This window comes from Coregonus lavaretus, assembly GCF_964263955.1.
Source record: "Coregonus lavaretus genome assembly, chromosome: 26".
Classification (NCBI taxonomy): Eukaryota; Metazoa; Chordata; class Actinopteri; order Salmoniformes; family Salmonidae; genus Coregonus; species Coregonus lavaretus.
The window spans coordinates 22318515-22389296 of NC_140013.1; the positions used below are offsets into that span (position 1 = coordinate 22318515).

The following is a 70782-nucleotide window of genomic DNA, read 5'->3' on the forward strand; positions in this document are numbered from 1 at the left end:
AACTCCTGGACAGTCTGTGGTGCAACGTGGCATTGGTGGATGGAGCGAGACATGATGTCCCAGATGTGCTCAATTGGATTCAGGTCTGGGGAACGGGCGGGCCAGTCCATAACATCAATGCCTTCCTCTTGCAGGAACTGCTGACACACTCCAGCCACATGAGGTCTAGCATTGTCTTGCATTAGGAGGAACCCAGGGCCAACCGCACCAGCATATGGTCTCACAAGGGGTCTGAGGATCTCATCTTGGTACCTAATGGCAGTCAGGCTACCTCTGGCGAGCACATGGAGGGCTGTGCGGCCCCCAAAAGAAATGCCACCCCACACCATGACTGACCCACCGCCAAACCGGTCATGCTGGAGGATGTTGCAGGCAGCAGAACGTTCTCCACGGCGTCTCCAGACTCTGTCACGTCTGTCACATGTGCTCAGTGTGAACCTGCTTTCATCTGTGAAGAGCACAGGGCACCAGTGGCGAATTTGCCAATCTTGGTGTTCTCTGGCAAATGCCAAACGTCCTGCACGGTGTTGGGCTGTAAGCACAACCCCCACCTGTGGACGCGGGCCCTCATACCACCCTCATGGAGTCTGTTTCTGACCGTTTGAGCAGACACATGCACATTTGTGGCCTGCTGGAGGTCATTTTGCAGGGCTCTGGCAGTGCTCCTCCTGCTCCTCCTTGCACAAAGGCGGAGGTAGCGGTCCTGCTGCTGGGTTGTTGCCCTCCTACGGCCTCCTCCATGTCTCCTGATGTACTGGCCTGTCTCCTGGTAGCGCCTCCATGCTCTGGACACTACGCTGACAGACACAGCAAACCTTCTTGCCACAGCTCGCATTGATGTGCCATCCTGGATGAACTGCACTACCTGAGCCACTTATGTGGGTTGTAGACTCCATCTCATGCTACCACTAGAGTGAAAGCACCGCCAGCATTCAAAAGTGACCAAAACATCAGCCAGGAAGCATAGGAACTGAGAAGTGGTCTGTGGTCACCACCTGCAGAACCACTTCTTTATTGGGGGTGTCTTGCTAATTGCCTATAATTTCCACCTGTTGTCTATTCCATTTGCACAACAGCATGTGAAATGTATTGTCAATCAGTGTTGCTTCCTAAGTGGACAGTTTGATTTCACAGAAGTGTGATTGACTTGGAGTTATATTGTGTTGTTTAAGTGTTCCCTTTATTTTTTTGAGCAGTGTATATATATATATATATATATATATATATATATATATATAAATAAATAAATAAATGAATAAATAAATATAGGACCAAACACACATCACAACAAGAGAGACAACACAACACTACATAAAGAGAGACCTAAGACAACAACATAGCATGGCAGCAACACATGACAACACAGCAAGGGAGCAACCCAACATGAAAACAACATGGTAGCAACACAACATGGCAGCAGTACAACATGGTAGCAGCACAAGACATGGTACAAACATTATTGGGCACAGACAACAGCACAAAGGGAAAGAAGGTAGAGACAACAATACATCACATGAAGCAGCCACAACTGTCAGTAAGAGTGTCCATGATTGAGCCTTTGAATGAAGAGATGTAGATAAAACTGTCCAGTTTGAGTGTTTTTTGCAGCTCGTTCCAGTCGCTAGCTGCAGCGAACTGGAAAGAGGAGCAACCCAGGGATGTGTGTGCTTTGGGGACCTTTAACAGAATGTTACTGGCAGAACGGGTGTTGTATGTGGAGGATGAGGGCTGCAGTAGGTATCTCAGATAGGGGGGAGTGAGGTCTAAGAGGGTTTTTTAAGTAAGTGGGTCTTGCGACGGGTATACAGAGATGACCAGTTTACAGAGGAGTATAGAGTGCAGTGATGTGTCCTATAAGGAGCATTGATGGCAAATCTGATGGCCGAATAGTAAAGAACATCTAGCCGCTCGAGAGCACCCTTACCTGCCAATCTATAAATTACGTCTCCGTAATCTAGCATGGGTAGGATGGTCATCTGAATCAGAGTTAGTTTGGCAGCTGGGGTAAAAGAGGTGCGATTACGATAGAGGAAACCTAGTCTAGATTTAACCTTAGCCTGCAGCTTTGATATGTGCTGAGAGAAGGACAGTATACTGTCTAGCCATATTCCCAAGTACTTGTATGAGGTGACTACCTCAAGCTCTAAATCCTCAGAGGTAGTAATCACACCAGTGGGGAGAGGGGCATTCTTTTACCAAACCACATGACCTTTGTGTTGGAGGTGTTCAGAACAAGGTTAAGGGCAGAGAAAGCTTGTTGGACATTAAGAAAGCTTTGTTGTATAGCGTTTAACACAAAATCCAGGGAGGGGCCAGCTGAGTATAAAACTGTATCATCTGCATATAAATGGATGAGAGAGCTTCCTACTGCCTGAGCTATATTGTTGATGTAAATTGAGAAGAGCGTGGGGCCTAGGATCGAGCCTTGGGGTACTCCCTTGGTGACAGGCAGTGGCTGAGATAGCAGATGTTCTTACTTTATACACTGCACTCTTTGAGAGAGGTAGTTAGCAAACCAGGCCAAAGACCCCTCAGAGACACCAATACTCCTTAGCCGGCCGACAAGGATGGAATGGTCTACCATATCAAAAGCCTTGGCCAAGTCAATAAAAATAGCAGCACAACATTGCTTAGAATCAAGGGCAATGGTGACATAATTTAGGACCTTTAAGGTTGCAGTGACACATCCATAACCTGAGCGGAAACCAGATTGCATACCAGAGAGAATACTATGGACATCAAGAAAGCCAATCAGCTGAATATTGACAAGTTTTTCCAACACTTTTGACAAACAGGGCAAAATAGAAATGGGCCTATAACAGTTAGGATCAGCTTGATCTCCCCCTTTAAATAAAGGACGAACCGTGGCTGCCTTCCAAGCAATGGGAACCTTCCCAGAGAGGAGAGACTCAGATGGTTTTTTGGTGTCAAGTTTAAGGAGCTCCTTCAGCATCTCGGACTCCGTGACCGCCTGCAGGGAGAAACTTTGTAGCGGGGGAAAAAAGAGGGTGGAGCGTCGGGGCTAGTCGCATTAGAAGGACTGGGAGATAAGGAATTGTTGGATGGGCAAGGAGGCATGACTGAGTCAAATAGGAATCCTGACTTAATGAAGTGGTGATTAAAGAGCTCAGCCATGTGGGACATTAAGGGACATGGGCAGCTGTGAGGAGGGTTTATTCTCCAGGTCTTTAACCGTTTTCCAGAACTTCTTGTGGGTAGACACACAGAGAGAGAACTGCTCCTTAAAATAACTAGCTTTAGCCTTCCGGATAGCCTGAGTGCACTTATTTCTAATTTGCCTGAACGAGAGCCAGTCAGCCTGAGTAAGCGTGTGTCGAGCCTTTCGCCAAATGGAATTCTTGAGGTGGAGTAACTGTAATGAATACTCAGGGAGAAAAAGGTGTAGATTCACACGCAGAGCGTGGCAGGTGTTTATTTTGCCTTCGCAAAAGGCAGGAATTGTGGTCACAGGCAGTCAATGGTCATACACAGGTAGGCAAACAGGCAGGAGAATAAAAAAACTAGGACTGAACGCTATAACTGGTTCTCACAAACAAGCTAGGAAAAGGCTTAGTAGAGAAAAATTCTGTTCCAGTCCACAAGGCACAAACAGAATGAACTGAACTAAATAAGGAGCTAATGAGACCAGGTGAGTAACAAACACAGGTGAAATCAATGAACAAAAATGAAAGACAGGGCTACGTTCAAGAACACAAAGAAACAGGGCTACGTACAAGAACACAAGGTTGACTAAGAAAATGAATACTGTAACTCTGTTGAACCTGTTTTTAATTCTCATTTTCTTTATGGGGGCGTGTTTGTTAACAATACCACTGATAATATCAAAAAAGAAGGTCCAAGCGTCTTCGACAGAGGGGATCAAGCTGATTCTATACCAATTTACAGAGTCCAGGTCAAGTTTTTTAGCAAGCGTCTATGACAAATCAGGACAGGTCATTTCACTGAGTAGCCATTACGAACACAGGCTGTAAAACAGTGATCACTAAGGTCATTACAGAAAACACCAGATTGATACCTATCAGGATTATTTGTGAGGATAACATCAAGGAGAGTAGCCTTTTCTGGGTGTTTGGAGTCATACTTTGTGGGATTGGTAATAATCTGAGAAAGATTTAGGGAGTCCCATTGCTTTAGGACTTGGTCAGGTGGTTTAAGCATGTCCGAGTTTAGGTCACCTGGCAGGACAAATTCTGACTTAGTGTAAGGGGCCAGGAGAGAGTTTAGGGCAGGTAGGGTACAGGCCGGTGCTGATGGTGTACGATAACACCCAGCAACAGTCAACAAAGAGCTATTTGAAAGTTTAATGCATAAAACCAGCAAATCAAATTGTTTGGGGACAGACTTGGTGGAGACAACCGAGCACTGAAGGTATACCTCTGTATATCGCTTGCAACTGAAGGCCCCCTTCAACAGGAAGCTACTGTGGTCGTCTGAGTAAGATTGCTCGCCTCATCTCACCTCATCTGTGCTACTGCTCAAAACTCTATTTCAATGGCTGCAGTTACAAATAGTATTGGGTTAAGTAAAATAAGTAAAATAAGCATTTATGCACCTATAGTAACTTTATGTGTCATGCACATAAATCAGGTAATTTTACCGCATGAATATGCCTCATAGTTGTTCATAATCCCAGAGAGAGAGAGAAAAAACAAGACCTGCTGTATACATGCACATAATCCAAGTACTTGAGATTGTTATAACATGTGAATAACATGTAATAACATTGTTAACCATGTTATAATATATCAAATGAATCAAGAACAAGTTAAAATGTAACAATATATTAAATGTTTTCAGGTATGTATAAAAAGAAAGGGGAAAAATAGAAACAGTGTCACGCCCTGGCTCTGGGGACTCTTATATGTTGAGCCAGGGTGTGTAGGTTTCTATGTTATAGTTTTCTATGTTGTGTTCTAGATCGTTTAGTTTCTATGTTGGCCAGGGTGGTTCCCAATCAGAGACAGCTGTAGCTTGTTGTCTCTGATTAGGGACAATACTTAGGCAGCCTGTTGGCACATGTTTATTGTGGGATCTTGTTCCGTAAGGTTTGTGTTATTAACCTAGGACTTCACGTATCGTTTGTTTATTGTTTTGGTTCGTGTTGTGTGTACACTAATAAAGTATGTACGCTTATCACGCTGCGCCTTGGTCCGCATCATCTAACGACGATCGTGACAAACAGGCACAGCTGCTCAAACAGGAAGTGACCTAATCGATTGTCTCTGTGTCTGAACTTAGTTGTAGAGGTTTGCCCATTAACTTGCTCATAGAGTAGCTACTGGATATATGTGCTGGATACTTTCACTTAAGTTTCTGGTACCACTCACTGTCATACATTAAAATACAGAAAATGTTCTTGGTCAAAACTGAAGGCTGTTTTTTTTTGGATGGTATTATGTTATACCTCTTTTGCTTCAACGGGTAAGTGCTTAAGAGAATGATAATATAGATACAGCATTTTATGTAGAGCTATGAAAGAATAAATGTAGAATAGGAGAGTAGAAATTTAAGAGAAGCTTCCTGTCATGTGAATGTGTTGTGCATTAGGAAAATAATAGTGTAATCTTTAAAATCCTATTTTTAGCTTACACTTTTTAGCTTAGAAAAATGTATGCTGCTGAGAATTTACCATAAAATGGCTGTGTATTTTAACCATAACATTGCAACGTTTTGTCTATGAGCCTGATAACCGTCCAAACCCAACACTCCTCCTCTAGGTAACAAACATTGCCATGACTCCTGTAACACATCCACCCTCAATGCTCCACTGGGCTCTGCGGTGCTCCTGTCATGCAGCTTTGGGTCCACCTCTCTGGGCATCAGCCCTGGCCATGGCTGGGTGGTGTGGAACCAGGGCTCTGGTTCTGGTGCCAGCCTGGTCAACATCACGTCCTCTGGGAAGGTTGATGCCTCCTTCAGTTGTCTGCGTATCATGTACAATACTAGCCTTCTAATTTGTTTTGAGATTTTAGCCTTTTTAAAGCATTTTTTAACCTTATTTTGTCATTTCTGCATGTAATGAAAAGCGCTATTCAAATAATATGTATTAATTTATAAATAAAATATTAATGTATTATTATCAGGTGGACTTTCTGGACCCCAGGCAGGGCAGAGTGAAGGCTTTCCCCAATCAGGGAGGTCTGGGGAACTTCTCCATCCTAATCGATGCCCTTCAAGCCTCAGACCTGGGCTCATACTGAGTGCCATGCGTCCTCCGAAACATGACCCCACCAAGCCACACTGCTTCTTGACTCACTGCTCACATAACCCGGAAGCCAGCTGCACCAATGTGTCGTAGGAAACAAAGTACAGCTGGCAACCGAAGTCAGCGTGCATGCGCCCGGCCCTCCACAAGGAGTTGCTAGAGCGCGATGGGACAAGGACATCCCAGCCAGCTAAACCCTCCCGTAACCCGACGATGCTGGGCCAATTGTGCACCGCCTCATGGGTCTCCCGGTCACGGCCGGCTGCGACACAGCCCGGGATCGAACCCGGATCTGTAGTGACGCCTCTAGCACTGCGATGCAGTGCCTTAGAACGCTGCACCACTCGGGAGGCCCTGTCAACAGAATATTTGTATCAAGAGAAAGTCACTTTATTGTTACATTAGAACAATAATCTCTTATACTGTTGTATCCGAAAGTATAGGACCCTTTCAAGTCACCAGTAATGAGTCAAAATAATTGGTGCAAGTTTCATACTGTATATGCAAACTGCAGCGATGCACTCTGTATACACAGCATGTGGTCGGTTTTTCCTTCCACGGTCACTTTCTGTAAAGGCCAACCCATTTCTGGTCGGTTTAGACTCAGCAGCCCTCTCGCTTAATGTTTCCTGTAAGATACATGTAAATAAAACCTCCTCTTTACTTGTCTAGGTTCACACATCGTGTTGTTTTTCAGCGTCGGTGGTGTAGCCATCCTCATAGTGCTCCTGAGTGGCTGTTTCTGCTGGGTGAAATGGACACTTGAGCACCTCCATGTTCCTCTATCTGACTCACTCAGTCTTACTTCTGCTTTGGAATGATATGGATGAAGCAGCTAGCATGGCATACTGCACACTATATAGTATGCTACACCGAGTACATCAACAGTTATTTGGGCTAATCCGAATCTTCCTATGAGCATTAAGCAGCATCCTTTCTTTCTGATGTAAATGTTATGATGTTGATTGTGCAACTTTGCAAGCTGCTTCCATGTCAGTTATGTAGCTACATATCCTACTGAAAATATGCACATTGCACACTTTAAACAGGCCTATAGGCATGTCTTAATGCCACCCAGTATGCGCTGTAGAAAGAGGAACTGCATGGATGCAGTTGTGGAACATTTCAAAATAGCCTAAAATGTTTGTGAAATGTGATGTACTTGTACTTTCAATAAATACATAATGCCTGAAAAAGTAATAATCTTGTAGAAGTGCCTTTTCTTGTTTTAGGAGTTTCTAGTGAAAGAACACCAGACTATATCAACACCCATTTCTATGCAGGTTGGGACTCTATGCTCTTGTTCTAATCCTAATGTTAATTTTAATTTATTTGCGAAAGAGAATGTATTACCACTATTGCATTTGAGCACCCCTTTCAAATCTGATTAAAACATGAAATTAATGTAGAACTCTGTATAATATAAAAATAATAAAAAACATGTGTACACGTAGGCTACAACAGCATGTGCGCCCACACACGCACGCGCACACACAGTGTCTTATGATGTCCATGTGGTTAAGATTATGCAACATTACAACATCACTCTATAATTACTAAACAAGACCACAGTACAATGTCATGTTGCATTTACAGACTGATGCTCACATATGGTTTTGTCTTACTTTAGGAGCCGGCAATGAGGGACCGATCCACGGTACGTTTATGCTTCTATATTTACCATTTTCATTCAATGGACTGGAATGGAATTGTAAAGTTTTCTTTTCTACATGGACCTAGTTTGAACTGTTCTCTTCCCTCCTTTCAACAGAAAAAAATGAGCACGATCCAACCAGAATGCAGTATGATCCGACCAGAATTCTCCATGATCCAACCACAATTCAGCATGATCCAACCAGAATTCTGCATGATCCAACCACATTTCAGTATGATCCATCCAGAATTCAACATGAAGCACCAAGAAACCAGCACGAACCAGCTAGATACCAAAATAAAGTGAGAGAATCAAGTGAGAAAAGAAGACAGGGGCTTCATAGAGGTGAGCTATATGTAACATACAGTAGACATTCTATAACCATTGTCCCTTGTTCAATGATACCAATATTTTCATCCCCGCTTGGTATGCATGTTGAATTCAGAAGTAACTGAACTTTATGGACTTTCCTTCCCCAGAACTCATGAGCAGATTGTGCCAATCAAGTCTTGGACGGCATTACTATGGTAAAGTCAGAGCTTTGTAATGAGCAATTTACAATATCAGCTTGCAGTGATCCTTATATGAATTACATTGACTTGTCGTGAACTCTGACAGCAAACCAAGCCGAGATCAGCCAGCAAGCCAGAGCTCAGATGCACAACCGCCAAAGAGCAAACGAAGCAGAGACCAACCAGGAGGGCAGATCTCAAATGGACAACCACCAAAGAGGTGTCCTACATACTATGCTTTACAGTAATCTCTGAAAGAAATCAATATGCACTCTAGCATTTTTTATTAAAGCCTTGTCTCCTTCTCATTGCAGGAAGCTTTTGGAGAAAGAAACCCAAAGAGAGTAAGTTGCTTTTTTTCTCACAACATGCTGCATAATCATAATCATTGTAACTTATCTTACATTAAGACCTCTCACACACACTCACTCACTCACTCACTCTCACACACACACACACACACACACACACACAGAATATGAAAACCTTATCTACAACAGCGCAGACCAACTCAACAAACTGTAGACAGGGATGAAGAGGATACCGGGTCTCAACTCCTTGGTCTCACTTTTGTTTGGGTTTTATTTTTTTGTAGATAAAGTACATGACATTGTCTTGAAAGTGAAACAAATATGAAATAAAGTGAAATCATTTTTAAATGGTTTGTGATTCTTTCATGCATCAGTGTATTATCCAATGTGAATCAGAAAGGCTCTAATCAAGGCAATTAACACTAATAACCCCCAGCTCTGTCACCCCACCAGCGGATGGTCACCCAGGCCCAATGTCCACTGTTTGCAGACCATCAGAGATGAAGAGGTACTCTTCTGTTGATGTAATTATTATTTGTTATTATTACTCTAACCTGCGTAGAGCGAGAGGGATATAATCCATACATTCAACCGCACTGACGGTCTGAAAGGTATGAAGTAGATCTGCAGTTTACAGTTTACATTTAAGTTACTTACCTTGGACATAGATTACATCCCTAAAGAGCAATTCATCAATTTTCCGTTCAACATTTATGTCCAAGGTAAGTAACTTAAATGTTCAATCCTGATCAATGAAATGGCAATATTGTTGGTTATACAGTATGTGTGGTTTTGGCTAATTGCTAATGTCATGTGTATTCAAATTCACACAGATGAATATGGTGGAAACTACAGGGCAATAGATATCGTTCTTCAGTGCCACTATCTCATGGGAGAAACAGACCGTTTCCTTGTCTTTTCTGTTCCCTACTATGGCTGTCTCGTCAAAAGACAAGTAGGCTAACTATTTCCGCTAATATTAAATCTCTTTCTTTTTTTTGCTGTAGCACATAATAATATAATAATAATAATATGCCATTTAGCAGATGCTTTTATCCAAAGCGACTTAGAGTCAGGCGTGCATACATAGCACATAAAGGCTGACGTTAACCTCACTTTTATTCCAATGTGCCAGGGAGATATTGACAGTTTGACAGTGGTCATCAAGGCTATGGTAGATGAGGGCCAAGTTGAGATCACCAAGAGAGTGCCTCTCATCTTTAAAATGCCAAATGGCATCCTGAAAGGTAACAAAATCTTTGCCTTAATGTTATATAATACAAATGTTGCATTGTGGAAAGAATGTACTCAGCGGCATTATAGTGTGAGATTATATCAGTTATCAGCAGTCTGTAAACATACCTTCAGAGGAAATCAGCAAGGTTGACAATCCACCATCGAGAAGTTATCTTGGGCACTGAGACAAGGAAGGGCTTCTCATCATCATCTTCCAGAATGCCATGTCCCACCCTCTGAACATGGACACAGTCCAGATCCCCTCCAGCCACAGCCAGAATTGCAAGCCCAAAACCAGGACTGACCACTCTGTTAACTTTCCATTCACCTACTGTGGCGCTCAATCACAGAGGTGTGTACCATTTAGATGGTCTATTAGCTTTTTGATTTTGCTTATTTTTTGACATTTTCTATTTGGAAAATTATCTATTGGGTGAACGTTGAAGGAGATCAACTTTTGCATCATAAACAAGGATCTATATTTCGAGATACTCGCTTTAGTTAAGAATTACAGTGATCCAGATTGTCATTTATAGTGTGGAAGATATAATGGGGTTACACCTGCATGTTAGAGTGTGATTTCTTCCTTCCTAAGGATGACCTTCCACTGCAGCTATGCATTGACCAGTATGTCAGAACTCGACATGGAGACCCAAAAAGAGAAAGTAGAGGAGGATTACCCACTACCAGCACTGAAGAGTGAGGGAATTCTACGGGCTGAGATGAGGTTTGCCAAAGGTGCTGTGAGTTTGTTGATGCAAGCACATCAGTTCAACATTTAGTTGTATTGTGTGTTCAAGGGTTTTTATTTGTCATGTTTTAATACAAAAACATAAAATGTCTCTTTCCAGTGCACACACATTAAAACGATTTAATAGGTTCAGCCAATTGCTATATATTGTGAGCAATTTGACTCTTGGTTGTGTTCTCTCCTCAGACTCCTCTTATATGTACATACATTTCTCTTTCCAAAACCAACAACTACAAGCCAATTGCAATTGTTCACAGACGATCAATCCCTATTGACCTATTTCTCAATGGTAAACCACTGTGTTCAGGACTTCTTGTTACCACTGTCAGGTATCCATACAGGGGTGACAGCCACATAACTGTGTCTGGCAGTGGTAAGGGTGTCAAGTATCCGTCACATCACAAGTGGTTCGTGGTCAGGCTATTCTCCTTTGTGAAATTCCATGGGTTTACAAAGTCTGGGGGGCTGTTAAATCATATACAACTCAAATTGCATTGTGTGAAAATTATTAGATACTTTTCAGTAACTGGGCGGTATTCATCACCACTTTCTGGGCACAGAGGCTTGAATGCTCCTGTTTACAGTGAAAATAATGAACATATTGTGGATGGACACTTATGTCTGCCAACTAATAACACTTTATCCCCCCCAGGTAGACTTCCATTGTGATACAGATGTCTGTAAAGGAACCGGCTGCTCAACGCTCTGTAACAGAAGTAAGTTTACTTATCGTGTGAGCGAAGTAAAGTGTTTACTTTGCTTTGGAATAGGTCCCATTCTCTGGATACATGTGTAATCAATAAGTCCCATGTCTATTCTCCCTAGTGAGGAGGCAAATAGGAGTGCTGAGAGTGTTCTGCAGAACACCATTGTGTGGACCTGTCATCCTTCACATGTAAATAATTTGGGACAAAGTTACTCTTGTTTTATTGATTTATTTATGTTTGACTGATTTGTAGTGCTTGAGACTAGGGAGTTCCCCATGCTTCCAATGCAGGTGCAGAGGAGCTACCAAGATGCTGCCCATGGTTCTGAACATCTCTAATCCAGGGCCGGTCCTTGCCGTTCTGCCGCCATAGGCAAGACCAAAAAATATATATTTTCTGTGTGTTTAAAATACAAATTTTCCAAGAAGTTGAAAATGCCTATTTTCCGGACGTAAAAAAATACGTATTTTACAGACGTTGAAAATATGTCTGTAATCAGGCTAATTTTTGGTTTTGAATGAAAGTTGAAAATATGTAATTTATAAACTTCTGTGTTTGGGCCAAATCAAAGCGGGTCCAGATGGACAAAATCTGAACCAAACATAGACGTCTAGCCTTGAAATCAAGGCTAGTCTGGACGGAAACCAAGTGCGCTTCGATGACTGCACGACACAGGTGAGAGAGCTCCAAGACACCTACCTAGTAGTCTGCTTATGTGTTAGGCACATTGAAAGTGTTCTATAGGTCTACGTATTGTCACTGAAATGTAAAGAGAATTAGATTGTAGTGTATATCAGCAAGTGTGTGTCTCTGAAAGGAGATTTTGTGTTTGTGGGTTGTCAGGACACGGTGGTGAAGTACATGACAGACGTCTGTCTGCTGAGAGAGATCCTGGCAGACCCTGTTCTGTCTCAGTACAGTGTGGTCATTTTGGATGAAGCCCATGAGAGGAGCCTTAACACTGTCAGTAGTAGAGCCAACTACTTCAATACAGTAATCTGATTATATGGCCAGCTCCATCCCTCAGTTGTATTTCAAAACAAGTGGTGGGGCTGAAAAATCTAATCCCAGATTGTAGCATTAAACAGTTGTGTAATATGTGCTTCACTGCAGGACATTTTGCTGGGTCTGTTGAAGCAGACCCTCTCCAGTCCAGATAAGGCCTCTAAGGGTCGCTCTGTCCCCCTGAAGGTGGTGGTAATGTCAGCCACCCTGGAGACAGACACGCTCTCTGTGTTCCTGGGAGGCTGTCCTGTCTTCACCATCCCTGGAAGAACCTTCCCTGTCACCTCCAAGTTTGGCTGTGCCATAGGACCAAAAGATACAGAGAGCTCTGTTTACGTTAAAGAGGTAGGGAGTAAGCTTGCTTTTACTGATGTAGGCCTATTGTTAGTATGATGTATGATAATGAATAAATTCAGTGATTGTATCACCCCAGGATTTAGCTAATTTAAACTCTGCCATCAACACCATTTAATACTGTATACTCCTTGCTATACATTTACATTTTAGTCATTTAGCAGACGCTCTTATCCAGAGCGGCTTACAGTTAGTGCATTTATCTTAAGATAGCTATGTTGGACAACCACATATCCTAGTCATAGTAAGTACATTTTTTTTCAATAAAGTAGCTATCGGAGAAGTCATTGCTGGTAGAAAAAAATAAAAAAGTCAAGTGTGAGTGTTAGTTCACAAAAGGCAAAGTTGTTTATTTTATTATTATTTTTTGCTCAATGTATATTGTCTCTACTAAAATGTATGGAAACATATGGGGGGAAACTGAGTATGAACAAACCTCTTGTCTGTGACAGGTTGTCAAGGTGGCATTGGATGTGCACACCAGTGAGATGGCTGGGGATATCCTTGTGTTTTTAACAGGTAAACCTAATAATAATCTACACATAATCTCCAGAATATGAATGTACTGATTACAGGTAAATATTTTTCAATATAACTGTTTATAACAGGGCAGTTTGAGATTGAGAAGGCCTGTGACATGTTGTATGAGAAGGCTGAATCCATAGACTACCGTTACGATGTGCAGGACCATAAAGTGGAGGGGCTGCTGATCCTGCCCCTGTACGGATCTATGCCCACTGGTAAGGTTTGGGGCACTGTCCGAGTACCCCTCACTGTGACATTCACATATAGAAAAACAAATTGAGTTCCCTTTCACACCCAAGTGGGCACAGTTTAGCATGTCATTGGTTTGCTAAATCAAAAGTATAAAGTCATGACTCATTTAAACACCTTTTTAAATAATGTGAATGATGTGTCCTTCTCACAGATCAGCAGAAGCAGATCTTCCAGCCTCCCCACCAGGTATAAGGAAATGTGTGGCCACCAACATTGCAGCAACGTCCCTCACCATCAATGGAATAAAGTGAGTCACCATAAGGCTTATCAAAGAAACATAGAGCTGTTTCTATCCATCACAGAATGGCAAAGCCTCAAATTTCATAACTCATTTGTTCACTGCAAGTATATTGTTGACAGTGGGTTTGTGAAGCAACTCAACCACAACTCAAGGGTTGGCATGGACATCCTCGAAGTGGTTCCAATTTCAAAGTAAGTCCCGGAAGTCCCCGTTTCAGTCTGCTTCGTTCCGTGCCTAATGAACAGGAATGTGATGTTGTGTGGTGGTGTAGGAGCGAGGCCCTGCAGAGAGCAGGCCGGGCAGGGAGAACCTCCGCCGGGAAGTGCTTCCGGATCTACAGTCAGGAGTTCTGGGAGAAGTGCATGCCGGAGTACACAGTTCCAGAGATCCAGAGGACCAGTCTCACCGCTGTCATCCTCACACTCAAGTGCCTGGGAGTTCATGATGTCATCAGGTAGGTACAGCTCCTCTTTCTCAAGTGCTCAGAGAAACCAGTGTCCGTTTTCGAGACTGTTGATAATAGAATACAATCCAACAAGTAATTTGAGGCCATGGTTGCTTGGTGTGTCTCTCTAAGGTTCCCTTACCTGGACCGTCCAGAGGAGAGGGTCATCCTAGAAGCATTGAAACAGCTTTACCAATGTGATGCCATCGACAGGTGAGAGATGTAGACATACTGTATATCCGTGTACATCGGTCATTGTTTATACTAATCTCCACCAGATACATCTACAACCACATAGGGATACAACTCTGCTGTTTTCACCATCTATAACAGAGGGAACCTACCACATACAGTACTGGCAGTTCTTCATGACTATCATGACTCAATCTTTAATAGCACTTGTTATCTCTAATCAATAACCCCCTCCCCTGTCTGTAGGAAAGGTAAAGTGACCCGGCTGGGTGAGCTGATGGTAGAGTTCCCCCTGTCCCCAGGGCTGACTCGGGCCCTGCTCCAGGCTGCCTCCCTGGGCTGTGAGGACCTCCTGCTGCCTGTAGCTGCCATGCTGTCTTTGGAGAGCATTTTCATCAGACCAGGTGGACAATAGTGGCCTGAGGCCTCGATTTAATCAATGAAGATGTGGTTATGTCAGAAATACATATGTATGCATCATGGTTTTAATCTAAATATTTGGCATTGCTCTCTCTGCAGGCCATCCAGAGAAGCAGAAGGAGGCAGATAAGAAGCACAGGCAGTTGGGAGTGCAGGCAGGCAGCTGTAATGACTTCACCATGCTGCTCAGTGTGTTTGAGAAGTGCAAGGCCAGGTCTACAATATTAACTCCTCTTAATGTATTTAATAAGCTGCATTCATGTTCATGGGTCTCCATCTAACGTGAGCTTGTTTTGCTGCCTACTGTAGTGATGCCCCTTCAGCGTGGTGTAAAGACAACTATATACACTGGAGGGCGCTAAAGTCAGCCTTCAGCGTGGAGACCCAGCTCAGAGACATCCTCCTAAGACTACAAAAGGTCAGTTTGTTGTTTGTTTACATGTCTTATTAGTTTTGGTGTAGCTAAAACAATGATGTGAAGCTCTGAGCATGTATGTACAGATTTATAATCAGGGTATGTGCGTTGTTTCCAGAAGAGAGATTTTCCTATGGAGAAGTTTGCAAGCAATAAGAGTGAGCTGTTCAGGAGATGTCTATGCACTGGTTACTTCACCAACGTGGCAAGAAGGTACAGCTTTTATCCCAGTAATGTTAAAAAGTCAGGAAAGATAACTCAAATGTTGTGGTTTTCTCTCAGGTCAGTTGGGAAGGTGTTTTGCACGATGGATGGGCACGGATCCATGGTTCACATTCATCCATCATCAACGGTAAAGACTTCCAGGACTATATTCTGATCAATTCAGAACAATCCATAAACCCCCTTAATGCATATTATACATCAGTCCCAATTGCTCCTGTGTGTTAACCTGATTCCCCCTCCCCCATAGCTATTTGACCAGGAGGCCCAGCTGGACTGGGTGATCTTCCATGATTGCTGGTCACCTCGCGGATCTACATCCGGACGGTGTGCCCCATCCGCTATGACTGGGTGAAGAACCTGCTTCCTAAGCTCCATGAGGTGGATGTGTACGAGCTGAGCAGCGTGGCCAGAGAAGAGGTGACGGACGAGGAGGTGGCCAAGTGGGTGACCAAGGAAGCAGCTAAAAGACAAACAGGTGGGTGATGGACTCTGGTGATGAGTATGAATTTACTGGTATAGAAAGAATTGTATAACATTTGATGTTTCTGTAGCTACTCCTTTATTATATACAGTACAGGTCTCATTCAAAATCCTCTAATGGGGGCAAAGGTTTTTTAAATGGAAAACGTAATGAGTATTCCTATTGGACAAGCTAAGTTACTATGGTGCCTTTTCTGTTCAAGCCAGGCCCCCAGGTGATCCGTATGCTTGTTTTGTCTGCTTGACAATCTAATAGAAGTAATTCTGTGTGTTTGGTTTAATTTCCAGTGGGGTCTGCTGAAGACGCGTTCAAGAATATGGAGAAACGGAACGATGAAAGCTCTGTGAGCAATGCCCGTGCTCGCTACCTACAGAGAAAACAGGAACGGCAACAAGGCAAAGCACCGTGAGAGAGGAGGACATTGGACACTTATCCTCAGGGGAAGAAGGACTCAGTTATTGGACTGACCAGGACAGAAGTATCTCCACTCAGGGGTTAAAAGCCTGTCTGTTATAATAAACTGCACAGGCGATGTTCTGAACAATGTTTTACAACACGGAAATCTGAGAGTTCAGGGTCAAACATGGTCCTTTGTAGCTCAGTTGGTAAAACATGGCGCTAGTAACACCAGGGTAGTGGGTTTGATTCCTGGGACCACCCATGTGTAAATAGTATGTATGCATGACTGTAAGACACTTTGGATAAAAGTGTCTGCTAAATGGCATATAATATTATTATTATTGTTATTAGTTAAACATACATCAATAATGGACTAGGTGCAGATATTGAATTATCGTAGTCATATCAAATGTCTACTACTGCAGATGTTTTATGCTATGTTGTCTTTTAGTGGTATATTTCTTTTTTAGTTTCATACCAATCAACGTTTTTGTCTTGAGAGTACATTTTGCCAGTGGAGGGCCTCTGCAACCGTTCTCTACTGGTTCTAAGACAGTTACAGAATCACATACAGTTTGTCAATATGTCACCCAACAGTGTTGTCAGATCAGCACATTAGAGAACAACCACGGGCACTTTATTTTGTACAACTCTGCCTCTTATGTAATCAAGGTTCATTTCGTAACTTCCATTGCTTCATGATTTTTAAAATGTATTTTGTGTGCTCCATTTGTAGTCATACAAACCAGATAAGACTCATATCCCATCATCCTTTGCGCAGAGACTTGCGTCATTAACATTCCCCTGTTTTGGTCCGTCCATGCGCGAGCCAAACGTGGCTTAACACAATTGGCAATATCCACCGATTACGTTCTAAACCTACACATTTGATCGATTCAATTAAATCCAGTAACATCTCGTGTTGATAAGTCATCTGACAGGTGAGTGAAGTTGTCTCTGCATCGCAATGAATGTTGCTAGCAGTTTTGACATATGGCTGCCAAATAACGTAGTCTGATATAACGCTAGCTAGTTAGCTTGTTCAATCTAAGCAGGTTAGCGTTGTCAGCTTTTCTGGAATCTACTGCCAGTACTGAAAATCATCACACTAGTCTAGAGACCTGTTATATACCATTTATTCTAATACACGTAAGTTGTTGTTTACTTGCTCACTCAATGCATTACCGTTACAGTGCTGGTCAAGCATGTTGTTCGCTGAGGAGGATGAGTGGAACGATGACCCAGAAGCCAAAGTTCTGACCAAGACGGTTATCAGCAGTTTCAAACTGTCTGACAACACCAATATCGCGGTGAGATGCAATCTCAATCTTCTTTATAATTAAATATACCTTTGTAGCTAGCAAGCCAAGCATAACTCACTCTGCCAGTGACCACATATTTAAATAGAGGGTTACATTTGGGTTTACACTGGTATTCAGTTTGACACTGTCATTCTGCTTTTCCAAACAGCCAAAAAGTGTTGGGAAGAAGAGTTTGTTACGGACCCTCCAAACACTGGGGTCAGTACCAAACTGGAGCAAGAGCAATGGTGCCCCTCGGGAAGGAGGCAGTGACAGCGAAACAGAGGCCATACTGACACCACACACCAAGAGGAAGAAGAAAAGAAGCAAAAGAGGACGCAAGAAAGTAGCCGCTTCAGGAGAAGAGACAGAGAAGGACAGTGGGGATCTGGGTGCCGAGGAGGCTACAGTGCCTGTAGTTAGGAAGCCAATAAAAGCAGGTGAGTTGTTTCACAAGCACAACTGTCAATTGAGTAAACAGGATTGTCTTGAGTTGAAAAGATGTTTGAGGTGTTCTTTCTCTATTTTCTAGGGTTCAAAAAGGTAAAGAATACAGAGTCCATTCAGGGAGGTAGTAAATGTAGTAAACAAGATTCCAAATCTATCAAGGATGAAGGAAAAGCTGCAGCAGACGCTGAGATTGAAAGATTAAACCGAAAGCAATGGAAAAACAAGATGAAGAACAAGAAGAAATGTAAAAACAAGTTCAAAATTAAAAATGGAGAGAATTCCACACCCCCAGAGACCACTGTGCAAAAGGACACAGAAGATGGACCAAAAGTAGCTTCTGATGTGAACAGGAAAACAGCGGTTGACCAGACACAACAACGCCAGACAAAGAAAAACAAACAGCAGAAAGAGGGTGAGCGTAAAACACAGAAAAGGAAAAAGGTCCCAGAGGGAAAAGAGATGACCTTCACTGAGACTGCTTCCACTCCAGGCACATTAACAGTCCAAAACAATAACTTTTCAAAGGGGGGCAGTCAAGTAAAAGCTGTCCCACTAGGTAACTCTAAACCCCCAGGTAAAGAGTTAAAGACGGAAGAGGAGGTGGTTAGGGAGGAGCAGCAGCCAGAGCTGCATGGAAGTAAGAGAAGGAAACAGAAGGAGAGCAAAGAGCAGGACCGCAGGAGAGAGAAGCTCAGGAGAATGCTCCGTGGCCAGAGCCCGGAAAATAAAAAGCAACCTACAGAGCAGAAGGAGGAGACACGCACCACAGAGGAGGTGAAAGAGGCTCCTGCCGACCGCTCGGCTGCTCTGAGGTCCCGCATGGAGCAGCGCTTGGAGTCAGCGCGGTTCCGTTATATTAACGAGGTTCTGTACACCACGTCTAGTGGGGAGGCTAAACGCATGTTCAGACAGGACCCCCAGGCCTTTGGCATCTACCACAGGGGCTTCACGGCACAGGTCCAGCGCTGGCCAGCTAATCCTGTTGACGCCATCATCTCCTACATACGCCACAAGTGAGTTGTGTTATGCCTCTGACTCTAACATACTTGCAGTATTTGCAATAAGTCTGTTTGCATAGTTTTTGTATTTTTCTTGACTTGGTTCTGGGGTGGGGGATCCAGTGTGTGGCTTTCTTTGTAAGACCATTTGTGTTGATTCTAGGCCTGCCTCTCTGGTGGTGGCAGATTTTGGCTGTGGCGACTGCAAAATTGCTGTTAGCGTGAAGAACAAAGTGCACAGTTTTGACTTGGCACCTATCTGTGACAGTGTAACTGTCTGTGACATGGCTAATGTGAGTCCAACTTTACCTTGATGCTGAATCTGTTCTGTCATCCATGCCTGTTTACTATGCAGTCTGTGTTTTTCATGTAATAATGATGTATGATGGCTATTGTTGTCCCACCATTCTGCAGGTACCTCTCAAGGATGGCACTGTGGACATAGCTGTATTCTGTCTCTCTCTTATGGGGACCAACCTTGGGGATTTCCTAGTTGAGGCTAACCGTGTGCTGGTGATGGGGTAAGAGATATTATGCAGAAAAACAGCTACAGTATGTCAATATGTTGGAGTAGAAGGTGTTCCCATTTATATGTCATCATCATCAACACTTTGGGGCTTTTTTTGCAGGGGTATCCTGAAAATTGCAGAGGTGGCAAGTAGATTTGAGAATGTGCGGAACTTCATGGGTGCTTTGTCCAGCCTGGGATTCAAGTTGGTCACAAAGGTAAGGCAGTAAACAGTGATGGCTATGTAATGATGCATGTTTTAAGTAATGCATTGTTACAATACCCTACCCTATTCATTTTGCTCCCTCCTTAGGACACAGAGAATAGCCACTTTTACTCCTTTGAGTTTGAGAAGATTGCAGAAGCTCCAGAGAGGATAAAGAAGGCAGGAGGACTGGAGCTGAGGCCTTGTGTGTACAAGAAACGATGAGGGCAACAGTGAAGAGAACATGGGAGAAACAGTTCCAAATGGCACTCTATTCCCTTTATACTGCACTACTTTTGAACAGGGCCCATTGGGCTCTGGTCAAAAGTAGTGCACTATATAGGGAATAGGGTGCCGTTTGGGACATACCACAGGAGAGAAGTCAGTGAGGAGGCAAGCAGGATGGACAGTAACGTAAAAGGGCTCTTCTGCTGGTTGTTATTGTAAATATGGTGAGCTGGTGGTTTTGACCCCCAAACCTTGTGGGCTTTCAAATGTCTGTTTCAAAGACAAAACATGTTCAAAAGTTGTTGACAACATTGGTATATTTTTTATTAAATCAAAAAAGAAATGTATTGCATTATAAGTCTTATCATGCACAATAATTTCAGATTCATAAAGCAAGAGGAATTATTCTTATAAGATTTCTCATATAAAGTCTGTTGTAAAAACCTTGAGTCTCTGTCTAGAAATAAGTGCTTCAGTATAATCGCAGCATTGCATTGTCTAGTCTCACAGGGTACTCACAAGCCTCACTCTTCTCAGTGTACATAGCACAGGATCTAGCTTGGCCACTAGAGGGACACGGGCAATAATGTTATTCTCAGCCAGTTCCCAGTATCTACGGTCCCCATGCTCTCCGTCCAGATAGAGGGGACAGTGGTAGAGGGGCAGGGAGGAGGTGTTGCAGGGGGGGCTGTCTGGGGCTCGGACAGTGTCGGTGTTCCTCACCCGTGCTCTGACCCAGAGGAGGGGGAGTATGCAAGGCTGAGGAGATAGCGTGTCCTGCAGGGCTCCTAGCCGCGTATCCCACAGTGCCCCTCTCAGTTCTAGTCCACACAGATACACACCGCTCAGGGGAAGAGAGGCTGGGGATGTTGCAGCACTCAGCACCTAGCGAGACAAGGTAAAACAGCAATTAATACATGGAATGTAATTTTTAGTAGGTCTAATAAGAACGAGTGGAACTGGTAGCTTTGGGAGGCAGTTTAGGGATTACTGTACTTGGAAATGCAGAGAGACGTTGCTGATGTCCCTCTGCTTGGCATGGGCAGCCTCCCTGATTAACGCGCCCAGAAAGCCCCTGGCGTTGGAGAAGGCAGACAGGCGGTAGGCATTGGAAGGACCACTTGTGGCCTCATCACATAGGTACGCCTTGAGCAGCTCTGCTCTTCTTTCTAGGCGGAACAGGCTTGAGACGTTCAGTAGAGAGGAGACTGTAGGCTTGCTGTTTCGCATGGGCTGGTTGAGCTCAGAGTGCAGGGAGGAAACCACATCAACCAGTCCGTCCCACTCTGCCTGGAGGAAGTTGTGTAGGGGTCCCAGGGATGGAGCTCCTACACTCACGACCCTGATGTCATCCATGCGTCCCAGACTTTCCTTCAGGGCCAGTAGCCGGTCCCGGGCCTGGTTGAAGTCGGGCAGCAGAGCAGGGTGGGTCAGCTCGTTGGTGCTCCTGACCCTGCCAAAGGGCTTCTGGGAGTCTTGAAGCAGAGTGTTCAGGGTGCGGCTGTGAACCTTCACCAGCTCTCCTGCCAAACCAGCACTAAAGCCCAACACCAAGGGGTCGCTGGTGTTGGCCAAAGCCTGAACACGTTGCTCCAGACTTTGCAGCAGGCCTGATAAGTCTGCAGAGATTGCAAAAGACAGTCAAAAGAAATGTTCCTCATTTACTCAGAAGAACAGATTCCTATGACTGCTGAACATGTAAGTAGGGTAATGTGCTTCAAATTCATAGGATATTAATTAGTCTTTAATGTAGTACATATATATTTTTGTTAGTGATGTAGGTAGGGTCTGTTATGGCATTGTAGCTGGTTAATAGTGAAGTGTTTCAGTACCAAAGCGGCCAGGTATGTGGATGATATCTGAGAGAGTGTGAGGCCCACTACCCCAGAGAGGAGGTGCTGCTCTGAGACAGGCCCTAGACACACTCTCCACTGCCTCCAGGTCTGCCAGGTCTGCCACATGGCCTCCATACACCAGGTTGGCTACCAACATCCCAGAGCACAAAGGTCAAAATCAAGGCCTTGTCCCTATTCTCTATTTAGTGCACTACTTTTGACCAGGGCCCTGGTTAAAAGTAGTACACTATGTAGGGAATAGGGTGCTATTTGGGACACATCCCAAGACAAATTATGTACTCATATTGTCACAGAATATTAACAATAGGTTTACCATTGACAATTCTATTTCAATTTATGGAATGGTTGTTCATTAAATTAGTTACCAGGGACTCCTCAGCTGTTACATAAGGTCTAAGTAGAGAAAGCAGTGTTACCTGCTATGTACTCCAGCGCCCCAGTTGGGTCGCCACAGACTTTGGCGATGCGGACCTGAGCATCCACCAGCGCCAGCAGGTCCTCCTGAGTCCTTGAGACAAAAAAATAAAAACATTAAAAACATGCATATAACCAATGTTGTATAATGGTAATAATAATATGTACTATTCATCATAATCTATTATGATAGTAAGTAAGCCTTGTCAGAGCCAGAATGGCCCATTGGGCAGGAGCTGTTTCTGTAGCATGAGGCAGCTTGATGTACAGCACAGGAGGTTGGTGGGACCTTAATTGGGGAGAACCGGCTCTTGGTAATGACTGGAGAGGAATCAGTGGAATGGTATCAAATACATGGTTTCCAGGTGTTTGATGACATTCCAATAGTTCTGTTCCGGGCCATTTATGAGCCTCACCAGCCTCCTGTGATGTACAGGTACACCCCCTGGACAGGACACTAGCCTGTCGCAGGGCCTTGTATCATCTGTCATCATGATAGCCAATATATAGCTTTCTCACCAGTGATAGATGTTTCCCTGGCCTAGGTATTTGTATGCCTGTCGTTGCAGCAGGACAGAGTGCAGGATGGCAGCGCGTAGCATTGGTTCCATGGTGCAGGCTGTGACACCAGAGGATGGGGCAGACAGGGTGACAGACACAACCTGACGCAGAGAAGAGCACAGCTCCTCCTTCACATCCCAGGGAGAGTCACAGACCAGACGTAGAGCACACACTCTCATCGACGCTGCCAGAGGGGAGAGGAGAATTAGTTCCAAATGGCACCATATAGAGTCCATATAGTATTTATGTCTTGGGCATGCATCCCAAATAGCCCCCCCCCCCAAGTAATGGTTAGAGAGGGGAGCCAGCAACCGGAGAGTTGGCAGTTTGAATTCCGGGTCTGATGGTAAAATCTGGCGGGAAGTGAGCTGGCATCCGGAGGGTTGCTGGTATGAAATCCTAGATGCCATTGCCTGCCGTTGTGACCTTGAGCAAGGCACTTAACCCCCACAACAATTGCCCCACAGGCGCCCAGTGTGATAGAAATGTAAGGTTAATTTCCGATTGACCCGCCATATGCAGCGTTTACCGTGAATGCAATCTCCGCCAAAGCGGGAACATTGCCTTTAAATTTCAATTAGGCTTTTGCACAGAACTTCTGTGATACCGATTGAATAGAGTCATTCATCTTTGACCAGGCGCCCATAGAGCTCTGGTCAAAGGTAGTTCACAATATATTTTGAATAGGGTGCCATTTGGGATGCATCCTAACACTTAACAGTCATAGAAAAAGAGGGTGTCTGTGATAGTATGTTATATTGAGTGGTGGAAATATGAGTACCTGGGATGGAGAGTGGGGTGTATCCTCGTGTGATAAACCACAGTCTGAAGCGTGAGTGGACCCGACTACCTGCACACAGCCCAACTGGAATGAGGCCCTCGGTCTCCACATCTGTTTGGTGCCCTGAGAATTTTAATAGGATTAGATATGAGTTTACATATTTTGAGATTACACAGGGTGGATGAGATTGGTTATTATTGTGATTCTCACCTTTGGCTGCACAGGATATCAACTGATTGAGTTGACACATCACTTCCTCATCCCATTGCTCCAACAGATGACAGTTGTTAAAGACCAGCCAATGGCCATCGTGGACAGCTATCTTCAGTGCTGAGAGGATGGCCTCCTTCTGGCATTTAGCTCCAAATGATATGACTTTCACCTGAAATCAACAGTCATTTAGAAGATTATTACACAAAACTGGAATGTTGGATATAATGGCAATATGATTTAAATTGAACACAAAACACACTGGGCACAGACCTCAATTCAATGTCTATTCCACGTTGATTCAACGTAATTCCATTGAAATTACATGGAAACAACGTTGATTCAACCAGTGTGTGCCCAGTGGGAAGGTATGTTTGTGTGTATGTAAGACATAAGCATTACCTCTCTTTTGTCTGCTTGGTACTGGGACACTTGTTTTAGCCAGTGAAGTGGTTGGATGCTAGCCCATCCATCTCTGCTTGGGCCTGGGAGTGTGACTATGACTGGCCCATCGTGTTTGTTCAGGAACCGGGAGAGGGCCTCTGGGGAGCCGGTGTGAGGGGCCCCAGTCACCGCTGACTGCACGGGCTGGCCCAGGTGACAGGCAGCCAGGTCCTCAGCCACAGCAGCCAGCGAGTGGGGCAGCATGGTCTTCCAGAGGAGAGCCCTCTGCAGCATGGACAGGTGGGAGTGAGAGTGACAGGGGACAGGCCCCACCACTGTGGAAGAGGGGAAGCGCAGGTACTCCTGCCACTGGCTGGGAGAGGTGGCCAGGGATGAGAGCAGCCCTTTGAAGGCTGGGATGTTTTGCAGCCGGAGGACCTCTGTGTGGGTGTGAGGAGGCATCCAGCCGAGGAGCACATGATGCTGAGATGGAGAGGTAGATGGTGGAGGTGAGGCTGGTGTGGAAGCATCTACTGGGAGGTCCATCTCTCCTAGGCCCCTGAGGAAAGCCAACCGCTCCACCTCTGAGCAGCCCTCGTTGTGCAGGAACAGAGCCACAGACACCAGGAGCCTCAGCAGGGTCGCATGGCTCTGGAACAGGCAGGGCCGGTACTGGGCTAACAGGTGAGATACCATCCTATGTGTGATCTCTGCCATGACCGCCGCTGTCACTACCTCTCCACTAAAGGTAACATCTGGCCGGCCCTTCAGGACTAACGTCCCCCTCACAGCGAACAGGAAGTTCCTCAGGGGGAACAAGTAGAAGGGGGAGAGGCGTGCCACCTCCTGCAAGGCCTGGTAGAGGGCTGTGGCCAGCCCTGCCACTCTGTGGAAGTCAGCCAGGAGGGGCTTGTGGCGCTCCAGCTCCATACTCAGCTCCATAATCTCAGCCTGCAGCTTCTGGCAGGCTGTCTGACAGGCCGACACCCGGGGGAGGAACTCGGGGTCCTGCAGCAGAGGGGTGAAGGACTGGAGGATGTACTCCATTAGAGAGACCTGGGGAGATGGAATAAATCCTTCGCTATAAACCCATATTGTGAATCCAAAATTGCACCCTATTCCTTATGTAGTGCACAGGGCTCTAGTTAAAAGTAGTGCACTATCTAGTGAATAGGGTGCAATTTGGGATGCAAACATACAGTATAACACAGAGTAATATACAATATTTTAAAGCCAGAGAAATAGAGGTGGCATTCTTATTGGGTCACCTCTTCCTGGCACAGTTTGTCCTGCAGTGCCTTCTTGTCGGTGTTGACGAGACACTGCTGAACCCACAGCTCCAGACACTCGGACTGCACCAACTCTGTCAACATGAGCTCCTGCACCTCAGTGGAGCTCAGAGAGAGGTCAATGACACGCACCTCAGACAGGATAGACGGGTGAATCTCTGTGGGGACACAATGGAGAATTAATGTAGTAACCTAGTACTTTCATTGGGTCCTGTCCAGGGGGTGTACTTGTACATCAAGCTGCCTCACGCTATAGAAACAGGAGATAGGCTCCTGCCCTATAGGCCGTTCTGGCTCAGACTACTACTACTTTCATGAGCAGAAATAAATTAAGTATGTCCTGGTATTATATATATTTCCTACCATTGAGTATGAGTCTGACTGGTAGTGGGGTGCTGAGGAACAGGCAAAACTCTGGATGGGCCGTCTGAACAGGTCGTCTCAGACCAGGAGAACGGCTCCCTGCCGGCCGCACCAACACCTCCAGGAACTCTGGGCTGGGGACTGCTCGCTCCACGTGGGTCACCAACACCCTCAATCCTGCACGGAAACAATATGATAGCCTTAGTCTGTTTGTGCCATAATGCCAAAACTTCACTCATGTCATGTTTGGGTTGACAATGACAGCAATGTAGTTTGCAAGAGCACAAACAGCTAATATATGCCATTTTATCCAAAGCAAATGAGTCATGCTTGCATATATTTTACATATGGTTGGCCACAGGAATTGAACCCACAACCTTGGCGGTGCAAGCACCATGCTCTACCAACTGAGCCATACTGGACCACATCTGGGACCACCAGGCTCACAATATGATGTGAGTGAGGGACAAAGAGTAAAGCCCCTCAAGGAAAGAAACCCGTATCAGTCTCAGACATCAAAATGTACCTCCAGCACAATATGTACTAACTCCATTAGATCACCTTTCTCTGCACCCTGCCTGACTTTGTCCAGCAGGTCTGGGTCATCAGCACTGACCACAAGCTCATACTCTCCCTCCCTCTGAGCTGTGGTGTCGTCCCCTGGAAGCTGGCCTGATGGGGAAGCAACATACACAATCAACGTTTCTCAAACACAATATACAAATCAGTTTTTGTTTGACTTTAACTGTGAAGTTTCCCATAGGTAAAGATCTAGGATCAGCTTCCTCTCCCTCAATCCTAACGTTAACCATTAGTAGGGAAAACACAAAACTTACTCATGATCAGCCACTAGGGGCAACTTCACCCTACTCCTAGTTGCTCACCTGTCAGCAGCATGGCCTGGGCACTCATCTCCTCATGTTGCTGAGCGTCTGCCAGCAGGGGCCAGTGTTGAGCCCAGGGGCCTCTGTATCCCCACAGCAGCAGCTTGAGCACCAGCCTGGGAGGCACCCCGAGCACCAGGCGTTGGTCCACCCCTACAGCCCTAGCCAGGGCCATCTGCAGCTCTGCTCCCATAGGGATGGGGACATGGAGCGGGGCTCCAGGTGGCCCAGGGGCCACGGAGGCAGAGTTAGGGAGTAGAGAGATCCTAGGGTCCTCAGGGTTGATGTTAATGTGTCCAGACAGACACAGCTCCCTCCACTTCCCCAATAGCACCATCCGTACGTCTGGCACAAATGGACCCAGGTAGGTGATGGTGGCAGCCAGGAGCAGAGCGTCCCCTGATATGGTCTGGTTATTCATCTCTGTCTCCTACAGAAGAGAGGAGAAGTGGAGCATGTTATGGTTCTTTACTCTCTAGAATAAATAAAAAATAGCATTATTGTTAAAACATCAATTCATTGATGATTGATTAAAATGTAAATTATTTACTGTAGGTAAATATAGCAGTAAGTGTTTAGAAATGGAACTCTATTCCCAATATAGTGCACTACTTTTGACCAGGACCCATAGTCCAAGTGCAAGTAGTGCACTATATAGGGAATAGGGTTCCATTTGGGACATAACCATTGGTATATTAGTATGAGTGTTACGGTGTGTTTTTAGTACAAGTGTTACTTACCTTTGCTGCAGCAGTCCAGTCAGTGATGTGACACTGGACCTGCTGTACTGCAGCAGCAGCCTCTCTCTCCAGGGTCTCAGCCTTACGCAGCTGGGCGGTCAGCTCCTCCAGGTCCATTCTGAGGAACTGCTGCTGTCTCTCCATGTCCTCCAGCTGCTCCCGGGCCTCCTCCTCCTGCAGCCTGGTGTAGTATCGCAATACACGTTAGTTATTTATTCACAAGAGCATTTATTCAGGGCCACCTGCTCAAATGCTTACAATCTTCAACCTTTCCGACTTACTTCTGGTCCTATATCTTGGTTGAAGATGGGAAGGTTAAGACAACGTAATAATTCCATACGGAAGTGTTAGAAAATAAACAAATTCATGGGACCAGCGCCATTTCTGGATTCTACAGGATTAGCATTGAAAACATGACCAGTGAATGGGAAATCCAGTAATAAAGTGGCTGTAGATCATTTTAAAAACGTCTAAATGAATAGAGTGACAGTAAAACAGTTATGACGTGTTTGCTGAGTACTTAGCTGAAATTCACTACGATTGTGCTTATTTTTCACTTTGATGGCGAACGTTCTGTGCTGCTACCACTCACTCAGTCATTCCGAATGCACAAAGAGTTATGGTATATTTGAATCCTCTTGTCTTAACCGGCATCTAAAATTGATTAAATAGTTTTTTTCCTCACCAATCTACACACAATACCCAATAATGACAAAGCAAAAACAGGTTTTCAATTTTTTTTGCAAATGTATAAAAAATAAATACATGAAATGTCATTCAGCCCCTTTACTCAATTCTTTGTCGAAGTACCTTTGGCAGCAATTACAGCCTTGTGTCTTCTTGGGTATGACGCTACAAGCTTGGCACACCTGTATTTGGGGAGGTTCTCCCATTCTTCTCTGCAGATCCTCTCAAGCCCTGTCAGGTTGGATGGGGAGCATTGCTGCACAGCTATTTTCAGGTCTCTCCAGAGATGTTTGATCGGGTTCAAGTCTGGGCTCTGGCAGGGCCACTCAAGGACACTCAGAGCCTTGTCCCGAAGCCACTCCTGCGTTGTCTTGGCTGTGTACTTAGGGTCGTTGTCCTGTTGGAAGGTGAACGGTCACCCCAGTCTGAGGTCTTGAGCACTCTGGGGCAGGTTTTCATCAAGGATCTCTCTGTACTTTGCTCTGTTCATCTTTGCCTCGATCCTGACTAGTCTCTCAGTCCCTGCCGCTGAAAAACATCCCCACAACATGATGCTGCCACCACAGCATGATGCTGCCACCACCACCATGCTTCACCGTAGGGATGGTGCCAGGTTTCCTCCAGACGTGAAGCTTGGCATTCAGGCCAAAGGGTTCAATCTTTGTTTCATCAGACCAGATCATCTTGTTTCTCATGGTCTGAGAGTCTTTAGGTGCCCTTTGGCAAGCTCCAAGCAGGCTGTCATGTGCCTTTTACTGAGGAGTGGCTTACGTCTGGCCACTCTACCATAAAGGCCTGATTGGTGGAGGGCTGCAGAGATGGTTGTCCTTCTGGAAGGTTCTCCCATCTCCACAGAGGAAGTCTAAAGCTCTGTGAGACTGACCATCGGGTTCTTGGTCACCTCCCTGACCAAGGCTCTTCTTTTTAAAAAAAAATCATTTTAGAATAAGGCAGTAACGTAACAAAATGTGGAAAAAGTCAAGGGGTCTGAATAATTTCTGAAGGCACTGTATATCACACACACACACACACACACACACTCCCCCTACTGTCCTTCAACCACATTACAACAGGACATCACACCTGGCCACACGCAGCCGGGCACGGCTCTCCGCCATGCGCACTTCCAGCTGTTTCTTCCGGGCCTCCTGGGGGGCCATGTGGCGCTGGACACAGGCGTACTGGTACACTGCCCTCACCCAGCGGCACAGGGACTCACACGCCCGGCTCATGCCTCGCACAGACTCCGGCAGGAATGCTCGCTGCTGCACTATCTGGCCCAACTGACGGAACAGGTCGTCGCTCAACATGGAGCAGTCAAAGAACTCCAACTCCTAAGAAAAAACAGACAAGACGGATTACCTCATGATAGGAGATAATCCTTGAACTTTGATGTATGTCACTGCAAACTCGCTGTGCATATTACAAAGAGTATCCCTTAAAAAAAAAGGATAGGTAAGGTCGTAACTTTCTTAATTCTTCTCATATATTCTACCAATAGAAAATTATGCCACATCCAGTTTGACCCCTGACCTGGAAGAAGTTGGACTGTCCCAGCAGCTGTTTGCTGCTCTCCCAGTTGCGTGGGCGGTTGAATAACAGGCATATGGCGTCCATAACGATGATCACTCCGTCTGGGGGGAATCTGTAGCGTCGCACTTCAACCAGGCCAGATGTGCTCAGAGACTGAAGAGCATCGAGTGCAGTCTGGTACAGAGGACTCACCTAGGTAAGTCCAAGGAAACATAACATACAGCATTAGGAACATAATAAGACAAACATCAAAATGTCCCGCTTTTCCCTACATAGTCCACTACTTTTGACCAGAGCCCTGTGGGCCCTGGTCAAAAGTAATGCACTATACAGGGAATAGGCAGGCGTAGTGTGCTAATGTGATAAGTGTGATGATTGCAGAGAGGTGAGTGTGACTGGGACCATAGAGATAGAGATGCTGATGTTATTATCTATGAGTGGGACCTCCTTGAAGGCGTGCTCTGCCTGCTGTTGGGCCTGATGAGTCTGTTCCTCCAGGTGAGATAGTCTGTTCTCCTCCAGTAGACAGTGCTGCCGGGCTTGCTCACACAGTGTTCGCTCTGTGTCTGTCACACGCTGCAGCGGGTACAGGCACTGGAACACACACAGACAGGCAAACTCATTAATATGGGATATCTCCCAAATGGCACCCTATTCCCTATGTAGTGCACTACTTTTGACCCGGTCCATAGGGCTCTGGTCAAAAGTAGTGCACTATATAGGTATAAGGATGCCATTTGGGACGCAAACATGGTGATTTCCAAAGTTACAGCACAGATCATGTTGAACACTGAAGATAAGCAATGCATAACTCAGTGCTCTCCTTAGAGCCAGACATGTTAAGTTGGTTATTCCAGTTGGTTACCTGTTGTGTTTCTGCAATCTTCCTCTTCAATCTGACAACTTCCTGGCTGTGCTGCTCAGCTGTGTCTGTCATGTCTTTCACACGGGCCAAGATTGTTGACACTCTGAGGTAGCAAGATGGATACATGTAAGTTTGACACATTTTGACAGTTAGTTTTCTACAACACAAAATAGTACTAAACATTACTGTTACTGGCTTTACATTCTTAGACAAACCAATTTTCCAGGAACTTGTGTCTGATGCTTAACAGATACAAAGGAAGTCCCTGGTTGTGTACTGAATTGCACCCTGTTCCATATATAGTGCACTAATATGTCCAGCGCCCTATGGGCTCTGGTCAAAAGTTGTGCAGTATGTAGGGAATAGGGTGCCATTTGGGACACAAGCCATAAGTCCTCCTCACCTGTTAGCCTGGCCCCGGCCCTGTTCACACAGGTGGCTGCAGAGGTGGAAGAAGTGAGCGATCAGCTCCAAAAAGGTCTGGGGGCTGAAAGGCTGGAGGTCCGGGTGGAGGATGGAGGCGTATTTACAGGCAGACTGGTGGATCCCTGCCATGGCCTCAGAAATACTGGCCACTAAGCCATCTCTGTCCACTACAGAAGATACATAATAGCAACATTAGATAATACAAATTAATAAGAAATGTATACAATTAACAGAGACATTATGTAAATGTTATGTACTTGGAAAGACATCATGGTTCAGTCTCAAATGGCATCCTATTCCCTACATAGTGCACTATTTTTGACCAGAGCCCTATGAGCCCTGGTCAAAAGTAATGCACTATATAGGGAATAGGATGACATTTGGGACAAACTCATGATGAACCAACCTTTGCTTTCTGTGTCGGGTATCTGCAGGTTCTCTCTGAGGCGACGAGAGGCTGCCTCAACAAGGGACTGGGTGGACCAAGGCTGGTATACCTCCACACAGCAGCAGAGGCTGAGAGCCTTGGTCATGTGTGCCACTGCCAGGGTTACTGAGGCGTTCTCAGGATGCATCTCACTTGTGTCTGGGGAGAAGGGCAGCAGCAGGAACACATGCACATTCCTCTGGGTCTGTCTGAAATACCTGCATCAAAAGGCACAGAATGGTATTTCAAATAATGTTATTTAAGAAAGGGAATCTCATATTACACACATTTACATTTCAAATTTTAGTAGATATGTGCATCTTTCCTTACAAGCACGATTCGATACGCATCTAGATACATGGGCTCCGATACGATACAGGAACGATACTTTTAGTTTGAAACTATTAGCGATTCGATTTGATTAGTGGTACAAATCGGTGCGATTCTGTTCGATTCGATATGATGGGACTAAGGAGCCTGGGACTAAACACCTCCCTCTGCAACTGGACCCTGGACTTCCTGACGGGCCGCCCCCAGGTGGTAAGGGTAGGTAACAACACATCTGCCACGCTGATCCTCAACACGGGGCCCCCTCAGGGGTGCGTGCTCAGTCCCCTCCTGTACTCCCTGTTCACCCTAGACTGCATGGCCAGGCACGACTCCAACACCATCATTAAGTTTGCCGACGACACAATAGTGGTAGGCCTGATCACCGACAACGATGAGACAGCCTATAGGGAGGAGGTCAGAGACCTGGCCGTGTTGTGCCAGGACAACAACCTCTCCCTCAACGTGATCAAGACAAAGGAGATGATTGTGGACTACAGGGGAAAAAAAGAGGACTGAGCATGCCCCCATTCTCATCGACGGGGCTGTAGTGGAACAGGTTGAGAGCTTCAAGTTCCTTGGTGTCCACATCACCAACAAACTATCATGGTCCAAACACACCAAGACAGTCGTGAAGAGGGCACGACAAAGCCTATTCCCCCTCAGGAGACTGAAACGATTTGGCATGGGTCCTCAGATCCTCAAAAAGTTATACAGCTGCACCATCGAGAGCATCCTGACTGGTTGCATCACTGCATGGTATGGCAACTGCTCGGCCTCCGACCGCAAGGCACTACAGAGGGTAGTGCGTACGGCCCAGTACATCACTGGGGCCAAGCTTCCTGCCATCCAGGACCTTTAAACCAGACGGTGCCACCCTAGTCATAGACTGTTCTCTCTGCTACCGCACGGCAAGCGGTACCAGATCGCCAAGTCTAGGTCCAAAAGGCTTCTTAACAGCTTCTACCCCCAAGCCATAACACTCCTGAACAGCTAATCATGGCTACCCGTACTATTTGCATTGTCCACCCCACCTCACCCTCTTTTACGCTGCTACTACTCTGTTTATTATTTATGCATAGTCACTTTAACTCTACCCACATGTACATATTACCTCAATTACCTCGACTAAACTGTGCCCCCGCACATTGACTCTGTACCGGTACCCCCTGTATATAGCCTCCCTACTGTTATTTTATTTTACTGTTGCTCTTTAATTATTTTAATTTTTTACTTATCTATTTTTTACTTAACACTTATTTTTCTTAAAACTGCATTGTTGGTTAAGGGTTTGTAAGTAAGCATTTCACTGTAAGGTCTACACCTGTTCGGCGCATGTGGCAAATAAAATGTTATTTTATTTGATATGATTCAATATACTAACAATTGTTGCATGAACATTCATTTTCCATTCTAAATTAATATTTTATACTGATGGAGCTCGGGAGCTGAGCTGGATCTGTCTGAACTGACTTCTCTGAGCTAAAGGGCCCTGTGTGTGTGTGTGTGTGTGTGCGCATGTTTAACTATACTTGTGGGGACCAGAAGTCTCTACAAGAATAGTAAACAAACAACCATTTTCCCCACAAGGAAAAAGGCTATTTCTAGGGAGTTTAGGGTTAGAATTAATGTTAAGCTTAGAATTAGGGTTAAAGGTTTAGGGTTAGGAGTTAGGGTTAGGGTTAAGGGGTTAGGGAAAATAGGGGTTAGGGAAACTAGGAATCAATTGTGTCCCCACAAGGTTAGTGTGTGTGTGTGTGTGTGTGTGTGTGTGTGTGCGTGCGTATGATGTAGTGATGTAGCGTGTGAGCTGAGCCATAGGGCAGACTGAGCATGTACCACTATCAGATTAGGGGGGGGCAATTTATGTTCTTGTCCCCCCACTTTTTATCTGAAATCCTCGTCACCCACTTGTCATATAGCAGATTAAAATGTTTTGAGCTAGTAATATGTCAATATTTATCTTTAGGAATTAACTATGACATACATAGCCAATTAATATAACACAGCTTTGGATTTCACCCCCGTCTCAAAAGCTCATGGTTTTGACCGTTTGGAACTTTACAGAGGAGAGCTGCTCTCTTCTCCCGTTTCGGCCAGTGCCGCTTGCAAAAATTACTACTGTCCTTGTTATAAAATTACACCTTTACCATGTTCATGTAAAAATGACTGTTTAAAGCAGAAATATTTTGTATAGTGAACCTGGCAAGCGAAAAGCCCCAATCAGCAGTTATGTGCAATCAGCAAAATGTGAGTTGTGTTCACTCCGGTAGCCTACACATTTGGTAACAATGACCCAGCAAATTACATTGATTGCCCCTTAATTAATTAATAAAGCCTATGATTTAATATTGCAAAGCCATTTTACAAACATCAGCGTTTCCCGCACTGTGCGCACAGCAGTTATCTGACTTGTACAGTCGATCAATGTCATACGCCAGGGTTCCCCAACTGGAGGCCCGCAGGCTGAATTCGATTTTATTTGCCCCCCAACATTATTGTTCGACATAAAAGACTGTAAAAACACCAGCAAATCAGCTCCATGTGACTTTCATTTTGGAAATCTGTTACAAAGTATTCCCAAGCATAATACAGAGATATACTCTGAGTGTACAAAACATTAGGAACACTTTCCTAATACTGAGTTGCAATTCGTTGGGCATGGACTCTACAAGGTGTTGAAATCGTTCCACAGGGATGCTGGCCCATGTTGACTTCAGTTGGCTGGATGTCCTTTGGGTGGTGGACCATTCTTGATACATACGGGAAACTGTTGAGCATGAAAAACCCAGCAGCGTTGCAGTTCTTGACACAAACCGGTGCTCCTGGCACCTACTACCATACCCCGTTCAAAGGCACTCAAATCTTTTGTCTTGCCCATTCACCCTCTGAATGGCACACAATCACAATCCATGTCTCCATTTTCTCAAGGCTTAAAAATCATTCTTTAACCTGTCTCCTCCCCTTCATCTACACTGATTGAAGTGGATTTAACAAGTGACATCAATAAGGGATCATACCTTTAATCTGGCTTCATGGAAAGAGCCGATGTTCTTAATGTTTGATATACTCAGTGTATGTGATTGTGTACAAATGTAAGCAAAGTTTGAAATTATTATGTTTTAGTCAAATATTATATCTGTTTGGGCTTCTTGTGCTCAATTTGCAGTCTACAAATTATTTGTAATTATGTTCCGGCCCCCTGACCATCCCCTCAACAAAAAATCAGCCCGGGGCTGAATCTAGTTGATGATCCCTGTCATACGCAGTTTCATGCATAAAAGTGTGTTAGGCTGAAGGAGAGGACACATCAATTCAGTCACAACAGATCAGAGGTATTTTCGGAATAAGGCAGAAAAAAATAATCGGAGTACAAAAACATTAGTGAACCTGCGATTCGTAACGTTTGAATCAGTTTTTCTTACCGACGCATGCTTCCTTTGGATTGGTTTGTGCTCCCGGAGACCGATGCACTCGCATCTTAAATATTTGAACCGGGGAGCGATGCGTATCGGTGAATCCTTACATCCCTACATTTTAATCAATTAGCAAACGCTCTTATCCAGAGTGATTTACAGTTAGTGTATAGTAAGTAATTTGTAGAAACACCTATTTTCTTACTTCTCAAGGGCCTGGTCATCTCGTAGGCGATTGCGTGAGTTCTTGACGACAGCGTTGATTCTCAGCACCAGATTCTTCAGCTCCTCGTCAGAGTAGAGCCCTGGGAAGGTCCCGTCAGCCATCACCACTAACAGTTCATCTCTGGCGGCCTGACTGGTCTCCTCGTGGACAAGTATCACCACATTGCCACCGTGCACGCCTGCCTGGCCACCTGCCTCCCGCAACATCTCGCGCAACTGACTCTCATTCCCAGGATGCACCTCCATCAGCTGATAGCCAGTGAGATAGGCAGCTAAACGCACTGTGGTCTTTCGGCCTGTGCCTCTCACGGCCCCAAACAGAGCCCCATGCCCGCCAGGTATGAGCAGAGCCCTGAGAACGTGCACCAGCTGACATACCCTCTGCCTGTGCACAGTGTAACAAGAGGTGCTACTGTAGTTATCATCAAACTCCTCTTCTTCCTCCTCCTCTTTGCTTTTGACTGTGAAAGCCAGCTGCTGAACTAGTAACCCCAGGTCTCTTTCCAGGTAGGCAGAGTTGCGTTTGAAATTGTGCTGCTGAGACATGGAGGGGAGTGGCTCCAATAGCTCTACACTAAAGACCACATGTTGAATAGCAGTCTCCATGTCCTGCAGCAGTTGTAAAGGCACAAGGGACCTGGCTGGGCTAGGCTCAGTCTGTGGGGTCTGTTCACACAGTTTATGGCTCCTCTTCCAGTCTGACTGATTGACTGGTTTAGGTCCTTTTGGAGGAGAGGGGTTCAGGGCTTGATGTGAGCTTGATGTGAGCTGTGTCAGTTGAAAGAAAGACATATCTTCCTTGAGGGGTTTCTTCACATGCTTTTTCTTGACATTTTCTTGTTTCTTGGGGTAGATCTCACCAAATAAATCATCCTCACTACTGCCCCATGAGCTGGAGTCTGAGCTGCTCACCCTGTCAGAAAACTCTGCTTGCTCCTCCTGTTCTGTGATTGTTTCGGCCTTCATGGGCAAAGGGGACTTGGCAGGCTGCTTTGGAGTGGATGGTCGCTGATGGCTTGACTTCTGGTAGTCTGTTGGTGTAGGAGGGGGTGTATATGTGCTAGGCCTAGTTGATGCAGCACCTGGGGTGTCCTCTGCTCTGGCAGTCTGGGGTTTAACTCTCATCCTGCTGCTGTAGTGTCTCTCTGACACCTTGGCCATCAGTGATACCAGAGCTTGGCCCTCGTCCTCTGAGCACAGCCGGTCACCGAATGTGCGCAGACACTCGTGCATCCAAAGACGAGCTATGTTGAGCATGTTGGCTGCAGGGCCCAGTGTGGCTGGCGCAAAGCTAGGAAGGGCAGAGGAAGAGTGAACAACCCTGAGGCTAACCTTCTTCTGGAGTGGTTGTCTGTTATAGTTACGCGGTGCCCATAAGCATATTCCCTGAAACACCTTCTGCAGGTCATGCATGGAGAAGAGGAAGTGTGGCCTGTGGACGTTGGGTTGGAACTCCTCACACACGGCATAATACAGGTCTAAGGTTGCAGTGATGATACATCGTGCCATATCCGTGTACCTGGGCATACATGGGAACTCTTTGAGCCAGTTCTGTAGCCGTGGAGAGTGGATGGAGAATAAAACATCTACAGACAAACTAGGCAGCACCAAGATGGAGAAGTGACGTGAGAGGCGGGAGGAGATCTGATTGCAATCTGATTGGTTGCCCACTCCTGATGTGCGGCAGGTACCCAAGTAGCTGATAGCTCCGGAACTAAACAGCTTGAAATGATAACCATCTGAAGTTAGAACGCCGCCCCGAGAAATACACTGCCGCAGTGTCTCCAGAGCCATGGACGTCTTTCCAAAAGCATCTACAGTAAAGAGACGAGCAGAGTTTGGGTTATCATTAGATTTATCTTTGAATTACATTCATAATGAAAAATATTCACAAAAATGAATCTTCAAAAATCATTAGAAATTATGGGCACCGGTTGAAAAGTAGCAAAAGTAGCGCACTATATAGGGAATATGGTGCCATTTGCGATGCACACTAGATTTATCTTTAAATTAGATTCATTATAAAACATTTAAAATTTAACAAATACTAATTCACAAACGCAGGGTTCCTACTAACTCACCACAGGGAGCTTCATGGAGGTCATCCACAAACAGGAGCAGTCCAGGCTGTTTGAGCATAGTACCCATTGTTCCTAGCCGGGTCTTCTGGCAGCCCATGCTCTCCAGCACGTTGCGCAGGTCAGTGGATCTCAGGCGTGGGCTGGCAGGCAGGCGGATGTGTGGCCTGTCCTGACTTAACAGAGAATGACACAGCATGGTCTTCCCTGAGCCTGCCTCTCCCACCAGCATCGCTGGCTGGTGGGCCTCCAACATCAGGTCCAGCAGGTAGGCATATTTCTCATACTGTGTGAATAAATCAAATCAAATCAAATAACATTTTATTTGTCACATGCGCCAAATACAACAGGTGAAATGCTTACTTACAAGCCCTTAACCAACAATGCAGTTTTAAGAAAGAATACCTAAAAAAAAAAAAAAAAAAAAGTAACAAAGGACAGCATTGATGTATTTCAAAATAGACAGTGTGATATAAATACAATCAGGGGTTGGAACCGGTTCAGGGAACAGAACCGAAAACTATTTTACATTTTATTTTATTTTAATTCTGGTGCTGCTCTGCTCACACAAGCTTGTTAGCTAGCTAGCTAGTTTTTGGTCCAACGCTAAACCAACTCTCTGAAGTTCAAAAACATTAAAAGTTCCTTCATAGAAAGCCGGTCCTCCATAAGCATAATTCTGTGGGCCTAATTCAGATAATGCATGTCATAACAACAAGATGCCCAGCGCTTCAAAGCAAGCCTCCTCCTCCATCCTCCCTCGCTCTCTCCTCACCCGCAAAATTTCAGTCGCATCTCGCGCCCTATATTTGTCTGTTGAATGCATGTTAACAGCTATAGCTTTTGCCCGCTCCATAGCAAGCTGCTCTATCCAAAGTGATTGTGTGAAGTAATTTAATGTCGAACTAAATGTAAAAAAATATATATTTCAGAGGTTTAAAAAGGAACAGAAAGGAAGTGGAATGTAACGGGGGAAAAAATGCTTCTGTTCAGAACGAAACGATGAGAAAATAATTTTGGTTCCAACTTCTGGATATAATACAGTAAAATCAGTAAAACCACACATTTTGACAGTTGGAAGATTGGGGGGCTAACCTGGGGGACAGTTGTGTAGGCCATCTGTGGGCTCTTGCTCCTGGAACAGTTGATGGGGTTGCTAGTGTCTCCAATCATCCCCTCACTCAGGTTAAAAAAGTGTTCAAAGACCGTCCCCTCAGAGGGAACCTCCACTCTGTACCGGCTCTCAAATAGCGCCTCACGAGCTAGCAGGTCAAACTGGGGCCAGTGTCTGAAATATAGAAATTATATTTTGTATTATCAGTTGTGAGATTATAAGACTTGACTGAAAATAAAACTGAATAACAGTGTCTGACCTGGGATGCAGGTGTCCGCCAAAGCCCCAGATATAGGCCACCAGAAAGAGGTTCCTGGCTTGAATCTCTTGCTGAGTGGAAGGGATCAGGGCATCTGTGCATGTCGGGTGAGCTCCAACTGGGTTAATTTCTTACAGCATTAGGAGAGAGAGGCAACTAGATGTTACAAAACTAAACTAAGAGCTCATATTATGAACATGCACTGTACAGTTTATTAATGAACATAGTATGCTGCTATTTACAATACCTCTTTTGTCTGTCGTCCTTGGTGTAGCTTTTAAACCCCGTCCTTTCCCAAACTGCTCCAGAAGGGCATGCAGAATCCTAATGAATGAATTCACTTCTTGCAGTCCATAAGTGATGCCTTTACTGAATTTACTGGATCCATCTCCCTCACCCTGCATGACAGGTGTGAGTGCCTTGTGCCTAATGAAAGTGAGTGTGCTGGAGAAAAGGTCCTCAGCCAAACGGTTCCACATCTTCAGGGTCCCCTGATCCAGACTGTGCTCTCTGTAGAGAGCATCCATTTCGACCTTCCACACAGCCTTCCACAGGTCCTTCCCAGAGAGATACACCAGGTTGCAGCGGGTCACTGCAGAAGGGGCTGCATCTCCCAGGTCTGTGACCTCTGCCAATAGTTTCAGCTCCTTGTGGGATGGCCGAACCTTCTCTCCCGAGGAGAGGCACAGGAAGGGATCCTCAGGATTGCAGAGGGTGCTGAAGGGGTCCAACCAACCAGGCTGCCCCAGTGGCTCTCCATCCATCACCAGCCACTTCCCCTTCCTCGTCTGACCCCCCTTCTTCTTCTTTTTAGAGGTGGCGGTGGCTGAGAAGTCATGCCGCTCTGAGTCTCTCAGTACTTTTGTGAAAGCGCCATCCCACCAGGACCCCTGCTGTTCATAGCAGCCCCCAAAAAGCTCCTCGTGGGACAAAGCATTGGGGAATAAGACCACGGTGTCAACGGAGCTCCAGTTTGAAGTAGAGGACTGGTAATCAGTTTCCGTGCCATCTCCTTCACTGGTGAGATCCTCATCAAACTCGGCCTTCTCTGCCCTGGCTGCCAGTCTACGCAGTGCTCCGGCCAGGGCACGGTAGCAGGTTGTCTTTCCACTCCCAGCAGGGCCAACAAGAAGAACTGCTCTGGAGAGCTTCATAGCCTGGTAGAGGGTGAGTGCATTGCGCAGCACTCTGGTATCAGCATGGAACCCTATTTGTTGCAGCTCCTCTGTAACTGCGCTCTTCAGGAGGTTCTGTTCCCCTTCCTCCTCAATGTACTGTTGGAGAATAGGGTGGGAACGCGCCATTGGAAAGATCTCTTCAAATATGGTGCGGAACTGTGAGGCTTTCTTCTGCTCAAAGATAGCAGATAGTAGGACTGACAAAACGCTGTTGACAACAGCCTGCTCCTCCAACACAGCTTGCATGAGGGCAGCAGACTGGTTGGCACGCTTGTAGTGGGTAGACTGGGGACCTTTGTCTCCTCCAACTGTCTCAGGTGGTTTGAGTATCCCATCCAGAGGAAGCCTTGGAGCGTCAGGTTCCTCCCTCAACACTTTCTCCATATGCACATCCAGCCGGCTGTTGCTGCGTAGGTGTGTCCCAGAGGCAGCGATGACGTTTCTGAGAAGAACCATCCAGGATGTCTGCTCACCACTGACAGAATCAGGGAGACAGAGGGAGTCTTTGGCTAGGCTAAAGAGGGAGATCAGCCGTCGACTTATAGACACAGCATCTGAGAAGCCCAGGGAGACTAGCATGACCTCTGTGATGATCCTGTAGTCAGGGTGGGCCAACGAAATGGGCCTGGTCGCCACTCGCAGATTCTCTGGGACCTCTGTTGTGTATCCTCTTGATGAAATGATTACACAGCCATAGCTCAGTTTGGCAAATATGTTTTTCCCAGAAAAAGACATCTGGCACTCAAGTTCATTAGACATCTTGCACTCTTTCCGAATGTTGCCATGGCTGTCTCTTGGTGAAACTGTACCATCTCCGTTTGGGTAGGAGAAACTGGATGAAGGCTTGGTGTGGGTCTCAAAGCCTTTCTGCTGAGTATTTCTCTGCAGGAAGGACAGGGATTGGTGAATGTCTGAAAGATGCTGCCCTAGTTGGGAAAGCACTCCCTGAGTCATCAGGTCTACACAGTCCAGCACCAGCCAGGCCCCGGTCTGAAGGGCCCCAAACAGCATCTGCTGGACGATAGAGGGACTTGTATTGACACAACACTGTAAGGAGATGACCTGACGTCCCAGTGCTCTTCCTAACTGAACCACAGTCTTCCTCTTTCCAGACATGCAAGGTCCGCTCACAAAGCCACACCTGTAGCTGGTCAGAGCCAGGAGGATCCCCAGTATTGCTCTATCCGTGGAGGGTGTGTTCACTAATATCCAGTGCTCTGGGCCAAGGTATTCGTAACCATAGGGCAGCTGGGTGCCCAAGATTTCAACATAGCACAAATCATGGTGGCCCTCTTGTGTTGTTGACTCAGTCTGAGTGTCTGTAATCAGATGGTACTTCATCAAACTCTGCCACTCAAAAGACGACTCGAGGTCACACTTTACCTCCATGAGCCTAGATAACTGTTGAGAGTGATTCATGGTGAGTAAAACCAGAGCATGCAGCACTGTCACCATGCGATGGGTGGTCATTGATTTGTCAATATCACCCGTGATACCGTCTTGTATGGCTTGGCACAAGCTCTGGAGTTTGGAAGCATTTTGTGCCTTGATGCGGGGCCACTTGACCGGAGCTGAGGCCTGGTAAGCCCTCCGAACTTCACTGCACCATAAAGCCTCTTCAGCCACTAGTAGGCATTGCAGTGGGTACTCAGAGAGTATGCTCCACATAGAAGACAAATCGTTCACGCTTTTTGCTTCTTTACCCTCCTCCTTTCTGAGGGAGTTTGATGGGCTGGTGTAGCGAAACGGGTCAGGTGACGGGGAGTCCCCAACTTTCTTCTCCCGTTCCGGGTCCAGTTCCAACAGCTCGACCTGTTGTCGTGCCACAGCACACTGCTTCATGAGCTGCATCATGGCCTGTTGGAGCTGCAGCTCCAGGAGACACAGCCACACCAGGGGGTTGAGGTTGGGCTCCAGAGGGCAGAGGAAGGGCACATGCTCCCTGGCACTCCCATACACCCCCTGTACACACATCTGGGTGTCAGAGAGATCCAAGCCACTACTCAGATCTGTCACATCAGGGGGCATGTCAGTTTTGCTGTCCACCTCCAGCCAGCGCACCCCTCGGAAACACTTACGCACCAGAGGGAGCAGAGCGGAGGGCGTGGGGTGCAGAGAGAGGAGTTTGATCACCTCCCCATCGCTCAGGAAGCAGAGGCGAGGGAACTCCCCGCGGGGTGAGCCCAGGAGGTACAGCAGCTGGTTGGAGATACCCTCCATGGTGGACAGACCCTCTACAAGGAGAACACGGAGGCAGTGTCCATGGAAGCAGCAAGTCAACTCTGTTGTCTTCCTGAGCCGCACTATGTTCAGCACGTGGGGGTCACTTAGTGTAGTTTGGATAATCTCCTTGAAGGTCTTATCCACAGGACGGAACTTGTCCAACTGTGGTCAAAGAAAAAGACAACATTATCATTCAGTTATCCTGCATCACCCTCCAAAACAATCTATAAATGTGGCAGTTGTGGCAGAGGCATAAGAGACCCTGAACTCACCAGTTCTGCCTTCTGAACACTGACAGTTGTCTCGTAGAACATTTTGCTAAGGAAGACCCACTTCTGCTGGTACCTTTCAAAGAAATCAAGCAGTTCCTCTACATATTGCAAGTAGAGGAACATATGGAAGTAAATCACAGTTAGTAAAAAAGTACTATAAAGATGTCACAATAGGAGGACATTGTTAAAAACAGTATGGTCTTGAAAACAGTCATATTTATGTAAAGAAATATCTATCCACCCAAGCTTTTTGATCACTAGGGGTCTGGTCAAAAGTACTGCACTTTATAGGGGATAGAGTGCCATTTTGGGATGTTTACATTACCTAGTTCTTGCAACAACTGCACCCAGTGTTCCACCTCCGGCCTGAACTCAGCAACGTGAGGAGAGAGCAGCATGTTGGACAGAGTCATCACACTGTCCTCTGTCTGAGCCAGGAGTGTCTCCAGACCTAAGAAATCAATCAATCACTACAACTTTACTTACTACTTTTAACAGAAACAATGACAACATGTTAAACATATCTGAACCAAAGGTGATTTACATTAGAAAATATAATATAAAAAGGTGGTGTCAGTAATGTTACTTCTGATGATTATTTGATTATTAACACAGAAAACACTCCTTTCTCCCCGTTCAATCTCACCAATGATGGTGAAGGTGCCACTGTCACGGGAGTGCTGTTTGGGGGTTTGGTAGTTTGAGACCAGGCCATTAGTGGGCTTCTTTCTCCGTGTGGCACCAAGTTGTGGTTTATCTTCCTGCCACACAGTAACAATGAACTTGGCCAGTCGGAACAGTGCCGCTTCCCATCGTCTCTGAAGCTTCCTGAAGGCCTGTTCCATGTCCGCCTCTGCCTTCGCCTCCTGGTAAATCTGGCAAAGTCCCACACAGAGAGTTAAGTTACCCTGAGTAAGACTGCATTCCAAATGGCACCCTATTCCCTATATCAGGACTGCCCAACCCTGTTCCTGGAGAGCTACCGTCCTGTAGGTTTTTGCTCCAACCCTAATCTAGCACACCTGATTCTAATAATTAGCAGGTTGATAAGATGAATCAGGTTAGTAACTCCTGGGGTTGGAGTGAAAACCTACAGGAGGTTAGCTCTCCAGGAACAGGGTTGGGCAACCCTGCCCTATTTAGTGCCCTTCTTTTGACCAGGGCTAATGTGTTGAAGGGGGATGTTCTGTTCTCACCTTGCTGATCTTATTCTGGTGCTCTCTCAGCTTCTTGGACATCAGGTCAGCTACAGTGAGGTTCCACTCTGGTGCATAAAGTAACCCCATACCTAGAAGAAGAGGAGACAGGAGTGTGTTATGTAAATCATGGACTCATGTAAATCAAGTTAGGAAGATGATTGCTATTCAATTAACCAGTCATGGCTGTGTCTCAAATGGCACCAGTTTTTAGGGCTCTGGTCAAAAGTAGTGCGCTACACTGAGTGCACAAAACATTAACAACACCTTCCTAATATTGAGTTGCACCTGAATTAACCTGGTCAGTCTATGTCATGGAAAGACATAGACTGACCAGGTGAATTCAGGTACAACTCAATATTAGGAAGGTGTTGTTAATGTTTTGTACACTCAGTGTATATTGGGAATAGGGTGCCATTTGGGACACCTCCCAGTTCTCTCATTAGCACCCACTGCTCACTGTCAAATTCAGGAAATCAGTCGGGCTTTCAACTTACTCTTGAAAGTTGTAATAGTAGAATGCACAAAGTACAAGCTTTAAAACTGCGGAGGTCGCATGGGTCCCGAGGTGGGGATTTGTTACTACGCCACACTATTACGGAAGCACTGGTCTAACCTTTGAAGATGTTCCTCCAGTGTTTGTGTTTGAGTGTGGGGCTGCTGAGTTTTGCCAGCACAGGGAGCTGCTGGTTGAAACACTCAAGGATCCCCAGGGTCTCCTGTAGCACAGCATCTTGGGAAGGGATGGTCCTGGCCAGGGATACTGCCTGCTGCAGCCACTCATCCACCTTCTCCTGGGCTCTCGACACAACAAACTGACACCAAACATTTATATTTTTACATTTTTGTCATTTACAGACGCTCTTATTCAGATCGAATTACACTCAGTGCATTCAGCTAAGTTTAGTAGGAAAAAACAAACACGTATCACAATTCTTGCAAGTAGACTTGCAAGTAGACCGATTGGTCCTCTGTAGCTCAATTGGTAGAGCACGGCGTTTGTAACGCCAGGGTAGTGTGTTCGATCCCCAGGACCACCCATACGTAAAAATGTATGCACACATGACTGTAAGTCGCTTTGGATAAAAGCGTCTGCTAAATGGCATATTATTATTATTATTATTATTATTATTATTAATATCAAATTAACAGTAGATGAAAATATGAGTCCTTCCCATATCAGATTCAATAAGCATACTAGGTTCCTGTTGTCACGTAATATTATTATTATTATTATTATTATTATGTTGTATGGTGGGAAAAATGACAAACTCGGTTATGCACATGCGCTGTATAAGCCTTAAACCTGTATATTTCCACACTTCTGTTTCTGTCATGTAAGAAGAAGCTAGTATTTTTCCTCGTCTCTGTGTAACTTGGTCATGCGACCAAAGACAAAGAGCCTCTGAGAGTGACCACAGTTTTTGAGTCCATCCTGTTATTTTCGTATCACACAGCCGTGTGGAGATATGAAGGAGATATGAAGAGAACAGAGGCTAGCTTGAGCAGCAGCAGCTAGATAGTAACAAAACTGGCGTTATCACTTGTTTGTGTGCCCACCAGGCTCTCACACATCTGCTAAACTGCCACGTAGACAAAGGTTATAAAAGCTGAGACCCAACTCTTGTTTGTTGGGCCCTTAACTCTGCACTGTTGAGTGGATTGTTAACTGCTCCAAATGTGCAAATCTTATAATAAAGTTGTTTGAAGAATCTACAGTCTCTCTTCCTTTTGATTAGAATTTCCAGTTGTTAATCAACAGAGAGGCTATTAGAATAGAGAATAGAGCAACCAGACAGAAACCTTGCTGAAGAGCAGCAGCCTCCACTCTTGGATCTGGGCAGCGGAAACAGTCATCAGCTCCCACAGTCCTTTGCGAGCTTCCATCTTCTGCCTGGCTGCTGTTACAAAAGTCAAATCCAGAGGGTTTCCTACAGAGGGGACACAGATAAGAGAGTGAGGAAGGAGCAATGTAACCACAGGGCAGGCACCCTTCCTCAGTCTCTCTCTAATCTCACCTCTGAGACTTTTACTGGTCCTGCTGAGCTCTGTCAGGTGAGCAGAGACAGCATTCACCTGTCTGCACATGATCTTGAGCTTGTTGAGCATTTGTGCAGCATTCTGAGTGGGGTCCAGATATGGTCCAGAGGTGGCTTTGGTCACCATCTCGTCCAGGTCGTGGGCCAGGGAGGAGAAGGTGTTGTCCAGGGTGTCAGCCATAGAGGGAAGACGCTGGCACACTGTCTCTGCTCCCTGCTTCAGGAGAGGAACAAAAATGTCCCACAGGTCCAGCATCTAAATACGGGGGGAGGGGGGGATAAACACACAACATTTGGAAATGTACTGCGATATGTATGTGAATAAAGAATTAAAAACAAACAATATCTGTAGGTACAGTGCCTTGCAAAAGTATTCATCCCCCTTGGCGTTTTTCCTATTTTGTTGCATTACAACCTGTAATTTAAATGGCTTTCATGTAATGGACATACACAAAATAGTCCAAATTGGTGAAGTGAATTTAAAAAATAACTTGTTTAAAAAAATTCAAAAAAATAAATAACAAAGTGGTGCGTGCATATGTATTCACCCCCTTTGCTATGAAGCCCCTAAATAAGATCTGGTGCAACCAATTACCTTCATAAGTCACATAATTAGTTAAATAAGGTCCACCTGTGTGCAATCTAAGTGTCACATGATCTCTCACATGATCTCAGTATATATACACACCTGTTCTGAAAGGCCCCAGAGTTTGCAACCATGAAGACCAACGATCTCTCCAAACAGGTCAGGGACAAAGTTGTGGAGAAGTACAGATCAGGGTTGGGTTATAAAACAATATCAGAAACTTTGAACATCCCACGGAGCACCATTAAATCCATTATTTAAAAATGGAAAGAATATGGCACCACAACAAACCTGCCCAGAGAGGGCTGCCCACCAAAACTCATGGACCAGGCAAGGAGGACATTAATCAGAGAGGCAACAAAGAGACCAAAGATAATCCTGAAGGAGCAGCAAAGCTCCACAGCGGAGATTGAAGTATCTGTCCATAGGACCACTTTAAGCCGTACACTCCACAGAGCTGGGCTTTACGTAAGAGTGGCCAGAAAAAAGCCATTGCTTAAAGACAAAAATAAGCAAACACGTTTGGTGTTCGCCAAAAGGCATGTGGGAGACTCCCCAAACACATGGAAGAAGGTACTCTGGTCAGATGAGACTAAAATTGAGCTTTTTGGCCATCAAGGAAAATGTCTAGCGCAAACCCAACACCTCTCATCACCCCGAGAACACCATCCCCACAGTGAAGCATGGTGGTGGCAGCATCATGCTGTGGGGATGTTTTTCATCGGCAGGGACTGGGAAACTGGTCAGAATTGAAGGAATGATGGATGGTGCTAAATACAGGGAAATTCTTGAGGGAAACCTGTTTCAGTCTTCCAGAGATTGGGACGGAGGTTCACCTTCCATTTACATTTTAAAATGTTTAGTCATTTAGCAGACACTCTTATCCAGAGCGACTTACAGTTAGTGAGTGCATACATTTTTCATACTGGCAGGACAATGACCCTAAGCATACTGCTAAAGCAACACTTGAGTGGTTTAAGGGGAAACATTTAAATGTCTTGGAATGGCCTAGTCAAAGCCCAGACCTCAATCCAATTGAGAATCTGTGGTATGACTTAAAGATTGCTGTACACCAGCGGAACCCATCCAACTTGAAGGAGCTGGAGCTGTTTTGCCTCGAAGAATGGGCAAAAATCCCAGTGGCTAGATGTGCCAAGCTTATAGAGACATACCCCAAGAGACTTGCAGATGAAATTGCTGCAAAAAGTGGCTCTACAAAGTATTGACTTTGAGGGGGTGAATAGTTATGCACGCTCAAGTTTTCTGTTTTTTTTGTCTTATTTCTTGTTTGTTTCACACCAAAAAATATTTTGTATCTTTAAAGTGGTAGGCATGTTGTGTAAATCAAATGATACAAACCCCCCAAAAATCAATTTTAATTCAAGGTTGTAAGGCAACAAAATAAGAAAAATGCCAAGGGGGTGAATACTTTCGCAAGCCACTGTAGCTCTTCTTATGATTACTTAAAATAGGTACAAGGAAATGATTCAGACAAATCAAAAGCTATGTGTTTAAAACCTGTTCCTCCAATAACAGCTCATCTGGTGTCATCTGTCTGTAGTTGGTGCGAACGGTTTCCTGGAGCGAGTGTAGATACTCCAGTTGTTGTTGCATGTCATCAGACATTTTCGCACAGCGTTTCACCTGAGGGAAGAAATCCAATGGGGTCGATAAAATATACAGTATTGATTCAAGGAAATGATTAGATGACTATACACAGCAATAACTACAGAAAGGTGCATGTGTAGGTAATACCATGCTGGCATAGTGGGTGAAGTCGTTGAAGTCTGTGGGTTCCACCCTAAGACCTTCCACAGCTCTCTTCAGTTCTAATATCAAGTTCTCTGAGCGCAGCTTCAGCTCCTCAATCAACAGAGTCAACACATCCTCCTCTATGGAGTTCAACAGAGGCCCTGCATGGGGAAACAAAACCACACATTCATGATTCTTCTATATAGGGCACTACTTTTGACCAGGGCCGATGTGCAGGGCCACACAATCAGATAACAAGACTACAAAAGGTCCCCAGTGATACACTGTCACACACATCACACACATCACACACATGCAGTAACTAAGTTGACCTAAAGTCACGCAGCACATGCAATCAAAAAAACACAAGCACACCCACACATACCCACACACAGCCACACACAGCCACACACCTATCTTCTCCTGGATGTGGGAGCAGTTAACGATGAGCAGCTTGTTGAAGGTGGTGAGAGAGGGGGGCACTGAACGCACCCTGTCAGTCCAGAAGCGCACCTTCTGAATGTGCTCCTCGTAGTGTAAGGCAGGCATGCCCCTCATGGTCTCCAGAGAAGCTGGACTCCATTGGCTGGTGAACAGATGGATGTCAACCAACCAGGAGTGTCCCTCACACAGCTGCTGGATCTCAAGCCCAGCCTCCTGTGGGTCAAGGGAGAATCAACAAACATTCCATTACTCAGAAACCAAACATGATGAAAGGATAGTGAGTGCATCGTTGTAGAGCTTTTCAGGGATCCATTCAGATGGATGTATTATGAAGAAATGATAGTTTACAAAAAAAGGGAATGACCTGTGTGATCCTGGCTTGCTCTCTCTGGACCTCCTTAGCTCCAGCATTGAGGCTGAGCTGCCATTCCAGCTGTTTCCTGGACAGGGGGTAGTACTGCCCTCTCAGCCTCTGGCCCTGGACCATCAGAGGGGTCAGCTTGGGCAGCACCAGCCTGGGAGCTGATAGAACACAATGAGGCTCCCGCTTGGAGGAGAAGCTGCTGACACCAGTCGGCTCACTGTTCTTCTCCCCAAAAGCTGAGAACAATGAACATACAAACATGAGCGTAAGAAAAGGTATATCTCTGCCTGTTTTATTTTTCAGTGCTTCAACTCCTGTTTACCATGAATTAGACATTTTTCCTGGGTAAGCCCTGTTATGGGATGAACAACATATTTTATCAAATTATGGACTATGGTACATCTGGGAAGATAGCTAATCTCCTGTCCAGCATTACCTGTGATACAATTAGTTCCACTGGTACAGGCCATGCTTAGGTCAGGGCTTAGCTCCTGAGCAGCACTGGTGAGGGAGGTGCTGGTAGACACGCTGTCCTTGGCATCAAGAGAGTAACTACAAGTGTCAAATACCTACAAGAGCAAAACCACATTAGTATGTAAGACTCGCTGGGACACACAACTGGGAATTCTGTGCGGAGTTAATCACAACCTTGACCTAATTGAATGTCTGCATCCCAAATGGCACCCTATATAGTGCACCACTTTTGACCAGAGTCCATCCTTCAGTGTGTGGTTAATTGCATGATCTCACCTGAAGGGCAGAGTTTGCAACTGACAGCAGTGCCCCTCGCAGCACCTCCTGGAACAAGTGCATGGGTGGGAACAGAGTCGGCTGACCGTCTGCTCCGAATATCAGCTCTGCTTGGAACAGACTCCCCTGCTGTGGCTGCTCTCTCTATCGAGAATCATGGAATCAAAAATATCCATACCATTACCAGCAAACCTTTCATTAACATGATGATGTGAGTCACAAATGGCACCATATTCCCTCCATAGTCCACTACTTAGACTTTGGGCCCTGGTCAAAAATTGTGCACTATATAGGGAATATGGTGCCATTTGGGATGCAGACATTGTGTTATTTCATGCTCTCTCTTCTTTCTCTTCACCTTCATGACGTTGTTGAGGAAAGAAGTGACCTCTCGGTGGGTGATTGTGACGAGACCCTGCACGATCATCTGATCGGCCAGCGCGGCCATATTTCCCAGCTGCTGCAGGACATACTCTGCCCGGCCCAGCTCCTTCCTCAGGTCCCTCAGATGAGCCAGCTGGAGGTACAGGGGCTGGCTGCGCTGGTTGAGCTGGGAGTGTTCAACACGTAACTGCAGCTCCTGGTGAGACCCATAGCTGTCCTCCTGGACCTGGAAGAAGAAGAAGAAGAAGAAGAAGAAGAAGAAGAAGAAGAAGAAGAAGAAGAAGAAGAAGAAGGTCTTTATTAATCCATACGAGATGGAAATGTGTCTTCTGCTGTACCCAACCCCTCTGATATCCACACACAAACACACATTAGAGAGAGGGATGGAGGCCAACAGGCCAAGCTCTTGGATGTGTCAGGCCTAGCAGTCAATTTGCGTTCCTCTGTCTAAGGGTAAGAATAGTAGAGTTACAAACCATGTTGAGGATGAGAGCACGATACTGCAAGAATATCTCAAGAAGCCTACAGCACTCCTGGTTCTTTTTCATGAGGGCACTCTGGAAGTCCAGAAGGGTGTAGGTCTTGCATTCATCCTGTGGCAACCAGTGAACCCCTTTTAGTTCTTCAATCAGTCTGAAAACAGTAACAAAATATTATTTAACATTGTGTGCATTTCCACATAAATAAATAAACACTTATAAAAAACAATTCCAATGTTAATCATGGACCAAAATGAACAATAAGGCCCCTTGTACTTTGTTGATGTACAAAGCATGTCTGCATCTCAGATGGCACCCTATTCCTATATAGTGCACTTATTTTGACCAGAGCCATATGGGCCCTGGTCCAAAGTAGTGCACGACATAGGGAATAGGATGTCATTTGGGATGCACCCATAATGTGATGCAGAATACCTGGAGAATTGAAAGAGAGCGTCTCTGAACTGGGGTACAGCCATGAGTAGCAGACCCTGCAGTACTTCACACTTCCTCTGCAGAGTGATCTTACACACGCTTCTATGCCATCTGCGACACGCAACAGCAATATAAAGTTGACCAAAAAATTTGTTTAAGTCAAGAGAGAGAATTGCAACTCACCAAAAAGGTGACATGATACAATAAATGTGGACAGTTAAGATGTGTTCCAAAGTTTGTCCCCTATGAGCCCTGGTCAAAAATAGTGCACACAATTGGGATGCAATCTTAGCCTACCTGATGAATGCCTTACGAAGTAAATAGTTCCTGAAAAATGGGATGTCCTGCAAGGCTCTCCACAGTACGGCCTCCCGATGCCACTCTGCCAGAGAAAGGAGCCCAGCACTGCATCCATCCTGCACATGCAGCACAGAGGTGGGGGAGAAGATGAAGTGCTCAGTGCCTGCTCTATTGGGAGGGACCACACGAAGGTCATACGGTCTACAAAAAAAAAAGAAAACGCATCCAATTAACAAATTGTATCTGCAAAATTGTGTGAATGCTACAGAAGACTGGCAAAGCCACTGTTATTACATTTTTAAAAATGTGATAACATTATGGGCCTGGCTATGGTGTTCACTACCTGAATGGGCCATTGTTCACAGCTTGCAAGTGGAAAAACTGAAGCTTTCCCAGATGTCTTTTCTTTGCAAAGATTTCCACCACCTCTGTGCCAGTCAGAGGCTCTCTGTGCTTGTCATCTTTTCCTGCTTCTGTCTCTTTGTCTTGATCAGCAGTCTTTACCCGGGACACGTCTCCATGACCTGTAAAGCTGAATCAACAATGGACACCACAATAGTAAATGTTCTATCTGAATGTGCTTTTTATTTTTTTGAAAGACCAATGTCACATTTGAACACAAGAGTGAAATGAAGCAGCAAACATACATGCTCACTGCTTAACCTACCTGTCTAGTGCAGATTCCTCGAATGACACCTGAGTAACTTTGACAGGGATATCAGTCCCCAGCGCTGAAGCAATCAGACGAGGTCCCTCCATCCACAGTGACTCCCCCATGGCCAGCTCAGGACCCACCTCTGCCACGAGGCGAGGGAGCTCCACCATGGACAGAGGAGTGGGAGCAGGGGAGAGGTTTCCAGTGCTGAGGGCTCGACCTGGCTGGGGCTCATACATGAAGGCTGGTGAGGAGGCATGGTGCTCCTGAGACTCCAGTGGTGGTAGTGAGAGAACAGAGGCCACATTGGCTGCTGGGATAGGGTCCTTTTTCCTCCCTTTGTGATCCAGGGAACCATCCCTTGGCCTTGCTATGCCCCTTGCACGGGTCCTGTGTTGACTATCTCTTTTTGGAACAGGCATAATTGTAGGTTATTTTGTATAATTAGTTCTGCCACAAAACTCCAAGCTTTAGCCACTATTTGCTGAGATCATCTTCATATTTCTCTGTTGAGCCCATCTCTGAAAAGAAAACTCCCAAGAATTCCTGCCATAAATGGGGCAAAGAGCACAACCGCTCTTTTAAAGGAATGCCAGATTTAGCAGATAAAGACGACATTGACAGAAAAAATATAGTTAAGGCTAGAAACTTAGTCGTGGCCTCCATTATCTTTGACAGCTGAACTTTTTTTAGACAAGAGAAGATATTAGAGAAGAGACAAAAACAGGAAATACCTCTGACAGCTTTGCTACCTGTCAGTTAGCTAGCGTTACCGTTAGCAATGACTCAAATGCAAAAAATCACTGCGTGTAAAAGTTGATCTTATATGGAAAAAAGTTGGAAGGGATCTAGCTCGGTAGCTAGCTAGCTAATATAGCTTGCAGGAATATAGAAGTGTACATTTAGATGGGAAAAGGGCTAACTAGCTTTATTAGCTATCTAACTTTTCAAACTTTCTCACCTGTATCGTGAAATTGGTCCACTGCAAAATATCAGCAGGTCTCGTTCCTATAGTTACATGGGACGCTTTGTCCATTTTTATGGCCCATATTGTGGGATCTCGTATGTTCCACAAGGGTGCGCTAGAGGATACTAAATCATTGGAGAAACTGCCAGGAGTGTGAAATGTTGTTTTTGTCCATGCATGAATAAATGCTCATAATAAGATGTCAAGGTCCACGTCTTACTTTGGGGTTGAGAGAGAGACAGACCAGTGAAGAACAAACACCATTGTAAATACAAACCATAGTTATGTTTATTTATTTTCCCATTTGTACTTTAACTATTTGCACATTCTTACAACACTGTAAATATACATAATATGACATTTGAAATGTCTTTATTCTTTCGGAACTTCTGAGTGTAATGTTTACTGTTAATTTTTATTGTTTATTTCACTTTTGTTTACTATCTACTTCACTTGCTTTGGCAATGTTAACATATGTTTCCATGCCAATAAAGCCCTTAAATTGAATTGAAATTGAGAGAGAGAGAGCGCACAAGATAGATTGAATTGAAATTGAGAGAGAGAGAGCGAGAGAGCGAGAGAGAGAGAGAGAGAGAGAGAGAGAGAGAGAGAGAGAGAGAGAGAGAGATATTTTCATAATCCAAGTTTGTGCAGACTTTGCACTGGATTTGGTAATTGTGCAAGTGATAACTGATGTTAACATACATAACCTGGCAGTCACTATAATAAGGACGTACACATTTTAATTTACACAATTTAACATGGACTAACCCTATACCAGAATTTAAAATGCATTATTCAGAACCAGAGTAGTGTAACCATGGGGGAATTGAGTTAATTGCCCCAGTATTGGTTAAGAAAAAAATACACTAATTTCTTACTAGATGAAACTCATTACAGCAAGGTGCAGTCTGTGTTGAAATTATGCAGATCCAACCTGATTTACTTTATTCTCTCGGGTGAGAATATTACTGCTCTTCTGCAAGTGATGAGGTGAGCTCTATTAGGAGTGTCTTATTTCCCAGACACCATCAGGGTTAGTGCGAAGAACCTCATTCTAATGGTGTGTGTGTGTGTGTGTGTGTGTGTGTGTGTGTGTGTGTGTGTGTGTGTGTGTGTGTGTGTGTGTGTGTGTGTGTATGTGTATGTGTGTGTGTGTGTGGACGTGTTTAACTATACTTGTGCAGACCAGAAGTCCCCACAAGAATAGTAAACAAACAAACATTTGACCAACTGGGGACATTTTGTTAGTCCCCACATGGTCAAACGCTATTTCTAGGGGTTTTAGGGTTAAGGTTAGAATTAGTGTTAGGGTTAGAATTAGGTTTAGGTTTAGGAGCTAGGATAGGTTTTGGGGTTAAGGTTAGGGTTAGGTTTAGGGTTAGGGGTTAGGGAAAATAGGACTTTGAGTGGGACTGAATTGTGTGACCCCACAAGTTTAGTTATACAAGACTGTGTGTGTCTGTATGTGCACACACTTGTGTGTGTGTGTCAATTAATTTAGTCTTAAACCTGTAAAACAAGGCAGGTTTAACAACAAGATACACATTTACAGTAACTTTAATGATAATGCTCTGGATTTTACAACATTAGATAACCAAAATGAATAACCTTTCAACGTTTAGCATAAGACAAAACAGTAAAACAAACAGAAGCTACGCTCAACATAATTACTAGCAGTTTCACAATACATTTCTTTACAACAAATTACAATTATTGAAAACACCAATGCATGAAATACATAATAATACACCAATAAACAAAACATAAATCCTGAAAAATGCACAAAATAATGCATTCGAATGACCTGGCATTAGGAGAAGCTGCATCATGAACCACGTAACAGTGATACACAGGATATAAGCTTGTGGTTGCGTCTAAAGTCAAAAGCTGGCTAATGATTGAGCAATTGAAAAAAAAAATCTGTATCTACAGTTGAAGTCGGATGTTTACATACACCTTAGCCAAATACATTTAAACTCAGTTTTTCACAATTCCTGACATTTAATCCTATTAAAAATTCCCTGTCTTAGGTCAGTTAGGATCATCACTTTATTTTAAGAATGTGAAATGTCAGAATAATAGTAGAGAGAATTATTTATTTCAGCTTTAATTTCTTTCATCACATTCCCAGTGGGTCAGAAGTTTACATACACTCAATTAGTATTTGGTAGCATTGCCTTTAAATTGTTTAACTTGGGTCAAACGTTTTGGGTAGCCTTTCACAAGCTTCCCACAATAGGTTGGGTGAATTTTGGCCCATTCCTCCTGACAGAGCTGGGGTAACTGAAACAGGTTTGTAGGCCTCCTTGCTCGCACACGCTTATTCAGTTCTGCCCACACATTTTCTATAGGATTGAGGTCAAGGCTTTGTGATGGCCACTCCAATACCTTGACTTTGTTGTCCTTAAGCCATTTTGCCACAACTTTGGAAGTATGCTTGGGGTCATTGTCCATTCAGAAGACCCATTTGCGACCAAGTTTTAACTTCCTGACTGATGTCTTGAGATGTTGCTTCAATATATCCACTTCATTTTCCTTCCTCATGATGCCATCTATTTGTGAAGTGCACCAGTCCCTCCTGCAGCAAAGCACCCCCACAGCATGACGCTGCCACCCCCGTGCTTTACAGTTGAGATGGTGTTCTTGGGCTTGCAAGGCACCCCATTTTTCCTCCAAACATAACAATGGTCATTATGGCCAAACAGTTCTATTTTTGTTTCATCAGACCAGAGGACATTTCTCCAAAAAGTAAGATCTTTGTCCCCATGTGCAGTTGCAAACCGTAGTCTGGCTTTTTTATGGCGGTTTTGGAGCAGTGGCTTCTTCCTTGCTGAGCGGCCATTCAGGTTATGTCGATATAGGACTCGTTTTACTGTGGATATAGATACTTTTGTACCTGTTTCCTCCAGCATCTTCACAAGGTTCTTTGATGTTGTTCCGGGATTGATTTGCACTTTTCACACCAAAGTACATTCATCTCTGAGCGATATGACGGCTGCGTGGTCCCATGGTGTTTATACTTGCGTACTATTGTTTGTACAGATGAACGTGGTACCTTCAGGCGTTTGGAAATTGCTCCCAAGGATGAACCAGACTTGTGGAGGTCTACAATTTTCTTTCTGAGGTCTTGGCTGACTTCTTTTGATTTTCCCATGATGTCAAGCAAAGAGGCACTGAGTTTGAAGGTAGGCCTTGAAATACATCCACAGGTACACCTCCAATTACATTTACATTTTAGTCATTTAGCAGATGCTCTTATCCAGAGCGACTTAAAGTTAGTGAGTGCATACATTATTTTTTACAAATATTTTTTATACTGGCCCCCCGTGGGAATCGAACCCACAACCCTGGCGTTGCAAACACCATGCTCTACATCCCCGCCGGCCATTCCCTCCCCTACACCAATTGTGCGCCGCCCCATGGGTCTCCCGGTCGCGGCCGGCTACGACAGACCCTGGATTCGAACCAGGATCTCTAGTGGCACAGCTAGCACTGCCTTAGACCACTGCGCCACTCGGGAGACAAATGACTCAAATTATGTCAATTAGCCTATCAGAAGCTTCTAAAGCCATGACATCATTTTCTGGAATTTTCCAAGCTGTTTAAAGGCACAGTCAATTTAGTGTATGTAAACCTCTGACCCACTGGAATTGTGATACAGTGAATTATAAGTGAAATAATCTGTCTGTAAACAATTGTTGGAAAACTGACTTGTGTCATGCACAAAGTAGATGTCCTAACCGACTTGCCAAAACTATAGTTTGTTAACAAAAAATGTGTGGAGTGGTTGAAAAACGAGTTTTAATGACTCCAACCTAAGTGTATGTAAACTTCCAACTTCAACTGTATGTAATGAGTCTGTATCTATGTAATGTATCTGTATCTATGTAATGTATCTGCATCTATGTAATGTTGTAATGTTTTTGCACCATGGAATTTAGGGACCACAATGGAAATAAGTCTCTGATATCCCTGTCAAGTTTTTTAAATGCATGTACTGTGAGTATGTGTTTTTTAAACTGGCAAATAAAATAAATCAGTCACAAATGGCACCCTATTCACTATACAGTGCACAAGTAGTGCTCTAAGTAGTGCTCTGTATTGGGAATAGGGTGCCAGTAGGGGACACACCCTGTTGTTTACACAGTGGATCTTGCATCAATGACAATAGAGTAGCTGAGCAGCTGGTTGTACTCCTGGCCTCCTCCTCCTGGTACTGTCACTGCTGCCTTCCCCTTCCTCAGCTCTGGAGAGCACAGTTCCTGGGTCAGAGAGGTCAAGGGTGCCAGTGACTCCCGCTTCTTACAGGAGTTCAGTGACCAGAGAAGATAGAAGAAAGGGGTATAAAGCACATTGAATGTTGAATAAAGACCTATGGATAGAAGCTATAAGAATAGATTAATGAAGGCAAGAGGACCATTCTCAATAATTCAAAGCATGCATAATGTTTTTTTGAGAGGTCAACAGCTAGAGAAAAATTGTAAGAAAGACTGATACCAACCTTAGATGCTGGGCGGTCTCCTCCATTTATTTTGCTGCAAAACAAATGAACAGTTAATTGTCATTTGTGTTACAGTGGCAGACAGCATTTCAAATATTGTCTAATTCTTTTGATTTTTTTATAGAGTTGGGTATCATCCTCACTAAGAAAGTTGTATGGCCTCTGTAGCTCAGCTGGTAGAGCACGGCGCTTGTAACGCCAAGGTAGTGGGTTCGATCCCCGGGACCACCCATACACAAAAAAAATTATGCACGCATGACTGTAAGTCGCTTTGGATAAAAGCGTCTGCTAAATGGCATATTATTATTATTATTATTATTACCTGCATTGCCAAACTGTACCCCTTGGAGGCGCTGTTGTATGAGTGAACAGACTTCCACAGAGCCACTGAGTGTGTGAACTGTGAATGCATTATGCGACAGGAATATATAAGCAGAATGATGGTGACCCCAGACATCATCATTGATCTCTCTGATGTCAGAAGCAGTAGCTCCCCTTATCCATCATGATCCCCATGACACCAACCAGGCCAATGAAGACCTGCTCCTTTCAAAAAGTGTTCCTAGTGCTGGCGACCGGGGGTGACGTAAATCCCGGAATAGCTATTCTCCTGGGGCGTCATGTTTTCTCTGTGTATGCTGTCCAACTGACTGACCTTCCCAAATTAGCCTGACGGGACCTTCCCACAGGAACCAGGGATAATGGGACAGTGATGCTCATCGAACCAATGGCACCTTGATCAAATGTACTGACCAAAGACACAATGAATCAGCCTCTGAACTAACACTGAAGTGCAGTGAGTGTGTCTGTGTCTATATATTTACCATCCCTTCTCACACGAGTCCTGACAAAGAGGAACTTAGTCTGCGTCCCAAATGGCACCCTAATCCCTACACAGTGCACTACTTTTGACCAGAGCCCTGTGTGAGAGTTTTCATGGATTTGTGGATCAGATGCTTTTAGAGAATTTTGGGATCACAAAGTGTATCCAAACACTATGGTAGTGAGACACCTGTCTGATTATCTGATCAGATCCAATGACAGCAACAAGAGATGACTGCTTTATGCATTTTTCTCATTCCAAGCATTGCAACTGGGATTGATTTACAATCTGAATTCTCCAGCTGTGAAGCTTTTGAATAGCTTTTCTTACTTCCAGAGTAGTCACTCAGAGTAAAGCTCTATAGTTGCCCTATGATAACGTTAAATGTGTTGTCTTTACCACAGAGACAGAGAGAATCAGACTGTGTGAGTGGTGTGGCAGAGCTGTGGTGGCAGATGTACCTGTCTGCTCCAGCCACAGAGCATCCTGTTTGTGAATAGCTCTGTGATACTTTGGTCATGCTAAGCTGTAGTAACCATCAGATGCACAGACCTGGTTTCCTGTTTGTCACCTGCCAACCTGCTGGTTGCCGGCGTGCTACCTGTAACCATGTCACCTGCTGAGTTGCTGTTTGTCTGTCTGTCTGTCAACTACAGGAGGACGCCTTCGCTCTGATCGACTCACCAGAAAACACACAGAGTGACGATGAGGAGGATCGTGATGGCTGCAGCCGAGGAGAAGCAGACGATGAAGACTATCACTGCACAAACACACAGGAGAAAGACATCAGGTAACACAAAATGGAAGTAAATGGAATGGAACACCTGTTGTAAATGGAAGTAAATGCAAATTATATGTACATTTTAATATGCCAATCATTTTTGGATGTTCACCAGAAAGCACTGAAATATCTTACATATTGTTGTTTCACTGATGCATGATAAGGTGAGTGTACACTCACTGAGCTGTTGATCTTCACTGGTGACCTCCACTTGAATGAGGACCGAGGCCTGATGGTGGTAGAAAGAGGCGTGGCAGGTGTAGAGGCCCGCCTCCCGCTTTGTGACCTCTGATTGGAACAACAGAGCCCGGCCATCCATCTGGACCAATGTACCGTCATTTCTTGAACACACAGCAGGACACAGAAGGTCATTACATAGTACACACGTTTGTCTGATCTGTTTTTCAGCTAAGTGGCAAAGAAGACAGTCATGAAGAGAGAATAAGATAAGCAAGTGAGGGGGGAAACTGCTATCATAACACTTTTTGGTGCATTCCAAAAGATGTGGAAAACAGACAAAAAAGTCATACAAAACCACTGCTATAGTTGACATTGAGTGGTAAAAATCTAATGAGACATTGTATTTCATATATCTACTTAGGTGTATAACTAAGTAACAGTATCATCCAGCTTAGCAGATATGAACACAGCTTTACCCAGAATAGCTTGACAGAATAACTCCTAACACAATTTATGTGAGCCTGTGTGTGGGAGGGCAGGAGAGTGTCAGGACCTCTGAGGATATACTGCTTTATGAGTCACTCATTGTCCCTGATAAAAGGGTTCTTTAGTGCCACCGACCGCATGGCCTGCCAGTCAGGACAACCTTCCCCAGGCCCCACAGCACAGAAGTCCTGATAGTATCTTAATAAGGCATGATGGCAGCTTTAAGACACTGCACTTATTTGATTGTCTAGTTAAAAGCTCTCATAAAACAATACAAATGAGAACTTCCATCTGGACGAGAACAATGTTCGTAGAAATTACCGCCCGTGTAGTGATAATATTACCACAGACAGGGCCCTGCCCTACTCTGTCTTCCATCCTACTTTAGCTCTCTCACTCAGCCTCTACAGTTCAGAAGCTGAAGGGAAGGAATACAGTAAAAAAGAGAGTCTAGCAAAGAGGCTATTACCTGTGACAGGTAAGGCTGTATGTTGGCACACTGCCATAGACTTTGAGCAGGATCCTCTGGTTGTGGAAATTCTCCTTTAGGGACATTCGGTGGATAACAAACTCATCTCCATAAGGTTTGTACAGGGGAGTGGTTTGGTTCAGTACTCTGACAGATGAGATGTCTAAGAAGGGGAAGGAGAAGTGGTCAACAGGGGGCAAAAAACAAACCACTCCCTAGATACATACAGTCAACAGACAGGTACGGTGAGGGAAAAAAGTATTTGATCCCCTGCTGATTTTGTTCGTTTGCCCACTGACAAAGAAATGATCAGTCTATAATTTTAATGGTAGGTTTATTTGAACAGTGAGAGACAGAATAACAACAAAAAAATCCAGAAAAACGCATGTCAAAAATTTTACAAATTGATTTGCATTTTAATGAGGGAAATAAGTATTTGACCCCCTCTCAATCAGAAAGATTTCTGGCACCCAGGTGTCTTTTATACAGGTAACGAGCTGAGATTAGGAGCACACTCTTAAAGGGAGTGGTCATAATCTCAGTTTGTTACCTGTATAAAAGACACCTGTCCACAGAAGCAATCAATCAATCAGATTCCAAACTCTCCACCATGGCCAAGACCAAAGAGCTCTCCAAGGATGTCAGGGACAAGATTGTAGACCTACACAAGGCTGGAATGGGCTACAAGACCATCGCCAAGCAGCTTGGTGAGAAGGTGACAACAGTTGGTGCGATTATTCGCAAATGGAAGAAACACAAAAGAACTGTCAATCTCCCTCGGCCTGGGGCTCCATGCAAGATCTCACCTCGTGGAGTTGCAATGACATTGAGAACGGTGAGGAATCAGCCCAGAACTACACGGGAGGATCTTGGCAATGATCTCAAGGCAGTTGGGACCATAGTCACCAAGAAAACAATTGGTAACACACTACGCCGTGAAGGACTGAAATCCTGCAGCGCCCGCAAGGTCCCCCTGCTCAAGAAAGCACATATACAGGCCCGTCTGAAGTTTGCCAATAAACATCTGAATGATTCAGAGGAGAACTGGGTGAAAGTGTTGTGGTCAGATGAGACCAAAATCAAGCTCTTTGGTATCAACTCAACTCGCCGTGTTTGGAGGAGGAGGAATGCTGCCTATGACCCCAAGAACACCATCCCCACCGTCAAACATGGAGGTGGAAACATTATGCTTTGGGGGTGTTTTTCTGCTAAGGGGACAGGACTTCTTCACCGTATCAAAGGGATGATGGACGGGGCCATGTACCGTTAAATCTTGGGTGAGAACCTCCTTCCCTCAGCCAGGGCATTGAAAATGGGTCGTGGTTGGGTATTCCAGCATGATAATGACCCAAAACACACGGCCAAGGCAACAAAAGAGTGGCTCAATAAGAAGCACATTAAGGTCCTGGAGTGGACTAGCCAGTCTCCAGACCTTAATCCCATAGAAACTCTGTGGAGTGAGCTGAAGGTTCGAGTTGCCAAATGTCAGCCTCGAAACCTTAATGACTTGGAGAAGATCTGCAAAGAGGAGTGGAACAAAATCCCTCTTGAGATGTGTGGAAACCTGGTGGCCAACTACAAGAAACATCTGACCTCTGTGATTGCCAACAAGGGTTTTGCCACCAAGTACTAAGTAATGTTTTGCAGAGGGGTCAAATACTTATTTCACTCATTAAAATGCAAATCAATTTATAACATTTTTTACATGCGTTTTTCTGGATTATTTTGTTGCTATTCTGTCTCTCACTGTTCAAATAAACATACCATTAAAATTATAGACTGATCATGTCTTTGTCAGTAGGCAACCGTACAAAATCAGCAGGGGATCAAATACTTTTTTCCCTCACTGTAGTTGTAGTTAAATGTTGAACGGGAGGTTGGAGCTTGGCATGCCTGGCAAGTAATATACCTCTATGAATGTCATGACAGAAATGTATACTCTTAGAAAAAAGGTGCTATCTAGAACCTAAAAGATGCATTTGCTGTCCCCATAGGAGAAGCCTTTGAAGAACCCTTATTGGTTCCAGGTAGAACCCTTTTAGTTCCAGGTAGAAACTGTGGTCTCTGAGGAATTTATGACTTTGCTAATGGTTTCAAGTGGTTTTAGAGGATGTTGACTCAGCTTAAAGGGAGCATCTGGGAAGTAGTTCTATAGGGGCACCCTAAAGCTGAGGAAGTCTGTTAGGTGGCCTCCTGGGATTGGTCTGTAGGGGAAAACACCCATATTATGTTACATAGGGCATAGGATATAAATACCACGGTTAAAACAAAGGAGGACAGAATAACATATTACAGATTGGGGTCCGGTTATTCTCCAGATATCGGCAGATATCTGTAAATTGACGCTGGAACCCTTTGATATAAATAAACCTTTGTAATCAAAGTACAGTGTCAGCGGAATTCTTGTTCTCACAGCATCTCAGCATAGTTCTCGATACCACAAAACCCTTTTGGGTTCCATGAACAACCCTTTCCAGAGAAACCAAAAAGAGTTCTACCTGGAACCAAAAAGGCATCTCCTATGGGGACAGCTGAAGAACCCTTTTGGAACCCTTTTTTCTAAGAGTGTACAGAATGTATATGTAGTATAACAAGCAAGTACAATCTTTTGTGGTGCTAGGTGCTTTATATATATAAAAAAGGGGATAATGTCTGTCTCTATCTATTCCCTATTACACTTACAGTATCTGGGGACATGGACTGTCCTCCTCTCCTTTAGTCCATGGTGATTTTGAATGAGGCAGATCAGGTTTTGTCCCTCGTGGCGGGCCAGTGGGAACTCATAGGTGAGGTTGATTAGCACTCTCACTCCTTCATACCCAGACCGGAAGGAGATGTGGCCTGTGGTGTTGTCAGGTAGAACCCAAGAGAGGTGTGCTCCGAGCCTGTCCCCTCTGTACTCACACACAGCCAGCCACAGAGGAGATCCCCTCTGCCTCGCAACAAAAACACGCATCACAGGGGACTCTGAGGGGAGGGAGGGAGAGAGTGACAGTGTGTGGGGGTTGGATACAGTGAGGGAAAAAAGTATTTGATCCCCTGCTGATTTTGTACGTTTGCCCACTGACAAAGAAATGATCAGTCTAGAATTTTAATGGTAGGTTCATTTGAACAGTGAGAGACAGAATAACAACAAAAAATCCAGAAAAACACATGTCAAAAATGTTATAAATTGATTTGCATTTTAATGAGGGAAATAAGTATTTGACCCCCTCTCAATCAGAAAGATTTCTGGCTCCCAGGTGTCTTTTATACAGGTAACGAGCTGAGATTAGGAGCACACTCTTAAAGGGAGTGCTCCTAATCTCAGCTTGTTACCTGTATAAAAGACACCTGTCCACAGAAGCAATCAATTAATCAGATTCCAAACTCTCCACCATGGCCAAGACCAAAGAGCTCTCCAAGGATGTCAGGGGCAAGTTTGTAGACCTACACAAGGCTGGAATGGGCTACAAGACCATCGCCAAAGCAGCTTGGTGAGAAGGTGACAACAGTTGGTGCGATTATTCGCAAATGGAAGAAACACAAAAGAACTGTCAATCTCCCTCGGCCTGGGGCTCCATGCAAGATCTCACCTTGTGTGTCACAAGCCGGGCTAGAACTCCGGTCTCAGATGTGTAGAGCTGGGGGTACTACCCCTTAGCCACAGAGGAGATGTTGTAGGACCCAAATGAAACACCCAAGGCAATACTCCAGGCAAGTAGATTTAATGTTCCAAAACAGGAGGCAAAACAAAACAACTCCACGAGGGGAGAAAAACAAACTAAAGATAACTTCGAACAATTTACTAGGACTGACACGGTGGGACAAAGCAGGAGATACATAGTCAGGACGCAATAACCAAGTGAGAAACAAGGGGAAAACACACAGCTAAAATACTAAAGGGAAAACAAGGCACAGGTGACCTGGATCAAACTAATGAGGACACATGAGGAAGAACAAAGGCAGAGGGGAACACAGCTGACCTCTAGAGGCCAGGAGACGAACAGGAGAAGCAGGAAGCTGACATTGTGGAGTTGCAATTATCATGAGAACGGTGAGGAATCAGCCCAGAACTACACGGGAGGATCTTGTCAATGATCTCAAGGAGGCTGGGACCATAGTCACCAAGAAAACAATTGGTAACACACTACGCCGTGAAGGACTGAACTCCTGCAGCGCCCGCAAGGTCCCCCTGCTCAAGAAAGCACATATACAGGGCCGTCTGAAATTTGCCAATGAACATCTGAATGATTCAGAGGAGAACTGGGTGAAAGTGTTGTGGTCAGATGAGACCAAAATCGAGCTCTTTGGCATCAACTCAACTCGCCGTGTTTGGAGGAGGAGGAATGCTGCCTATGACCCCAAGAACATCATCCCCACCGTCAAACATGGAGGTGGAAACATTATGCTTTGGGAGTGTTTTTCTGCTAAGGGGACAGGACAACTTCACCGCATCAAAGGGACGATGGACGGGGGCCATGTACCGTCAAATCTTGGATGAGAACCTCCTTCCCTCAGCCAGGGCATTGAAAATGGGTCGTGGATGTGTATTCCACAATGACAATGACCCAAAACACACGGCCAAGGCAACAAAGGAGTGGCTCAATAAGAGGCACATTAAGGTCCTGGAGTGGCCTAGCCAGTCTCCAGACCTTAATCCCATAGAAAATCTGTGGAGGGAGCTGAAGGTTTGAGTTGCCAAACGTCAGCCTCGAAACCTTAATGACTTGGAGAAAATCTGCAAAGAGGAGTGGGACAAAATCCCTCCTGTGTGCAAACCTGGTGGCCAACTACAAGAAACAGCTGACCTCTGTGATTGCCAACAAGGGTTTTACCACCAAGTACTAAGTCATGTTTTGCAGAGGGGTCAAATACTTATTTCCCTCATTAAAATGCAAATCAATTTATAACATTTTTGACATGCGTTTTTCTGGATTTTTTTGTTATTATTCTGTCTCTCACTGTTCAAATAAACCTACCATTAAAATTATAGACTGATCATGTCTTTGTCAGTGGGCAAACGTACCAAATCAGCAGGGGATCAAATACTTTTTTCCCTCACTGTATGTCCCTAAATGGCACCCTATTCCATTTATAGTGCATTACTTTGACCAGGGCCTATAGCGGGAATAGGGTGTCATTGGGGACGCACATAATGTATTGCGGCGATCAGTGGAGGCTGCTGAGGGGAGGACAGCTCATAATAATGGCTGAAATTGAGTCAATGGAATGGTATCAAACACATGGAAACCACGTGCGTGATGTGTTTGATACCATTCCATTGACTCCATTCCAGACATTATTATGAGCCATCCTCCCCTCAGTTATAAAGTAACTTACCCAGTCCACATAGCAGTATCCCCCTTCTCTCTGGCCTCTCAAGACCCAGGTGATGCACCACACAGGTAACATTCTGACCAGAGAACATGGAAGTGGGGAACCTCAACATACTGCGTACCGTCACAGAGCCATTGGCATGGAGCTCAGGCTGCCCCTGAACCTGCGAGCCGAAACATGTCAGTGTGCAAATAATATTTTTGCTGTAACTATTTTTGTTTCCAAGCACCCTTTCATTTGTTCTTTCCCTTTACCTGTTCCTGCACCTCCGTGAGCTGACTGGTACTATTGTCACTGTCCCTGTCTCCAATACTCCAGGAGATGGTGGCAGCAGGTCCAACACTGTCCACAGTGCACTGCACCAGTGTGTATGCTACGTCTTCCTCCCACTCAGAGCTGGACTGGATGGTGATGTTAGGAGGAGCTGCATGTAGATAGAACACCGATATAGGATACATGTTCTCAATGTAAATAAAATGACAGAGGTATAGGATACATGGTACTATTGTAAATATTTTATTTTAACACTAGAGCTTTAATTGATGGTGTTTGATGATTTGTTGAACATACCACCAGTCTGCGGCCAGGCACTCAATGAATCAGTCACCCAATCTGTCAATATTTATGATAGAAGTCACTTGAATTAACATATGCTGGCTTGCTACAAATTGCAGACCGCCAGATATGGCTACCAGTTGTCAAATTATAAAGAAGATATTTAGTCTGCATTTTCTTTTCTTTTCTTTTTTATATATTTTTTGTTATATATATTTTTTTACTTCAGTTTATTTTAGTAAATACTTTCTTAACACTTATTTTTCTTAAAACTGCATTGTTGGTGAAGGGCTTGTAAGTAAGCATTTCAGTGTAAGGTCTACACCTGTTGTATTTGGCGCATGTGACAAATAACATTTGATTTGATATGATATTTAGTCTACATTCCAAACATTTTACCACTATCAGGAATAGGGTGCCATTTGGGAAGCAAACCTACGATATGTAGACAAGGCTCTGCTCGTACCAGGCTGCTTGACTTGTGGGTTAACGGTAATGTCCAGCTGTACAGATGCCCTGTGGCTGTGGTAGGAGGCCTCACACTCATACAGCCCTGCATGGTAGAGCTCCACAGGACCCTGCAGGGTTAGAGCACTGCCAATCACCGCCACACCTTCAGGGAGAGACTGCTCTTCTCTAGGAGACAACACAAGACAAGACACAGTTAGCCACTCTCCAAAGGCAGAAGAGCAGCAGATCTAAGAGCTTTGGTTCTCACATATTTAGATCCAGGGATAATGTCCCCAACTTGGTGATTGTTGCTATTCAAAGTTGGTGCGTTACGTCTAGTTACAGGTTGCACTTGCGCATACCATTTGAGACGCATGCGCTTTGAGGTTCGCAGACCTCGCGGCGTCAACGTGCATAATCTGCAGATGGATGGTTCTAAAATAATTTACAGGATGTGTGTCTAGTGCCAGGTTTTCACCTGTGGTTTTCAACCAAACCTCTCACCACAGCTGCCAGACACAATGTTCACCCCTGTGTTAGTGATGCAAAAACCAGTACAGTAACAATAGCATAAATTAATGAAATTGCTAGAAGGCAAAACGTGATAGCAAACGTTGTTTTTTGTAACTGTTCCCTGACCGATAAGATTATCACAGCAGTTCCTTCATGGTAATGTTGTCCTTTTTCTGAGATTAACAGAAGTTAACAATCAAGAGAGATCAACAGACATCTTGTCTGTATTATGAGAGTAATACAGGTATTCTTACTTGGTGCATACTATACTGTAACGTGGTACATCCCCAATGACCTCTAGGCCGATGGTGGTGTTGCTCTGTCCTTCCTCCAGAACCACTGACTCTACAGCCTGGCTCTCGTTGCTGCTGTCTGCCAACCCTGGGTTCAGCAGCCGAACAGCAGACAGATCTACACAATAGGAAGTGAAAACACAAGATCCAACATAGAGTCTGTTATTAACTAGAGTAAATGAAAAGCAGTCTCCGAAGACCATACTTTTGGCTCCAAATCCTCAGTTATAACTTGTGAAGTACTCACAGAATGCCGGCAAAGTGACGGTCCGTAGCGCTCTGTGTGGGAACTTGGGGTGGTCAAACAGGCAGGTGATGTTCTTCCCTTCATGAAGCTCAGCTGGGAAGCGGTATGACCTGACCAATGTGTCTGCTGCATCCATGACAACCTCCTTCTTTAACATGGAACTGGCCTCCTGATCGGGCAGCACCAGGGTAATGTCAGCTCGGGGTCGCCCTCCAGCAGCACCACAGGTGACCACCCAGAACTCTTCCCCGTCCTCTAGAACCAGGTATGTCTCAATGGTCACATTGGGAGCCACTGCAGGCAGAGATCAATTATAATTTTACATGAGCAGGTGGGAATGGTCCATCAGTTCAACAACAGTCCTAAGTCTGGGCCTCTAGGGCTGTGGTTTAGATTTTTGAGAAGGCTGAAGTGAAAGGATAGATTTATGAAAGATAAACACAGGGCATAACAGGGCTGCCGGTTGGGTTTAGGAGGAGAGTGCTGACTCTTCTCACCTGTTCCATCTGTTCAGTAGGCTACAGCTGGGAGGACTATGTCTGCATCCCAAATAGCACTCTATTTTCTATAGGGCTCTGGTTAAAAGTAGTGCACTATATAGGAAATAGGGTGCCATTTGGGATGCAGAAGCACCCAATATCACACATCTCGATACAGACTGACTGCAGATATAGAAAAGCATCACTCTTTTGCCGATTATCAAAGACATGTTGATACTACCACATACGGATAAGGGAGGACATTTCTGTCATATGATCATCTTTGACATATGGATACAGGCTTTATATCAAAAATGTGTCTCCTAATGTGGTAGGGAGGGATATCTAAATGTGATGAGAATACATTTACTGTGCAGTGTGATATGATGTATGATCTGTCTCTGTGGTGCCACAGCTGAATGAGAGGGCTGACTAGTACAGGAAACACAGCCTTGGCGAGAGACACAACACCTGGTACATGGTGGGGAGTGGGGAGGTGACCAAGTGGAACAACAGGCTGGGGGAAAGGAAAGGAAACATCTGTGCCAGTAAGCTATGAGCTCAGGGTGGTGCCAGCCCCAGCATGATGCATTATCTCCAGATCATTCTCAGACATTGATTCTTAGCATCACATGTCAAATCCTTGCCCACGAAAGTGAGAATGCCAAGTACTGTACACACAAACATACACATCAAGGATGCGTCCCAAATCCTGTCACCCTTCCTGGTCAAATGTAGTCCACTATAACGGGAATAGGGTGCCATTTAGGATGCAGTCCTTGTGTACGTGAGCTGGCAGGCTTACCAAATGTCTCCACCCTCACTGTGACATGTGTGGTGGGGTCAGGCAGGGTTGGGTGCTGGACCACACAGGTCACCCTGTCCTGGTCCTGTAGGTGGGTGGGGAAGCGGAGGATGCTGGTCATAGTGGCAGTGCCATTGGTATAACTGGTGTTCCTCATCCCCACAGAGGAATTGTTAGTAGGAGGGCTGCCGTTGATCTCCCAGCGAATCAGAGCCATAGGTTTACCATTGGTAGCTGAGCATGTGACTGACTGGTAGTGGGTAGCGTTGTCTGTGTTCTCTGTCACCACTGTGTGGATATCAGGTCGAGCTTCAAAACAAAAACATTAAAACACATGAAGAAGATGATGCTGGTACGAGAAACATTTATGCAATGGATGTTTGTATGATTCTGTCTCTGCCATGACCTTGAAGGTACAGTAAGGAAAGGATACAACAAGCAATGATAATTTCACATATTCTATCCAACCCCCACTAATGTCATCATGAGGTCATGTTTTCTTTTGTTGCTCCTTTCTACCATCTAGGTGTTAGGTACTTTTCCATCACCCATTAGAGGCCCCCTTCGAATACTCTTAAAATGCATCCTTCCTTCCTCACTTCCTTGAAGTAATCAATGATCTGGCATGACATAATTGGTCAAATCAATGCATTGGAAAGCTTGCTTACACCAAACTTGTAATCTCAGGAAGGGAATAAGGAAGGATGCATTTGAAAAGTATTCGAATTGGGCCATGTTCTTCAGTCAGGCTTACCCAGGACAGTGAGAAACATGCTGTTAGTGATCTCCTCTTCATCGGTGGCAAACACACATGTGTACTCCCCCTGGGCCTCCAGAGTAGACACCCTCATCTTCACAGTCAGATTGGTGGGAGAGGCTGGGGCGGAGAAGTCTGAGTCTTTGCTGAAAGCCTTGTTGTTCTTGTAGCCTGTTAATTTCTTCATCGATCGCTTCATTCTAGAGTCTGGGCGTTTCCATGAGGCGTCTGTGATGTCATTCTGTCCCAGGTACTGACAGCGGAGGAAGACATCCTCTCCAAGGATCCCAGTGACGTTATGGTCAATCTCCATGTCCTCCTCCATATCTGTGAGAAAAAAAACATTGTGGTAGGCATAAATGACTACTAATTCAGTCATGATGCGTCCCAAAGGGGCACCCTATTCCCTATACTGTACACTACTTTTGACCATAGCCCTATGGGTCCTGGTCAAAAGTACTGCACTGTAATGAATAGGGTGCCATTTGGGATGCAACCCTTGTGTATGAGGCAGAGCACACAATGACTGTCAATGGAAACCAATTACTTTGTGGAATGCAGAAGACAGAAATGCTGCAGGGCTGATAAGTAATAAGTAATATGTACTATTAAGTGATACGACTAACATGGGTTATGTGTTAATCCAAGGCTACGAAGGCTAGGACTGAACTGTGCACATTCATTATGACACTTGACAAATGCAGCCGGGTCTGGTCCCACAGGTGGAGATTTAATGGAGGACTCCATTATGTTAATTAAATGAAAACAGTCCAAAAGCTGTGCTGTGATCCCTACCCTCAGCCTCTCCCTCGACACATCTGAGGCTGTTTCCCAATTGGCACCCTATTCCCTGGTCAAAAGTAGTGCACTATATAGTAAGGATTGGGGGGCCATTTAGGACGTAGCTACAGTCTGTCTCTAAGACATCGGCCACGATTAGGGGATGTTTCAGTGAAGGGGATGTTTAATAAAGCAGCCTGACAGTTTTGAGTGTTGATGACAGCATGCAGAGTCCAATGCATACCAACTCACTCTCCTCTCTCCGGTCTCTCTATTATGGAACACTTAAGGACACAGTTGATCTATTAGCCAGTTGAAACAGGAGGCAAATTGAACTTTTATGACTCCCGAGCCGCCTAAGTGCCGAATGATGACAGATGAGTACATTGGGTCATGGGGAACACTCAATGAATACCCAGTCTAATACCTCTCATCAC

General features: G+C 44.9%; 4 protein-coding genes and 1 pseudogene across 5 annotated transcripts; 2 read left to right on the top strand and 3 right to left on the bottom strand.

Moving 5' to 3' along the window:
* The first annotated feature begins 5416 nt into the window (after positions 1-5416).
* Positions 5417-16361, top strand: LOC311101938 (putative ATP-dependent RNA helicase DHX40; annotated as a pseudogene). Its single transcript has 19 exons — positions 5417-5442; positions 5818-5955; positions 10535-10682; positions 12004-12072; positions 12241-12360; positions 12511-12747; positions 13209-13275; positions 13365-13496; positions 13685-13780; positions 13880-13965; positions 14046-14228; positions 14352-14432; positions 14658-14815; positions 14931-15045; positions 15141-15249; positions 15365-15459; positions 15529-15598; positions 15719-15946; positions 16240-16361. The product of its transcript is annotated as a putative ATP-dependent RNA helicase DHX40 (transcript).
* A 769-nt stretch (positions 16362-17130) lies between these two features.
* Positions 17131-20483, top strand: LOC311101401 (uncharacterized protein). The gene is made up of 8 exons (XM_084142534.1): positions 17131-17292; positions 17545-17661; positions 17822-18092; positions 18185-19115; positions 19264-19393; positions 19515-19621; positions 19730-19826; positions 19922-20483. The coding sequence occupies exons 2-8, from the start codon at positions 17557-17559 to the stop codon at positions 20036-20038; spliced, it is 1758 nt and encodes a 585-aa protein (XP_083998660.1). The 5' UTR covers positions 17131-17292; positions 17545-17556; the 3' UTR covers positions 20039-20483.
* A 38-nt stretch (positions 20484-20521) lies between these two features.
* On the bottom strand, positions 20522-52359 carry dnhd1 (dynein heavy chain domain 1; the record flags this gene model as incomplete). Its single annotated transcript, XM_084143182.1, has 43 exons — positions 20522-20926; positions 21038-21660; positions 21874-22023; positions 22314-22405; positions 22831-23056; positions 23654-23776; positions 23864-24035; positions 24266-25303; positions 25516-25694; positions 25900-26076; positions 26461-26571; positions 26784-27213; positions 27524-27704; positions 29294-29544; positions 29744-29935; positions 30188-30337; positions 30609-30711; positions 31012-31201; positions 31441-31679; positions 35410-37243; positions 37511-37793; positions 38603-38795; positions 38881-39010; positions 39128-42443; positions 42554-42651; positions 42879-43004; positions 43200-43428; positions 43750-43841; positions 44366-44564; positions 45553-45680; positions 45768-46044; positions 47893-48018; positions 48130-48287; positions 48540-48783; positions 48935-49170; positions 49371-49503; positions 49685-49828; positions 50043-50294; positions 50545-50701; positions 50983-51093; positions 51280-51483; positions 51626-51814; positions 51950-52359. 43 exons carry the CDS (start codon positions 52357-52359, stop codon positions 20546-20548), a joined length of 14277 nt encoding a protein of 4758 aa, XP_083999308.1. The 3' UTR covers positions 20522-20545.
* A 2654-nt stretch (positions 52360-55013) lies between these two features.
* LOC311101941 (uncharacterized protein) lies at positions 55014-65933 on the bottom strand. The gene is made up of 8 exons (XM_084143183.1): positions 65721-65933; positions 65470-65629; positions 62830-63114; positions 60148-60310; positions 59193-59353; positions 58916-58991; positions 57409-57442; positions 55014-57208 (listed from the first exon to the last, which is right to left on the bottom strand). Exons 1-8 carry the CDS (start codon positions 65922-65924, stop codon positions 57047-57049), a joined length of 1245 nt encoding a protein of 414 aa, XP_083999309.1. The 5' UTR covers positions 65925-65933; the 3' UTR covers positions 55014-57046.
* Positions 65934-66001: 68 nt separating this feature from the next.
* Positions 66002-69704, bottom strand: LOC311101942 (uncharacterized protein; the record flags this gene model as incomplete). The annotated part of the gene is made up of 6 exons (XM_084143184.1): positions 69563-69704; positions 68809-69117; positions 67525-67818; positions 67239-67395; positions 66488-66657; positions 66002-66078 (listed from the first exon to the last, which is right to left on the bottom strand). The coding sequence occupies exons 1-6, from the start codon at positions 69657-69659 to the stop codon at positions 66002-66004; spliced, it is 1104 nt and encodes a 367-aa protein (XP_083999310.1). The 5' UTR covers positions 69660-69704.
* Between the last annotated feature and the right edge of the window lie 1078 nt (positions 69705-70782).

What these genes read in the sequence shown, in the direction of transcription:
- LOC311101941 (XM_084143183.1), bottom strand. Translation starts at nt 65,924, where the DNA reads ATGTATCCTATATCGGTGTTCTATCTACATGCAGCTCCTCCTAACATC. An exon ending in AGTCCATGTCCCCAGATACT is followed by an intron (nt 60,311 to 62,829) that starts GTAAGTGTAATA and finishes TCCCCTTCTTAG; the next exon opens with ACATCTCATCTGTCAGAGTA. An exon ending in CAGTGAAGATCAACAGCTCA is followed by an intron (nt 58,992 to 59,192) that starts GTGAGTGTACAC and finishes GTGTTTGTGCAG; the next exon opens with TGATAGTCTTCATCGTCTGC.
- LOC311101401 (XM_084142534.1), top strand. Translation starts at nt 17,557, where the DNA reads ATGTTGTTCGCTGAGGAGGATGAGTGGAACGATGACCCAGAAGCCAAA. An exon ending in CTGACAACACCAATATCGCG is followed by an intron (nt 17,662 to 17,821) that starts GTGAGATGCAAT and finishes TTTTCCAAACAG; the next exon opens with CCAAAAAGTGTTGGGAAGAA. An exon ending in AACCGTGTGCTGGTGATGGG is followed by an intron (nt 19,622 to 19,729) that starts GTAAGAGATATT and finishes CTTTTTTTGCAG; the next exon opens with GGGTATCCTGAAAATTGCAG.